Genomic DNA, 72089 nt, shown 5'->3' on the forward strand with positions numbered 1-72089 from the left:
GCAGGGCCCTCAGGAGCACAGATCCTGGGGCAGGGGCCTAAGAGAGTAATGCCCCCGAGCCTTCCCTTGGCCCCATCTCAGAACCGAGCGGGTCGGGAAAGACGTGTCCAACCTGACATCACCCTGCAGCGGAGTGAGCAGAGGAGAGAATGTGCAGGTCTCCGGACAAGGACTGGCGGCACATGGCCGCAGACCGTCTGCCATGTCTCATCGCTTGCTCTCTCTGACCTTCCTGTTTTGAACAGATCGCTCACTTCCTGCCGTGTTCTCCAGTCCAATGTGGCCATCAGTAAAGCCAGAAAACACATGTTGATTCCCATTTGCCTCCCTGTGTGTAATTATCAGTTGGTTAAAGCTAAAAGGGGACAGCTCTGAAGACGGATTAGCATGCCCTCAACCTCCACCACCAAGCAACGCTCAAGAAGTCAAGAATTTTTTTCCCTCTGAACTACGTACACATTTCAGAGCTCTGCAGAGACAGGCTAGCTCACTGACCCTTCCAGAAATTACTGCATCAGGTGGGGAATGGAAAAGAAACAAAATCAATATCTGGACTTTTAAAAGCTGTTACTTCAGTCATATGCATTCTAAACTCTAAAGCATTATGATGACAAAAAACTGAGAATTGGTAACATGGAGAAAAAGGCTTATAAAGAGAAGATAGAAACGTACTTCAGGGATGCGGACAGGACTGAGGATGGAGAAGAAGACCCTCCAGCCCATGCCGTGACCAGCAGCATGCCTCGTCACTGCTCGTAAAACTGGGAGGCAATGGGGGACCCATGACCCTGGTGTATTCTGTTGGCGAGTCCCAGGGAAGCCCAACAAAACCTCCCTAAGTGTGGAGCCTGGCTCACTGTCATCCGTTCTGCCCCCACTCCCATCACCACTAGGCTCTTCTTCCCAAAGCAAATCCCACTTGACTAGCTACCTTGTATGCCTAAGCATGGTACGTTACTGCACGCAGGCATCAGAGAACATGCGTGTTACCCAGCATGAGCAATTCTGGCGGAAGTCCAGCTGCATCACACTGATCAAAATGTCTGTCAGACTGCAGACGTGTTTAGGGTTCAACTACACAGTTAACTTACAGTAACAGTAAGGCCATATGAATGTGATGTCATTAACGGAAGAACAGGTTTCCAATGAGCAAAATGATGTCCCCGGTAGGTATGCACGTGTACAAAGACACGTGTCCCAGGAACATGCACCATTTCTATAAGAGAAGCGGGGCGATATGTGAGTTTTGGAACCCAAACAGTAGGCAATGGAGAAATGAAGTTTGCAAAGAGGTTGTCATTACTCCCCACTGTTTTCAATGACTTGTACTCTGAAAATAACTTCTGTCCAAACACAGGTGACCTGGCAGCGGACTTTGCTTAAGGATTATTTTGGTTTTCTGGGAAACCTGTTTAACTGATTCAGATTTTGAATGAGGGAGGAAACTGTAAACTTAAAGCCAATTAAATGCTGAGCTATTGAGAAGCCCTGTCTCCCTAAAGCAGAGAAAGTCAGACCGGGGGGTGGAGTGACATACAGTGAACTTCACTGCCCTTGCATTGAGGGGTGAGCGGAGACGCCACCGGAAGAGAAGACGCCTTGTGTGGACCCTGCCACTAACCCGAAGTATGACCTTGGGCAAGTCACCTTCCCTCTCTGAGCTGCCCTTTCTCCCTCCATCAAATCGTGGTAATAAATCTGCTTTCCCTACATCAACAAATGGTAGGGGGAAATGGTGAAATGGGTGAAACAGTTCCTTTTTAAATATCAAACATATAGTATTAGGATCCCTGCCTTGTTTACTTGACTTGCAATTTAACTTTCCATGTGCGTTTTATATTTTATGTTCTTCACCAGATTGTAAATTCCATCCATACAGGAAACAGGTGTATCATAGCCCTGGCCTTGCCCATACTGGTGGGGATATCTATTAATACTAGGTACGGGTGTTATGTGATTCATATGAATAAACACTAGTGAGTGACTAGAAAATCAGATATTTGCTTTGTCACCCTTGAAACTTAAGAACTGTTAGGGCACAAAGAATGCTATTGAACAGAGGGCAAAGCGACCTGTGTTATTGAAACAAACACTGAGGCGTTCTGGAACAATCACTGGTGACTTCCCATTTCCCTTGCTGGAGATTCCTGGTTCTCTGCTGTTGTGGTTGTTCTTGTAATCTTCCCTTCCTCTGTTTTCTTTTCGCTGTTCTCCCCTCATCTACACTCTTATATTTCCCATCTGCCCCTTTTCTTTTGGCCCCAGGGATAGCCTTCTGGATTGGATAGGTGCTGCTTGGTGCTCTTAAACCTTGTAGCTCAGACCAGTAGCCAAGGTGTCCCCTGCAAGCCATTGACAAGGCAGAATCCCCTTAACCACCATCTGCCCCACCAGGGAGGCTAAGTGCTGGTGGGCACATTAAAATTCAGGAAGCGCTGCTCCAAGATGCAGACACACACAGAACAGATCAAATCATTTGCTGGCTCACAGATCCAACTTAATTTAAGTACTGTGAGCTGATCATCAGCTCATTCAATGACACGATTTGGGTCTCTCTTCCTTAGTCTAGCTCGCTCTAGCGTTAGTTTGTTTTCTTCTCGAAGCACCTCCTCTCAAAAGCTAGGAGTCCAAATAGAGTCAAAACTATTCTCTTTAGCAAGCTGGGGAAAGAGTTTAGTGAGACAGGACTCATGAAGCACATTCTTAAGAGGTTTATGGGTTATTTGCGTGCATCCCAGGTGCCAGCTGCCGTCCCGCTGTCACGTGACAGTTAGGGCACGTTGGCTCAAGCTGACCCTGCGCCATCCTACGGGAAGTTGAATGCCCTCCTCGAGGTGGCTGCATGTTCCTGGGGTGTCCTTCTCAGGGCCACTTCGGCCCCCTGGCTTGTGTTCAATAAGCTCGTGGATGTACTCGTTTCTCTTCACCCAGCTCCTCTCCTTTGGACGCCTCACCAACTTGGTCGGAGAGAGGCTGCTCTTCCTTGATTTCTCCCCTCCCCAGCAATGTGCACAAAAGGCACAGGTGTTCAGAAGCCATAACTGAAGGGTAGGAGATGGACACAGTTTACACCCCAAGTGATGTAAGAATGGCCACTGGATGCTGTCATTCTTCAAGTCCTCTCTGCCGACTCACGGTCCCACCATGCTGTCCCCGCCCCTCTCTCTACCTCCCTCCCCTCGTCTCTGGTCTTCACTCTTCAAATTCCTGTTCTATCCCTTGTACATGATGCTTTGGCAATTTTGTTTGTGTTTCAGGTGCCTTCTAACCCATACCCTCAAGTTTTCAAATTGTTTCCCTGAACAAAGTTTCTTCCTTACAAAGCCCCCAAGTGAGGCAGCTATAGCCATGGTATATCCAAATACCACCAACATACCCCCCAGATAAATCAAGAACACTATCAGCCTGTTTACGTGAGAATCTTGTCGTCCCACTGTGTGAGGAATACACCGAGGCCATGAGGAGGTGGTGGCGAGGCTAGCTTTGCTCAGGAAGCCTGGGTGTTCCCGAGTTAATGAGATAAAGAATTTCTCAAAACTGGGGGAGTTAGAATGGGAGGGTGAAGAGACTCGTGGAGGGGAAACTACAAAGAGAACTTATTTCTTACTGACTTTCTAATCCCTGACTAGCACCACATTGAGACAATTCTCCTGTGCTCTCCAGGAACACATTGCCTTAATTCAATATAATTATATTCTCTGTCTTCACCCCAGGTACCACGTCTCACCCACCACATCCCAAAGCTCTTGAAAGCCACACACCAGTGTAGAGCCATGGGGATTTGTGTGAATTCCTTATCCATTCAATTTCAGGATCTACAACTAAAAAATGGGAATAACATTATTTAACAGGGTGTTCAATGCATCTTTTCCAGTTCGCTCTGTGTTTTGGCGAAGGCCCCAAAGCTAAGAACAATAGGTGCTAAGCAGCAAGACACTCTAAAGAAGGAAATCCAATCACCCATGCAGGGCTCACTAATGAGGGCAAGCATGGGATGCATCCTGCCGTTCACCCCCTCTTGCTTCTCTGTAACAGGAGGCCAGAAAAATTAAATCGATTTCAATAAGATTAGAGAGGATGGATTTTTTTCCCCTTCCCGCTCACCCACACAGAGAGGGAAAGGGGGTTTCCCTCCTCAAACCAAGTGGGGGACCCTGTGGCACGAGTGTAGAGCAAAGAGAGAGAGAGTTCTTGGGAGCCAATGGCCTGCGTTGCCTGAATGGCCTGAAACACCTAAGATAAGGATAGTTGAAGCTTCTTCTCTTGGTAAAGCAAGTGCAGAGGGCTGGGGGAGGGAGGGAGGGAGGGAGGGAGCAGCCGCACTTCCAGCTTTTGGTGAAATGAAGACACAGAGTTTTCCTGGCCAAGAGGACTGTCTTGTCTGGCTGTGCCTATCGATGCAGAAAGGGAGTGTCACATACAGTCATCTGAAAGATGACTCAGAGTGCCAAGGAATGGTACTGTGAAAGGTCCCTGCCGAGGGAGTAATGTCTCCAGACAACCCACTAAGGTGCCTAAAGAGGGAAAGAGCCCACATTTGGGGCCCTGCATGGAGGCAACCCCAGGTCACACCACCCGTGCATGCTAATCCTGGGCCTGCAGGAAGACTGTATTTCTCAATCCCTTGCAGCTAAGCTGGGTTCCAGTGCCTAGCTTCCAGGCGATGGAAAATAGGTGAGAGTGCTGTGTGACACTTCCAGGTCTAGTTGCAAAGTCCCCTGCACGATCCTCCACTATCTGTCTGCTCCTCCCACGGTGAAGGTGGCAGAGACACAAGATGGAAGGAGCCTGGGTCCCCAAGTCACTTTGGGGAAGAGAGCCGCCCCGGCCTCAACGGATGTAAGAAACACAATTTCATTATGCGAAGGTACCAGAATTTCAGGGATTTTTGTTTTGTCCTGTCATGTTTTTATTATTACAGCGTGGCTTAGTCTTCCCTAAAAATGGAGCAGACTTCTATGCCTGGAGCAGTTCTGAAGTGGCAGGGCTAGGGAGGGGAGACGCTTTAATAAGATATCAGAGGGTTTTTTTCATGTTATGCTGCAAAACAGTGCTTAATATGATTTTTAAATTTTTTAAATTGTGAAGTCATTATAGATTCACAGGAAGTGGTAAAGAGAGTACAGGGCGCTCTCAGGCTGTCTTCATCCGGCGCCCCCAGCAGCTCTGTCTCCCATGGCTGCAATACAAAACCCAGCGTGGAAACTGGCCTCGGAGCATCGTGCGTGCGTAGTGCTGTATCATTTAATAATGCATGCACGTTGATGGAAATGCCGGTTACCAGGGACATCAAGGTACAGAACTGGTCCACCATCCCAAAGATCTCCCTGGGGCTACCTCTTTCTTGTCCCACCCACACCCCTTGCCACCAGCCACTAGTTTGTTCTCCATTTCTATCATTTTGTCATTTCAAGACTGTTATAGAAACAGAAACATACATCTTGTGGCCTCTGAGACTGGCTCTTTAAAAAAGAAATCAATCTTGTGCCTTTGAGAGCCATCCAAGTTGCTGTGTGTATCAATAGCCCACTCTTTTTTTTTTTTTTTTGTAGAGTATTATTTCAGGAGAAGTCCCCATGAAACAAGGATACACTGCATATTGCTTAACCACTCATTTATCACAGGACATTCTGGACATTCTCACTTTTGGAGCAAAAATGAATAAATAAATAAAGTTGCCATGAATGATCATGTACACGTTTTATAAAGGCCCAAGAGTTTGATTGTTGGGTTCTGTTTGTTTGTTTGTTAAGAAACTGCCGAACTATTTCCCAGAATGACTATAAGCATTTCAAATTCCCACCAGCAACACATGAGGGATGCAGATTCTCCACGTCCTCACCCTCACTGTGTACTCCGACCACTTCTTAGTTTAATTGTTCTAATAGCTGTGTGTGTGCAGTGAGATCTCCCACAATGATCTTAATTCTCCCTTCCCTGACATCTGGCCATGGTGAACGTCTCCCATGTTCTCATGTGCCATTGGGTACCTTCTTTGATAGAACGTGTCTTCATGTTATTTGTCCATTTTATGATTGAATTGTTTGCTTTTTAAAACATTTATTTATTTTTAGAGAGGGAAGGGAGGCAGAAAGAGAGAGAGAAACCTCAATGTGTGGTTGCTGAGGGTCATGGCCTGCAACCCAGGCATGTGCCCTGACTGGGAATTGAACCTGCAACACTTTGGTTAGCAGCCCGCGCTCAGTCCACTGAGCTACACCAGCCAGGGCTGTTTGCTTTTTTTCCATGGTTGAGTTTTGAGAGTTTTTTAGATATTCTAAATATGAGTCCATTTTCAGATATGTACTTTGCAAATATTTTCTCCTAGTCTGTAGTTTGTCTTTCATCAGAAGTAGCAATTTTTTTTTCTTCCATAGATCATGCTTCAGGGTCATGTCTAAAACCTGTTCACAAAGCCCCAGGTTTCAAAGGTTTTCTATGTTTTCATCTAAAAGGTTTATACTTTTCATTTTACATTCAAATATATGCTCCAATATAGAATCATACACTTGAAACTTATATAATCCTATTAACCAAAGTCACCCCAATAAATTTAACAAAATAAAAAATTTTTTAATAAAAATAAACAAATATATGATCTACTGTAAGTCAGTTTTCATACAAAGTCTGAAGTTTGGCCAGTTTAATTTCTGCCTGTGGACATCCAGTTGCTCCACACCATTTGTTGAAAAGGTCTTCCTTCCAGTGAATGGCTTTTGCACATTTGTCTCAAACCAGCAGTTGTGCTTCTGTGGGGCTATTTCCGGGTGGACTGTATCGTTCCACTGCTCTAGGCACCTCTCCTTCTGCTGGTATTACACGTCTTGATGGGTATTATTTTTAATATGTAAAGGTGGCTACTTCACACCTTTAGGTTGCGGCCCTGCCTAACTTCACCTCTAATAGAAAGGAAAGTGATCCAAAGGGGTTTGGAGAGAGTGGCAGAAAAAAGTAAATTTTCTACCTGCTAAAATTGTACCAAGTTGTTTTTGTTAAATAGGCAATTACAATTATTCACTTCTTGAAGGGTTAGATTTTTTTTTTGGTGGATTTAATGCATTACATATGAGAAGCATTTAACAATGTATCTGGTACATTGTGAGTCCTAAATTTTACTGTTTGTCATTAAATTCAAAGTATCATCATCCTCATCACACGTGTTCCTCTCTGAACTGTTGCTCGTAATTACACAGAGAGGCCGGCATTTCTCTCTCTCAAGTACATCTCTCCCCTCTACTTAGAAGCTAAAAATTGCCTTAAGAAAAAAAAATCTCACTTACACCTGTTAGCCTTCCTCACTCACCTTGAAGGAAAGAGAAATTTACCCAGACAGGTAAGACACCCCAAGACAGCCAAGATGAGTAGGCATTCCCTCCTGACCTTCACAGCTGCCTGCCTGCCTAGTGCTTTCTTAGGTAAGAAGGGCAAGGTGGGTACCTGGATACCGTGCCCAGGGCCTGGCCTCATGGGCCGGTGCATGGTATGCTCAGGGGACCCGTGACAGCTAAGGCAAGGGGCTAGAGGGGAAAGAAAGAGTGGAGAAGAGAAGTCATGCCTGCCCTTCAAGCCCTCCTCAGTGCCCTCCAGCACAGACCCCCCAGGGTGTCTAAATCAAGACTCCCCGAAGCTTAGCCAGACCCACAATGGCCTGGCTTAGCTCTCCCAGCTGAGGACCCGCCGGGGAGACCACACCAATCAATGGGTTAATAAGGATTTCCGGGGCTGGGGTAGTGAGGATGGCAGCAGCTGGGATGAGGAAAGGGAGAATCATTATTTTTAATTTCAGCAAGTCAATCCGTTCATAAAGGGGCTGGCTGAAATGGGAGGATGGCGGTGGTTCGGGGGTGGAAGGGGGAGGGCGGTGAGAGAAAAGTCCATCACTTTCTAAACGTCTGCCCGCAAAGGGTAGCCTGATGTTTGAAACCAGAGTGGAGAATTCTTCAAGTCTGGTAACAGCAAACACTCTTCCCCGTGCCCTGCAGTGGCTGCCGACTGCAGAGGGCTTTTTCCCCTTCAACAATAGAAGAGATGGAAAAGAAAAGGCAAGCTTTCGGCCTCAGGGCTTTTTTTTTTTCTTTAACGGCTCTTTCCGCTCCAACCTACATCTAAGAGGGAGGGAAACTATCTTTTGTTATCACTCAATCTCCCTTAAATTTAAGAACAGCTGGGGATATTTTTCATGATTCATTAAATTCACATCATTCCAAAGAAATCTTCCTGCCGATTTATCTTTGCCTCAGCGGTTGGGGCTCCAGGAGAGTCCGGGCTCCTGAATACCATCAACCTGGGTTCACTGTTTTGGGCTGAGTCTGTGATCTTTCATGCTGGAATATCTTTTTTTTTTTTGAGGGTGAAAGAGAAGTGGGAAAGGAATCAGGGTATTGAAATGAATCTTTCCGGTCAATTTTTCCCTTTCTGGAGATAAAGAGAAAGTCATATGGCTGTCACAGCTAAAGACTAAAACCCCAGCTAATGTCCTCAGCAGGGAAGAATAATTGGTAAATTCTCTAATTAGAGTCCTGTTTACATTTCTCTTTTCGTAGAGGCTAATCCATGTGTTTAAAGAAGATATTCTGCCTTGATTAAAACCCTTGGCTTTAATTGGAGTCACAGAAGAATCCACGGGAAACGCAATGTGCTTGCATCCCCCCAATGTTCATTCATTTGGTCACTCCTTCGTTGAAGACAGCTACACACCGGCTCTGTATACAAATATGACACGATCTCTACCCCCGGGGGCTGGGGCAAGCATAACAGACAGGTTTCATTCTCTGTGCCAACCGTCATCCATCGGAGGTGATTTTCTAGAGCAATCCGAGGCCATTTGCTGGTTTAAGGGAAAGAGGAGCTTTCCTGGATTAATGACATCCATCAAGGAGGCAGGGAGGTGGGGCATACCTTTACTGCAGACTGTCAGTCACAGGCGTGGGCCACGCAGGGACTGGGCAGAGAATGCGAGTGCACCAGGATCCAGGGGTGCCCTGCAGGCTCCACCCAGCTCCCCCAGATGTGCAAGAGCCACGTCCACCATCAGCAGGCAGCTGAGGGCTGCTGGAGAACCTGCCTGCGGATCCCGGTACTTCCCACTATCCTTCTGACCCTGATACGGTGGAGAGTCAGGGAGCACTGGGGAGTCTCCCCCATTGACCAAGATGGCGCAGGCTGGGCTTCTGATACCCAGCATGCCACAGGCTACAAAGATGAATGGATAGGGCCTGGGCATGCCAAACGCTAGCAGGATGATTGGTTCCAGGAAGAAAGTCCTCCCCTCCTTGTCCCTCTAAGAACCATGGGCTTGAGCAGGAAGAGGAGATGGCCATTGAGACTGGAGTCCACCATTCTCCCAGGTCTCACTGCGCCTGAGTAAAACCTCCTTCTTTTTGCACCAGCACCTGTCTCATGAGGCTGGCTTTAGCCACCCCAGGCAGCAGAACCCACTTTCTTCAGTTTCATCACTAATGACAGAGAGCACTGCCTGCCCCCCTCCCCTGCTTCCCAGTTATTTATTGGCTGAATACCCAGGCAGTACTGAGCACTGCATAAAGGGCTTTCAAATCCTCTCGGGCTACCCACCCACGGACGAACACATGCAAGGGCTGGCATGGTCAGAGAAGTGGTTGTCGAGGCCCCGTGAGAGCCCGTGGCTTCCTGCGACCTGGCCTTTCCCTTTCATGGTCTTTATTCAACTGACACACGGGGCCAGCCTCAGTCAACATGTTCACAAGTGCATACCTATGATCAAAACGTCTTTATTAGCATCGGTCTCTGTGCTGCACGGGCAGCACAACACGGATGAAAAACTCATGAAACACTGGCTCTGCCGTTCTGTGACTGAGAAGAACTGAGTGAATGACCTAACCTTGCTGTGCCACCGTTTTCTCATCTGTAAACTGGGGAGAACAGCACCTACCTGTTGGATTATTAGGAAGGTGAAGAGGATTCCCATGGTGCCTGGCTCCTAGTAAGTGAGTGCCCCTGTATGCGATCGCCAGGGCTGTTGTGGCTGTAGAGGGTTTGCTGAGGGCCTGGCCTGTTGGACACTTTAGCAACAGTTCCCCTCTCCTACTCTGCCTCTTTCGGTTTATCCTTTCTAATAGAATTATGTGCAAGAAAAAAGAGAAGAAAGAAGAGGGGAGGGGAGGGGAGGGGAGGGGAGAACAGGAGAGAAGAGAAGAGGGAAAAGAGAAAAGAAAAGAAAGAAAAGGAAAGGAAAGGAAAGGAAAGGAAAGGGAAGGAAAGGAAAGGAAAGGGAAGGAAAGGAAAGGAAAGGACAATTGCATGTCTCTATTTTAGAGTTAACGAGAGCCCCACATCCGGAGGGATTTGCTGAGGACTCTTCTATAAAAGTCAAGTGTAACCACATCTGCCTCTTCTGGAACCAAGAACGGTAAGCTTGTATTTCAACACGCTTTCAAGGAACTTGATAACAGTGACACATTAACTGATAAATAAGAAGCCGTGGGCACAGTCACTATCCCTGAATAAGCATAAAATAAAAAGCTTAAGGAATTCTGGTGAATTATTATTTCACTAACATTAGTGGTGGAAAACTACTCTGTCCCCTCCATGCTGCATGCACCCTTTTTGCCTGATGGCCAACGAATGCTACGTTCGTGACTTTCCTTCCACGTGCAGACCCCTGGAGTGGACACCATAGGAATGTTCAAAAAATGTATCAGACTTGGCTTCTGCCCCCAAGGAATCCAGCTGGGGAGGCTGCTGCTATACCCATCCAAAGGAGTAAACCTTTGGCAAAGCAGATCGGGCATTAGAGCAGGGCCCCTGATCGCTGAACAGACAGGGAGTTAGGAGGAGCCAGGGCCCAGGAAATTCATGAGGACAGACAGTTGGATTTGAGGGAAATGGCAGTTGGACAAGTCACTTGAACTGAGGTCTCAGTGGGAAGGAAGGAAGAGAAACCAACAGGTAACTTACAAGAGACCATGTCCTCTCAACTCCTTTGTCACCTTTCCTCTCCAGCAAACCTCCGGGGTTGACAGCAACGGACCATTTTTATAATGAGGAAGTGAGGCTGAGAGTGTTCTGGTGGAAGACTCCTGAGATTTGAACCCCGATACGGCAGACCCCAGAAGCACTTCCCATGGGCCTCGGTGTTTCTCCGGGAGCACCGAAGTTGAGAACACCAGATATGTAAGGTGTCCGAGATGAAAAGACAAGGGCCTCCGGGAAAAAACGAAGGGGAGGACATGGGGCAGGAGGATGGAGACTCCCTCACGGAGGTCTGGAAAGGATGTGCCGGATAAGCAACTTCCTGTGCCAGAAGCAGAAGGCAAAGAGGGGCGAGGTGACTAGTTTTCCATCTTTCATAACATAAACATGCTGTCTTCCATGGCCCCGGCACGTGCCCTCGGATGGTGTCGCCATGGCACCTCACACACCCCATGCCATAGCGCTCTCCCCTGTGACTGTCGCCAACAATCCCGTCCTCAAGTTCCGCTCTGTGAAGGCTCCGTATGATGTCCCCAGCATTTAGCCTGGTGCCTGGCATACAGCCACACTCGGTAAATATTTGTAAATGAGCAACTGTCCCCAATGTCATGCAGAATAGAGACGGCACCAAACACGTCCTCCTAAGAGCCCACATACTGGTGAATGTTTCTCAAACCCCTCATCCTGGTGACTTACAGCCTGACAACTCCTCAACCCTTCTCTCTCTCTGAGCCGCTGGCAGGTGAGCAAAGGGCGGTTTATCTTTGGAGGCCACACCCAGGACCAGCAGAATCCCCGTTTAAAAATTATTGTGAAGAATTTCAAAATGATAAAAGTAGCCCTGGCCGATGTGGCTTTGTTGGTTGGAGTGTTGTTACGTGCACCAAAAGGTCATTGGTTCGATTCTTGGTCACAGCACATGCGTAGGTTGTGGGCTCGATCCTGAGTCAGGGCATGTATAGAGGGCAACCAATTGATGTCTCTCTCTCTCTCTCTCTCTCTCTCACAAACACACACACACACACACACACACGCACATACTCTCTCTCTCTCCCCTTCCCATTCTCTCTAAATAAATGAGAAGCTTTTAAAAATGCATAAAAGCAGAGCTTTAAGCCAATCGTAGGTTCCTTTTAAGTACAGTATCCTGTGCTGCCGCCCAGGTCATAGTCCCCTGAAGTCACATGGTGGTCACGTGTTTCTCCATGACCCTGTATACAGAAGATCTGACACATCCTTTCCTCTCAGGCACTAGGAACCAGTGCTATCCAGTGCTGTTTCCACAGGAATGAAGTGACTTTTAAAGTTAACCAACTGAAGTCACAAGAATAAAACTAAGAAATGAATCAGTAATGGTGGAATTCCTGGCCCTGTGGTAGAGATCATTTGGATGGGGCTTAAAGAGATCAGCAGGAACCTTAAATTCCATTATTTTGCTGCTACCTCATTACACATTAGGCTTTCATTTTAGTATACCAAGGTCTGTCTGGAAAAAGTCCAGCCATTGTTAATAGAGTGAGAACAGTTTGCATGACATTTATGTAACCTGGCAGCCAAGGAGAGTGGATTGGAATGCACATGTGTGAACAATGACTATTTCACTGCACTAATCAGTGGGGATGGTAGATGCTATTGAGTGAGCATGTGTACTGTGTGGTCATCACATTCAAAATGACTAAGTGAGAAGAACAACGTAACTACATCAAATTTTGCGTTAAGCTTGAACATTCCTTCACAGAGACTATTGGGATGATTCAGAAGGCCACAGCTACTGGCAACTGGTGAACTGGCAGGTTTATCATGACAACATGCCCACTCATGCATCATGTTCCACGCAGTTTTGGGGGAAACATCAAATCACCCAGGTGACACAGCCTGTCTACAGCCCAGATTTGGTGCCCTGTGACTTCTGGCTTTTCCCAAAATTAAATCACCTTTGAAAGGGAAGAGATTTCAGACTGTTGATGAGATTCAGGAAACTACAACGGGGCAGCTGATGGCATTTGGAACAACTGTGTGAGGTCCCAAGGCGCCTACTTTGGAGAGGACTGAGGCATCACTGTCCTATGGACAATGCTCCTTGTATCTCGTATCTTCTTCGGTAAATGCCTGTATTTTTCCTAGTACGTGGCTGGATACTTTTTGGACAGGCCTCATCATATGTGAGCTTATTTAAAGTATATACACGCACATCTTCTGAGTGTATATACTGAGGAGAATTTTTTCTAATCTCATTACATCCAACAGTAAAATGAACACTAAAATACGAATTCAGGGAATTCAAACAGATGCTCTGAGGCTTTTAGAGATCTATCAGAACACCCGTCTGGAGGCCACTGTGACCGTGGACCCCAGAGCTGCACACGTTAGACGGCGACAGCCGACGCTTTATAACCGCAGAATGCCGCGTGCTGCAGCCAGCACTTTAGAACCATAGAGATCATGTGGTTGCAGCCCTTCTCAAGGCTGTCTGCTCATTAGAATCACTCTGCAAGCTTCTCAAACACTCTTGGGGCCAGGGCTCCAGATCAACCAAGTAAAATTTCCAGAAGTGTGGCCAGGGCAGCGGAATGGAGAATCACCGTCCTCGGTGACCAGGTTCAGTGGCAGGCACAGGCATTCCTGAAATGCAAATTAAAGTGCTGGGGCTCAAACCTCAACCAGCCTATTACTCAAAGTCCAGACCCAAGGAGGACAGCCAGCTCACTTCAACGGTCATTATTATATATCTGAAAGCAGTGGAATCTCTTTACAAAAAGAAATAAAAGGAATCTAACTTAAGCCTAAAATCATCAATAAAATGTAGTATCAATTTCATCCCATGGTACAAATCCTGATTTCCATCCAATACTGCCTGACCCAAAAATATAACAGCAACTTACTCTGATTACGGGGGATACATTCTGAATAGGGCCCCCTTCTCGGAACAGCTAAGTCTGTAAGTTACACTTTTTACTGTAGCTGAAAAAATAATTCCTTTTCAGAAATATTCTCATTCCTCCTAAAAGAAAAAAAAAGGCCTTTTTGATGTCGAGTGACAGGATTATGAAGTGACCCTCTGGGTCAGAAAGAGACTTTTCTTTTTGTCATCAAGGAAATCAATTTCTAAGTCCAAGTCTCTTAAAATAATATATTCTTGTAGCATGCGCGTAGCTTTTTTGATCTGTTATGAAAAGAATAAGAGGCAAAGAGGATCAGGGGTGGTGATGGAATATTATAATCTCCACACTCACACACCAGCTTTTCACTGAGTAATTCCAGATAAATGGAGGATTTACATATTCAAGATTAAGTGGGAGGAAGACTGGCCGATGCATAAATACAGGGGTGCAAAGATATAACTCAAGCAAGTCAACTCCTTAAACTTAACATCACTCGGTGTTTATCTGATTGCTCCACTTGGAAGTTTAATGTGTGTTAGTGACTGATCAAGATAATCGCTTTCAGATCGACTGAACTGACAACTCGCCCTTAGGGAATTTCTCCCCCCAGTCCCCAGCGAAGTCCCAGTTACATCCACAAGCAACAGTTCCGCACACGCAGAGGCGCAGAACTGCAGCAGATGGAAAACAGGAGGAAGCAGCTGGAAGTGTGTTTCCCTCAGAACTGTTTTGAACAGCCTGTGCACAGATAATGCTTCTCGAATGCAAAGATAAAAATAAGGCATAAATATTGACAAGGTGACTGGTCACAGCAATAAGAAGGCACGAGACACTGTTATCATCCCCGGTCCCATTACCCTAGGATCGCTCTAGATGCTCTCCCACTTTGGGGCTTCTGAGAAGTCCTGAAAATCGGATTCGACCTCAGGATCCCGACTTTACTAGGAGAACAGTGGTTACTGGACCGTTCCCAAGAACCAGGGGCCTGCGTGATTTTTTTAGGCCCCTGTTTGAACCCCACAGAAGCAGCCACCATATCTAACTTCCTGACAGTTCAAAATGCAGGTAACCAAGCACTGTCCTTCCTTGCTCAGGACTTTGAGCCTGCAGTGCAGAGTCCTTGCCCCATAGACGCTCTTTAAATAACAATTGTGATTGCAGAATGTGCATCTTTCACACGTGAAGAGAATTCTGACCCACCGTTGGGTGAATGAAGCTTGGGCCCTTTTTCCAGTGATGAGAATGAATCCAGCTGGTGTTTTTTCTTAGGCTGCACCGACCTCATCCTCTCTTCACATAGCCTGCTAACATCTCCCGGCCACTTGCTGAGCCCGAGCCTCTATGGCAGGGATTAAAAAGGAGAGGAAAGTGAATCTGGTGGAGGGGGAAGGGAAGAGGCACAGCGGGGCAAAGGACGGGGCTTCTGAGGCGTTGGCAATGTTCTCCTTCTGGACCTGGGTGCTGGTTACTTGCTGTTCTTCTCGTGATGATTTGTGAAGCGGTGTATTTAGGTTGTATGTGCTTTTACAACAGTGCTCCTTTTCACAACGCCAAAAGGGAAAGAAAAAAGAAAAAAGAGACAAATATGGAAGGTCTAGTCAAGGAGTTTTCCTTTCAATCTAGTAGAAAAAATAGTGTAAGATACTAAAAACAATGGAAGTTATCTTTGCTTATAATGCAAGGGGAGATATGATAAATGCCATGACTTATACAGCGATGATCATTATAGCTGGATGTAGATATGTAATTACAGGTAAAGGTCATCATTGATCCATATTACATAATGATATAAATATACATTACTATAGGACTGTGTATAAATTACTATGGGAATTGGAAGATCCATCAGGATAGATCCAGGTTACCGGATAAAGCCTCATAGGTAAGGCAATACTTGAAACAGGCCTTGGAACGTGGGCGAGGGCTTCACAGCAGAGCAGAGCCCCTGGGCGGCGGGCATTGGGCAGGAAGGAGGATCTGGAAAAACAGAGTCCGGGGAGGGCCCCCTCCATCAAAGGACGGCAGTGGTTTAACTAAGGCAGGGAGAAGAATGCAGAGAGTAGAAAAGTATTTTACTTGGTAGGTAAAGGAGGACCACAGAAGGATTGTGAGCTGGAAAACATTATGTGTTTGAATTGCATTTAGAAGAATTAATGGGCAGTGATCTGCTGGGTGAATTAAAGGGAAGGGAGCGTGTGACAAGAAGGCCAATAGGTTTTATAGATAATCTTTGGCCTTCAGAACACCAATGTGGGGCGGGGAGGAAGAGGAGGCTGCGAAGGCCTTTAGGAACTCAGGGTTCTCGGTCCCTGTTGGCCTGGGTCCCTTCCTTCCTGTAACATCCCTCTGCCCGCTTCGAAATCAATTCCTCACTGATGCTGTCCTTCCCCTCCACTGGTATATATTTCCTATATTCATTCTTCACACCCTGAAAAGCTTCGAATGTGGGAAATATATACTCTTCCCTAAAAAAAGAAGTGAATCTACAGAGGGAAGTTACAAATATAATCAGCCAATCTGAATAATACAAGACCAAAATGTTATTGTTTTTCTTTCTGCTCCTGGGTTTAACTTACCCCTTCCCTCTCCTCTGTCCACACAGTTCCTGTGGCTGGGAGGTTGCGCGTGAGCTGGTATGCAAGTGGTCCCGTGCGCCCACGATGCCTCTTTCTGAGTTCTTGGTGCTTCTTTGTAAAAGTTTTGTTTGATCCTCCTAGAGTGCCCAGGAATTCAAAACTGTTGGCCTCCTTACTTCTGTGACCTGGAACTGGGGCCACTGTCAGCATGACAAGGAGCTACACTGCCACTTGCTTGGCTGCCTCAGCTCTCTCCTTCTTAGACCCCGTCAGGATGTGTCAGAATCAGGAGCAACACCTGAAGGTCTACTTGGTGTGTTTACCCTTTGTACTTCCGGACAAACTGGAACATTCAAAAGTGTATCAAAGGAGATGAAGGAATCACCTCCACTCTTTGTTCACCCGCATTAAATGGATTCAGAGGACCCAGAACTGGTGCGTTTTCTAAAGGACACATCTGTCCTTATTGCTTTTCTTGCAGTGGCATTGTTGTTCCCTGTCTCATCCTGAGGTCTGTTATTTTAGATGGCTGAGGCACAGGCATTTTTGACTTCTTCTTTTCAGCTTCTGATGCCCTGCACTTATCAAATAAGGACAGTTCGAGGAAGGTCAAGGTTCAAAAGGACTCGATGCCAATAGGAAATAAAGCATCTCCCTCCCTTTACACAGGTTTGCTCACACCCCACAGCTGCGTCGGGTTTATGGCCGAAAGGGAAGCTTATCGTTCCCGACTGGCTGCATAACCAGCCGCTGACTTGCACATATAGCTGTCACCATCCCTGACTGTGTTTCCCCTGTGACTCATTTATTTCAGGTGCTATAGCAACAGGTCTGGGATGTGCACATGATGAACTCAAGTTCCTCTCCAGACTGAGTTCAAAGCACCTTTTGCCCTTCAATGGATCAGAAGAAATTTTCTTTTAAAATATCTGCCAGCTGACGCAGAGCTGGCCAAAATGAGGGGGAATTTTCCACCAGGACTTAGTAGGACTTTGGGAGCTTCTTCCAGAAGAACTAAGTGGGTTCAGTGGCAAATGCTTTCTTGTGAGTCAGAAGCTTGGGTTGTAGGCCTAGATCTACCAGGACCTACCAACGGAGCTAAAACACTACCTCTCTGAAGTTGGACCAGCTCAGTGACTCGTGGTTCTGGTTCAGGTTATGATGAAGTTGGCACAAGAAGGTAAAAAGATGGGAAGAATGTAGCAAAGTTTTCATTACACTAAATTATTTCACCGAAAGTGCAAAACTTTATTTGACTTTTCTACTTTTCTGATGTTAAAAACCCATCATTCAAGGCCAAGTTCAACTATTACCTTCTCTCAGAAGCCTGTTTTGATATTCTCAGTCTATCTCAATGGCTCTTTTAATGTTCATAGCACTTGATAGTTATCTCACCCAAAGACATTTAAAAGCTCCCCCCACTTTTTTTTCTGGTAAGATGATAGTGATGGGTTCTTCAGCCCATACATGGATTCAGGAAAAGATAGGTGGGCTGGAGAAATTATTTTTTTAGCTTTTTATTTTTTCAGTCCACTTACCTCTTAACCTATCTATGAAATCTAGAAATCTGAAAAACATTGGGCCAGATGGATCTGAAGGACCATTCCAGGCTAACAGCTTCTAAAGTCTCAATGAGTATTCCTTCCTGGTATTTCACACTGTGCCCACAAAACATCAGTGATGTAGCTAGAACAAAAATAGTCTATGTACCTTCATTATTCATCTCACCAACATAAATGCCTGGTGTGTGCTACGTGCTAATTCTTGCCATCAGGGGCTTGTCATCTGCAGATCAGGAAGGGTGATGTTTATACAAACACAAAATAAAAATATGCATGTGTGCAAATATGCACATGTATATATGACACAAGGTCAGCAGAGAACCAAGCAAGGCCCTTCGCTGGTTGCATTTGTTTATTTAGGTGTTCTTCCCCTTTATTCCTCTTTCCCACCCCCACTCCCCTGCCCTCTCCACAGGCAACCTTCTTAATCTCTATCCTTTCATTTGAATGTGTGCTTGCAAAATGTGTGAATATGTTTTTAATTTTGCATGTGATATTGTTGCAAATCATACTCTATTTTCCACTTTTTTTCACCCTTCCTGGATCCATCTATGTTGCTGGTGTACATCTAACTTTGATGGAATCAATCTCACCTCTTTTTGGGCGGGGGGGCCTTAAGTTCTGTGTTTTAACATTTGTTGAAGGCCTTCCTTACCCTTTACTACAGAGATATTCTCCTAATTTTTCTCCTGTAAGTGTATATTTTAGTCTTTCTCATTCAGGAATTTAATCCAGCTAGTGACCTTACGTGCAGATCCAGTTTTATTCCCCCCATATAGTGATTCAGTTTTCCTAATATATCACCCACAATCCATATTTCCCCTCTTGATGTGCAGCACCTCCTTTATTACATAATAAGTGCCTATGGATAACTTCCCAAGGTCACTCGGTGTGAAGGCAGCTTAACTGAGATTAGATGCTCTCAAGCCCATTTGATCCTGTGGCTCTCCTAAGATTAATAAACCTCACTCCGAAGTCACAGGATGTCAAACCTCGAAAGGAATCTAGAGTTCTAGGCTAACTCTTTCATCGTCTGTCAGATAACTTAGGCTCAGAGAAGTGGATGACTTGCCTGAGTCAGAGCAAGAAAGTCAAGGCTCAAATGCCCTTCAAATCTACTGCTCCTTCCACTGCACATAGAGCTGTCCAGATACAACTTGAGGGCTTGGGAACAGAGCACACAGACAGACAAGCATCTCATATGCGTTTGGCATTCATATTTGAAACATATGTTTGACCTAACCTATTCAGTACTGTTTTCCAACTAGAGTATAGCAGAAAAGGAGGGTTAAGAAAAAAGGAAAGGAGGTTTTTCTACATAATTTAAGATTAATGTTACAAGTCCATTTTATTTACTGGCAGGAACCTCAGATCTTGCTCAATACCTCTTTGCTTTTATTTTATTGACAGGTTGACCAAATTTGGTTGTCTGATTAGTAGGAGACAGCAGATTACAAAAAGTAAATTAGAAGGAAGAAGAGGGGGTTGCTAAGGACACCAAGAGGAAAAAACTTTAGATGAGCAAAAGCCAGAACAAATTCAAATAGCACAAAGGCATGACACCACAGTGTGTGACTCAACAGTCTTTCAAAGCTCGATGGGCACTGAGGGTGATCACTCATCATGGCCAAACAACCATGAGGGCATCCTGAGAGCAGGTTGAATTACACTGATTGTATTCTATACTAAATGCAGGAAAACTTGTGCAATATTCTATCAGTATTTTCACCCCAGTACCAAAAAGAGTGATCAAAACTGAGGGTCTGTTTACACACAAGTGAGAGGGCCCAAATGCCGTGACACCCTAATAGCAATAAACACTCTTAGCACCTAGATCTTGGTCTCTAAAACCATCTGCTAATAAAAGGGGCCACGGATTCTTGGAGAACTGGCTGATTCTAGGCCTGGGGCAGGAAATATACGAAATGAGCCTGGAACAAGTTTTATGGCAGAAAGTAAGGAAGTGTTCTAAACCAAACAAACCAAAAAACACACCGTGATATGGAAGAATGTCAAAGGGACACAGAGGCCAACTAAAAATCTCACAATGGCCAAAGCTAGAACAATTTCAGCAACAAAATAAAGCAGTACTGGATCATGACCCAAGGTATAGAATAAATATCCATGAGTCACACTGATCTACGTGAAAGACTAAATACATAAATAAAGGGGAGAGAACAGACAAGTCTCCCATGCAGAAGAATTCCAAATGATTTATGCAGAGTCACCATTCTAAAGGTGAGAGCGTATCTTCCCATTCCTCAAGTGTAGGCATAAAATGATATGACGCTGTTCTTTCCAAAAAGAACAGTATGCAAAGATTGGTGGGAAATAACTTTACAGTCGAAAAACATGATAAACATGACCTTAATCAGGTCACCAAGGTCAACGCCAAGAGTGACAAATCATGTTGATATGAACCTTCAATATGATGGCATGAAAGTGCACTTTACCTCTCTGATCTCCTTCTCCCAAAACCTATAGCCTCAGCCTGATCATGAGGAAATCATCACACCAATCCAAACAGAAAACTGGCCTAGGACATATCTGACCAGTGCTCCTCAAAACTGCCAAGGTCATCAAAAGCAAGGAAAGCTCAAGAAAGTGTAACAATCAAGAGGAGCCTAAGGAAACACAACTACATCCCATGCGGCATCCCAGATGTGACTCCTGCACCAGAAAAATGCATTAAGTAAAAAGTAAGAAAATCTGAATAAACTATGAACTTTAGTTAGTAACAATGTACCAGTATTCATTCATTGATTATGACAAATATACCATGCTACTAGTAAGATGTTAATAGGGTATGGGATTTATGGGAACTTTTTATATTAACTTTGTAGTAAATCTTAAAACTGTTTTAAAGCATAAAGTTGATTTAAAACAAAATAAAGCCCTCATGCATCCAGAAAACTTGGATTTCCAGAAATAAGAGTCTCAGGGTTCTGGGTAATTAAGCTTTTGTCATGTACAAGTTACATGATGATATCTTCAAGTGCAGTAATAAATGAGATAATTTATACCTTTAAGTAACACACCACCATGATTATGTACTTTATGCCCAAACTCAACCTTGAACTCCTAGTGAGCTGTGATGGGCCTACTCATCAGGGTTTTCCAGTACCTAAGACAGTGAGTAGCCAGCAGATGTTGAGCCAACAATTTGAAGGCTACATAAAGGAATGAAGAAATGCAAGACAACAGAATCAAGTCTATTCAAAGCAGCAAAGACTGTGTTTTAAAGATGGAAAATAAGTCAGCGATGTGGAAGACAAACAAGAAAAACCGAATCACTCAAAGATTCAGAGCAAACGACTTCACACCCATTGGGACAACATGATCCAAACAAATGAAAATCAAGAAAGAACAGCTGTTGGTGAGGATGGGAAGACACCAGAACCCTTGTTCTCTGCTGGCAGGAGTGCAGAGTGGTTCAGTGGCTGTGGGAAGTGGTGGGACGGACCCAGCAAGCTTACTGCTAGAACTGAAACAGGGCCGCAAACCTAACTGCACACCCATGTTCACAGCAGCAGAAAAGTGGAAGCAACTCAAGTATCTATTGACAGATGAACGCATAAAATGTGGTCCATGCACATAGTGGGATATTATTCAGCCTCAAAAGAAGGAAATTCTGGCACGTGAACTCATGTGGGTAAATCTTGTGGACATTATGCTAAGTGAAATAGACTGATCAAGAGAAGAATAACTACTATGTGATTCCACTTAAATGAGCCGCGTAGAGCAGTTACATTAACACAAACAGGATGTAAAACGGTGGTTGCCAGGGGCTGGGGGAGTTTCTGTTTTGGAAGAGGAAAATATCTCTGGAGATGGATGGTGGTAATGGCTGCACAAACACGTGGGTGCACCTAATGAACTTAAAGTGGTAAACTGTGTTAGTTAGGCTGGAGCCCACTGCCTGAGTACAAACCCTGACCACCCCTCTTTGCAGATCTAAGACTTGAAACAAGTTGACTTAATTCTCTGTGCCTCAGCTTCCCCATCTGTAAAATGGGTTGTCTGGAGTTGAAATGATTCAGGTAATGTAATACATCCAGAGCTAGTGTCTGGCATGCAGTGGGTCCCAGATGAGTGTTAGCTGAGTTATGGTTGCTGAGGATTCACAGAGGCACACAACACAGACAGGATAACAGGTGAGGTGGGAATGAAGCCATGGATGGGGATCTCAGAGGAGTTCTGCCTGGGAACATCAGGGCACAAGAAGGGGACACGTGAGCCTTGAGTACAGAAAAGGAGATTGTGGAAAGTGAGAAACACAGGCCTGTGAACCCGGCCAAGTGAGGTCACATCAGTCCCCATTTTAGGGAGGAGGATCTGCTGTCAGCTCAGAGTTTAAACGTCTGGTCAAAGGACTTAAATGTGCAGTGGCTTCAACGGGGCCGACTAGCACACACCTGCATCTCCCTCCTTCTAGTCTAGACCTTGTCATTGTGCCACAGACAACCTCAGGCTTCAGCTACCCAGACCTGTTCGTTTGTTCATCGGGTCTTCATTGACCACCAGCCAGCGGCGCTGTTCTAAGCACTCTGTGTGCAAAGATCCACTGTGGTGCTTCCAGTCGGGGGGAGGGGAGGTTGTGGTTGGAATTTCAGCAGTGAATGAATTACATGAGTGAAGTACCTAGCATGCTAGAAGATGCAAAGTGCAATGGGAAGGAAAAGAACAGAGGTGTGAGGGGAGGAGCCGCTGGAAGCATGAATTAGGAGGCCAGAGTGAGAAGTGAGGTTACAGACAATCTTGATGGCTTCATTGAGTTCTGAAATTTGTGCTCTAACCTTCAGATTGGCTCCTTGCTCCCAAATGCCAGCACCCATGTGGGATGGATCCCCCCTCCACCTCCAAAGAATGGACCCAGTGGGCAGCGTCTTTTCCCCCTGGGAATCTGTAGGGTGCAGAGTGGTCCACAACCCCCTCCCAGTTGATCGTCCTTTGAAATCAGCATTTCATCCTCCCAAACCTGACTGTCTTCCTCCTCTCTTGCCTAAACCCCTACTGACCTTCCTCTGCCCTGGAATTTTTAGGAAGAATAAGATGAGTGACAGCTTTCTTTCATCAGCAATAGGACAAGGAGGAGGTCGTGTCAGTCCCTAAGTAAGTTTGGACCAGGGAATTGCCTCTGTCTTTCTTTGTCGTTACCCAAACGCAAAGCCTTCCTTTGTATCAGGACATGGGCTGACACATCCAGACTGAGCTAGGGGGAGATACGCAAGGGCATTCCCAAGAGTCAGAGGGGGTAGCTCTGTGGAGATAGGTGCTCACCCCAGTGTGGCCCTGGGAGGGGCAGGAGTAGAGGAAATGCCCAACCAGCCAACCAACCATGAACTTGTCCGCTTCTGTCTTCCCCAGTGGGGATGTTGGGAAGTCCACATCCAGGTACCACCAACTGGACAGAGAAAGGCTCAGCCCTGGACCCTGTCAGCAGCCCCAAATACAAGCAGAGCCACAGAAATACAGAAAGCCAAGGCAAATCCCCAAATCCCCAGCTGCTGGTGCAACCTCCCAGACTTTCAATCTCAGTAGAACCTGCTTCCCCACAGATCGCAAAGGAAGGCCAGCATTTTGGGTGAAATGGGCTTTTCTTTGGTATATCTGCTTTCATTTCCGGCACTCTGCGATTTGAGCGGAATAAGCAATGCCATGCTGCCTGGGGTGGGCATTTTAAAAGACTCTGATATGGTGCAAGGTACCAGATGTGCCCACGTCGAGTGACATAACCAGAAGCTACATCTGAAATCCCTACTCTGCAGTCCAGTTTCTCAGAACTAGTCCAGGGAAGTGGGAACTAAAGAGAACTTCCATCTCCCCTGACCCTGCTGGCCTTCACAGCTGGAATGTGCCGGAATCGCTTATGGCACTGAAAAGGTTAATTGTCTCCTGCTGCGAGGTAGAAGCTGAGAAAGGGGTCCTGGGCAGGGGGAGGAATTATGGTAAATGGGGTTTTCTTTAGAGTACTGCTCATTCTCAACACGCTAAAAGGGCATTAGTTCACAGTCACTTTCTCTGGAATTACCAAATCTGCTCAGAAGGCTTCATTAGGATATTAAACAAGACTTAATAAGTGAAAGTGATTTGCATCGCTGATAATCGTGGGCATTAATCAAGACGGCTGCTGTCTCTCTCCCTGCAATATGTTTCATGCTCCATGGCAAAGCCTCTTTCATTCTGGAGGGCTTCTTAAAAGGCAAATATTACATTTAGGAAGCCATTTTTTAAAATGATTTACTTAGCAACGATCACTATAAATAATGGTCTACTCCCTTCTCAGCTTTAGCTATCAGCGTAATTAACACCGTGAGGCTCGCGTCCGCGATACGGCCAGATGTGTTCCCATTTGTCGGACACGGGCTGCACTCACTCTCATCAATGCCCCAGCCTTTCAAGAGAACTCGAAGGAGGACTCGAAACCCAACAAGCACGGTGTGCACTTCAACCTGAAGGCACAGGTTATGATTATCTTCTGTGTCACCCCAGGGACAGATGTCTTCCAAAGGCCTCAGATGGTAAGCAATAAAAAAAGAAGATCTGCTCAGGGTGGTCCGTAAAGTCAGAAACAGATAAAAGCGAAGCCGTTCAGGAGTGCCCGCTTTCTCTGCAAAGCAGCTGTCTCTCGTTAAAACCAGTGGCTTCAGAGCAAGGGGACTTGCATGGGGCGGGGGGAGGCCGAGTTTATGACTGTGAGAAAGAAGAGAGGCAAGAGTTAATCCTTGGCCAGAGGAACACCCAGGATTTTTTTTCCTTTTTCTTTTTAATTTTTTTCTCTTTTTCATTCCCGGTTTTCAACTTCACAAATGGATTATTTTTCAAGGCTTTCTGAACAAAGGATCAAGGCTGTCTTGTAACTTTTCATGGTTCAGAACAGTGTGGGGGACCCGAGTTTTCTGTGTCGGAGGCACCCTAAGTCAAGGAGCAAGAGAAAGGGCAGAAGGATGGAAGTCTGGGTCCCAGACTTGTGCCCACAGTTCAGGTCCGCACAGTCTCGTCACTCCCCCCACCCTGACTCACGCCTCAGTCTCTCCCAGGACAGTCCTGCTAAAGCTGCCCATGGCGAAGACCTGTGTGTCTCCATCTGTTTAACGACCACCCCCGCCCACACACGAAGTTTGTATACCGTAGATGCGCACACTCCCCAAAAGCTGTTGTACCATTGAGAGGTTTCCAATCTCTTGGCATGTTTGATGGCTGCTTCTGCCCTACTTAATGTCATCACCATCGCGTGTTCCGGCTCCTCCCTCCCGTCCTTCAGGCGGCCTCATTTGTTATGTCTCTGCTAAAATTAACTGCATGTTAATTTCTGGAGGCTCTGGAGCTGAATGATGGAAAAAGGGTTATTTGCTGGCAGTGACTAGGGACACGATTGTTCGCCTGCACCAGGGCTCAGCACAGCGTTTAGATGGGGCTCACGAGAGGAGCGCCTGTGAGGCAGGGGAGCCTACCCATCCTAATGCACTGCAACGTGAATTATCCGCCCTACTTCACCTCCCTGCTTCACTGATCTGGATCGTTCACACGGGGCCATTTACCCAGAAGGGAGGAGGCGTCTTTTCAATGGAGGCGTCTTTTCCCTCTCTCCCTCTCTCTTACTTTTTTCTTTTCTTTTCTTTTCTTTTCTTTTCTTTTCTTTTCTTTTCTTTTCTTTTCTTTTCTTTTCTTTTCTTTTCTTTTTTCTTTTCTCTTCTCTTTTCTCTTTCCTCTCCTCTCTCTTCTCTTCTCTTCTCTTCTCTTCTCTTCTCTTCTCTTCTCTTCTCTTCTCTTCTCCTCTCTTCTCTTCTCTTCCCTTTTGTTTTTCTCCTTATCCCTGTCCCCTAGCTGGTCTGTCTGTTTCTCTCGCCCACCAGGAGGAAATCTACTCACATCTGGTGAGACACCTCCAAGTTTTAGTCCACAGCAATATGCACCTGTCCCTGGACACTCACAAAGTGTTGGGCATGGTGCTGGGAGATTTCCAGCATTGTCTCTAAACTTTCGAAGAATATGTTATCAGCCTGAAATTACAGATGGGGCACTAAGCTTGGAGTCGCTAGGTTACTGGTACAAATTCACGCAGCTATACAATGAGGAAGCCAGGACTTGAATCAAGGCCTTCTAGGTCTGCTGGAGGCCAGATTTCACACACTTTTCAATCCCACCCCATCCCCTGCTGCCTCTCTTGGCTAGAAAACAATGATGAGGGCAATGACGTTTCTTTGGGACGCTTCGGTGAGAGAGTGAATACTGGAGTGTGGGTGCCACTTCATCCGAAGTTGCCTATCTCTTCTTCTGAGTAAGGAGAAAAGCCACGCATCCCCTGCCAGGTTTTCTGTCAGGCCCAGGGACCACACAGCAACTTTTCTGTTCACATATTTTCAGAACCAATAACCAAAGTCAGGCACTTTGAAGAGCAGAGTTGCCAGTTTTCTTCCCCTACATATTTTATAGTGCCAGCAACAAAAGAAAAAAAAATAAATCTGCACAGGCTATACACATTTCAATATTCAGGTTATCTTTTCATCCTCTAAAATGTTAGGTACAATCACCTTTCCGTATTTCCAGAGATAATAACCTGGTGTGAGGATTCATTATTTCCCATTCATTTTCTCCCTCCTCTCCTCTCCTATTTACACAGCAGCTGTTAAAGTTCAAAGCCTTTCTACTAAAGGAAAAAAGATACCATCGTAGGAATGACAGTGTAAATTAGACAACTGTACTACTTAATAATTGTTGAAGAATTATGGAGAGGAAAAGTAAAGAAAGGGTTAAAGCTATTTGTTTAAAATAATTAGTGAGGCCTAAATTATAGCAGTTATACATAGCGACTGAATGCATGTATTAAATCTATGCTTCTTTCAGAATTTCCAGGAATGTTAAAAAACCCAAACAAACAAGGTGTGCTTTTTTTTAAAAAATACACCCACAAAGACAATTACAATAGGGGGAAAAGACAAAGTAATATTTTGGAATCTGTAAAGCAGATGTCCAAGTAATAACTGACATCAGATTCAAGAAAACTGCATTGTTGCCCCCAAAGTAATGAAAGCCACAGACGTATCCTGATTTAAATCAAGACTTGGGGAACCAGGTACCTCTGGAAGCAGAGTTGAAGGTACGGGCAGAAGAGGGGGATTGTTTGCAAGTCTACATAAGAAGCACATGTCTCCTCCATACTCTGCTAAGCCAGGCAACTGCCTTTTCTCCACCCCAACCAGCAGAAGATGAAGGCTTTTTCTCGCGAGAAGACCCCTGGACTGGGGACAACAAGCACATTGGAAGTTGGGGGTACTATAGGGACAACAGACAGAGTAAGAGAAGGTTCATATTATCAATGTTGAGACCCCCTTGCTCTGCCTCCTCACCCCTCCTTCCCTCTTCCCCACTTGGCTCGCAGATTTCTGGCAGCAGGAGACTGGGAGACTCTTGTCTAGGGCAGGGAAAGGACGGACAGATACTGACATTTGGGTGCCCCCAAAGAAAAGGCCCCACCAGCTCACCCTACAGGGAAGACCTCCATGGACAGTTTCCAAGTAGGGCTGGACAGGCCCATTCTAGAATGTGAACAGACAGCCCAGAGTCACCAGACACTTGAGAAAATCATCGAAAATAAAGTCAGAGAACAAAACAACCAGGAGAAAAGCAATTTGAAGGACCTAATTTCCTAATATGTGAAATGACAGTTTGAGTAAAGGATACTTATATCCCTTTCAAGTCTAAGATTCCATTATGATTCAAGTCAACATTCCTTATCATTGGTAGAATCTGAACAGCCAGAAGGACTGGAGGTTCTGTGGGTCACAGGCTGGGGAAGAGAGAGATGCAGAGAAAGCTGGGTGGGTGTGGCTCAGCTTTACTTGGCTGCTACTTGGATAAAGATGCTCTTACTCTGATTTGGAAGATGAAATAAAAGGTTACGACCTCAGGGTAGGTGGAAACTCATGTTGGAGTATAAAGACCTAAACAACAGCACAGTGATAGCTTGGTTCCACTTGTTCTCCAAAGTTAGAGAAGCAGAGAGATATAAGAAAGGAGCCACACAGGTTTACTAACAATTTACGGAAAGGTTGCAAAATATAGCCAGTAAGGAAACATGAAAAGAAAAGGGAATGTTTAGCCTAGAAGAAGGCTGAGGGCCATTGCATAATTGTTTCTTAGGGGAAGCAGTGCAATTCTAAATAAAGGGATGATCAACATATTCGTGATCCAGACCAATGATTTTCAAATATTTTGAATTGAGAAGCAGGATAGTTTCTCCCAATCTTGTTTAGCAACCTGAATATGTTACACAAAACAACAAAAGAGGTTTTTGATGGTTGGCGTAGTGATGGGGATCCCCAACCTTCCCACCATCTCAAGCACTTTTTCTGGAACCCTGGAGTCTGAGGAACACAATTCTTAAACAAGTCATTTAAATGAGTGTTTGTCAAATATTTTTTGCCATGAAACATGGAATCATACCTCCTCCTCCCTGTATACCACATGTGAGCGCACACACCCGAAACAAAGTTCTCGAGACAATTTCACATTTCGTAGTCTGTTTCATTCTATTCTATTTCTTTTACTTCAATGCCAACCATGATTCAATTAATGGATTTTACCACCCATTAAGGGCAACTTGCATTAGAAAAACACCAATCTAGATTGAAAAAACAATGTATATAAATTGGCCAAAAATTATGTTAAATTTTTTCATTATAAATGTGATTAGTTAGAACAGGTAGTCATAGGTGATTATTAATTTGTCACTTTTAAGATTTTAAGAACAGAAGCTACTCCTTGTCAGAGAGGGGTTGAGTGTTTGGCTGTGCCTTCTGCCTCTGGAATTCTCTCTGCAGAAAGGGGGGGATGGGTGTTAGTGGGTGTGGCTGGACACTGGAGATATGGCTGGACAGTGATTTCTACTTTTAAAACAGTGTTGATGAGAGAAACATTACACAGAAAAAGGCTCATTTGGTTTGCTACGTAATTATACAACGCAAGAAGACAAAACTTAGAAGGACACTGAGACTATAAATAAATCAGTTGAACCTAATCTAAAAAGAAATGTTCCTTTCAACAACCCTTCTTTATTCATCAAAAAGCCATTTGGAAAAAATTTAAACGTCAATAAAATATCAGACATTTGGGATCTGGGAAAGAAAGGCAGAATAAATCTTGCAAGCCATTCACAAATATCTTATAATTCATAAGAAAGAAATAAAGAATCAAGTGACTATTGGAAAGGAGCCATGGACTCATAAAATTTTAGTGGATATGCAAATTAAAATATTGAAAGCATTGCAATTCTTTTTAAAGTTGAATTTAAAATTGAACCTCATTCCTCCAATTTAAGGGAGAAACACTGTGTGCAAAAAACTGTAATAATAATAACAGCTCATTTTTGTGCTTGTGGTCAAGGCCACACTCTACTGAGTCCCAAGTATTATTTGCAATTTTATGTACTCATATGAGGGTTTTATGTGTTTAAGTTACATTTTGTAACTTTAACATGGTCCATTTCATTGTATTACTTCTCTTCAAATAGCTCTTTAATGTCTTTATGAAGATATAAACTAATATAACCCCTAGAATACTTAGTGCTCAGTATGCAGTAATTCCGTTTCCTCCTCCTTTCCAAAATGATATTTCAGGAAAAGAAGGGAGGTGGGAACCCGGGATTGTGGTTTTACCTGGCAGCCTATTCTACTACTGAGATTGAAAAGGCGAACATTTGGTGGACCTGTGGCCCCTGAGAAAATCAAGCAGTGACAGAGGATGGGAAATTGACACGATACTGACTCATCAGCATCCCCGTTTGCAGCCTCCACTGGCTTACTCTCCACTCCTTAGCCGCAGCCTTGGATGGAATCTGAAACAGCCTCCACTAGAGGTTTCTGGGTTTTACTTATTTATTTTTCATTAAGGTGACACCAAGATCCATTACAATTCACCATTTCTGCCATACCTGTCCTTGGAGAGGAATTAAGAGAGGGAGCAGGTTCAGAGAACTGAACTTCAGGACAAACATTAATACTCAAAAATGGTAAAACTTCCTTCATCCAAACTCATTAGGTATGAAGATCCATCTGAATTAGAACAAGTTTTATGTAGGAAAAAATCCTTTTTCAAGTGGAATGAGATGTCAATATTTTTTAAATATTAATGTTTGCAGGAAACTAAATATGAAATCATTTCCAAGTAGAGGCTCTGCTTTAGTGAATAGCTCAGGCTACATGATTTGTATGCAGGTAATTACTAAGTACCAAGTCCTCAGCTCAGTTCTTCATAAACAATCTAAAGCAACCACAACCATATTTTTGTCGTGGCTTTTACCAGAATGGTTCATTGGAAGGACCCAGGGTATTTTCACGATACAGAAGCCCCATCTCACTCCAAACATCCTCCACTACAACATTTGTGGAAGGACAGGAAAAAGATGAGTTTGTAGGCTTAAAAAAGAGGGGGAAAAAAGCTCCCGAGCCGGTTCTTAGAAAGCATGCATCTCTTGAACATTCGCTGTCTCATAAACACTCTTGCTTACAGATGGGGATAATCTTACAGGCAGGACATGGAATATCTGGTTCCAAACTCAGTGCTCTCTCCTTAGCACCACGTGCCCTCTGCGATAACATCAAGGAAGCCCAAAGGTACCTGCTAGTTGATAAGGTTTAACTGGAAGTTAAGAAGAGGGCGCTGATCCCAAATAAAAACGTGCTAATCCGCGGACGCTGGGAACACGGCGCGCACACAGTGCTTCGGGGATGTGCGGAGCGGGGAGCATATTGTTCCCATAGGGAGAAAAGGCAGCAGGGACGTTAACCAGCTCGTGCATCTCTCTTCCTAACATGTGGTAGGAATTGTCACCTCCCCAGAGCTGTATTTTATACCTGAACAAGCCTTTGTCCAAACACGTAGTGTTTCCTTGCTGGGACACATCTGGCCTGCTCCTTGAACTGGAGCTCCGAGATTACTTGGCCAGGGTCCAGCTGAGAAGGTGTTTTATCTTTCTCATGGTGACAAGCAGCGTCCGGAAGCCCCGGCAATGAGACACAGGAAGGATGCCGAGGTTATTGCAGGTGGCGTTGCTGCTGTTATCTGAGAGACTCATCTTCCTCGAGGGCCACCCCGTCCATCACACTGGCGAGACCCCTCCAGCCATCTCCGTCACCTGTCACAACGCACCTCAACCTCTCAGCTGTTCTCAAGAGCCCTCCACCACTTTGCCACGCCATTGTTGCCGCCCCTTCTGTCACCTCTTTCACCTGGGACGTCCCGTCCAGAAGCAGGGGTTGAGTTCTTCACCCGCCCCCTGTTCACAGCGGGCATCACGCGGGGAAAGTGCCCTCCTGGCGCCCACAGCCACGCTTCGTCACACTGCCACCCGGGAGCTGTTTGCGGGCACAGGCCAAAGCACAGACTGGGGAGGCGGGTTGCCACGTTTGCATCCTGCCTCAAGGCAAGGCAAGTAACTTCTCAGATGCTCCATTTCCTTGCTGGCAAATAGGCCCCCTGACCCCTGTCCTGCCTGTCTACCTCACTTCGGGGGCCAGCTGTGAGGATTAGAAGATCCTGGTGGTGCCCGGACTCCGAGGTGTCAGCGGTGGGTGCCGAAGGCAGAGCTGGCTCAGATGAGATTATCGGCTGAGATTGTAATTCGTAGACTGGAGGTCCCATCTTTTTTTTCCACTAAGTACAAGGTGGATGATGACCCAGGACACGCTGTCAAGTCAGCCGACGGTCCACTCTCTGCATTTAGACTCCACCCAATGATAGCTGTGGCCAGAGGAAGAGCCCCTGTCCCCCCCCAGGAAAACCTCCCTAAGAAAGTATCTCCTCGTAGTTACCCTAACCCTCCCCCAGCACTCTGCTTTAAGCCCCTTCCCCACCTTCTCAGAAAACGGAACCCTCGGACAGTCACTCCCACTGCAGAGGACAACTTCTTGGACTTGAAGACACAAGTGTCTACATTCACGCCACCTCTCACTATGTGGTGGTGTGGAAGGGCTCCACGTTAGGGAAGCATTTTGAGGCCTTGAAGCAACCCAGGAGGCATGGCAAAGAGCAGACCCCTGTACCAGGAGTCAGGACCCCTGACGCCCACCCAGACTGCACCACTAACTGAAGTCTCCTCACACAGGCATTCCTCACTCGTGGCTTCTACAACATGACGAGGTGGAGGTGATCGTCAAGCCAGGAGATTCTGCGTCTAGATAAATGGGTGTGCGTAGCTGCAGTGTTGCCATAGTCTTTATGAAACTGTTCATGTCTGCCACAGCTGGTACATATTTATATCCACGTATTTATGGTAATAAAACAAAGGCACGATTCTCCCACCAGTAGAAGGAAGGCTTGAGGAATGTAACCACACAAAAAGCCATATTTGGGCCTATAGAGAAGAATGGAGAAGAATGGAGTCTTAGGGGTTTAGGTGTTTTGGAGATTAAAGAATCCTTCTCTATGACTCTTTCACACCACCATCAATAAATAGAATAATATTGAGCCTAGACCTAATTTTTATTTTTTTTAAGAAAAAGAATGTTCAACATTCTTCAAAGTGATTTTTCTTTAAAAAATGTATTTTCAACTGGTCACTCTCACCACCTCCTTGTGCACCCCTTAATTTTCCGTGGGGCAGATTTATCCACTCCAGATGCGGAGCCGGAGCCGCTGTGATTCCACCTGCCACATCTGGCTCTCGGGCGCGCCGGCCAGAAGCTTCAAAGTTGCCTCTCTGCACTGTACGTGGTTCGACTGCGGGCTGCTGCTTTATCTCCTTGGATGTAATTTTCCTTTGATTCACCTATAATTCTGAAGAATTGATGCATTTGTATCCATTTTGAATAAGGTTCTATACAAATGTGCCATTTGATCTCTGAGCAGACCCTTTCATTTCCTCTTATGTGGCCTCGCCTTTAATTCAGGCAGAAGCCTGGGAGCCACTCCGGAACGCCGTGTCTGATTCTTTGCAAAAGTAGTTTTGTTTGTTCCAAGGGCCCTGTTCCTTGTTCTTAAAGGCTGGGGGCCGGGGTGGGGGAGAAAGTGGCTGGAGGAAGGGAGCCGTTCGTGCTCCTACGTTTGAGAAGGGAACAGGGACAGGCGGTGGGACTCCGTGCTTTCTGCTTCACCCCTTCCGTGTTCAGGGGCCGCCTTCATACTTACACTCCGAGTTTTCTCAAACAACTGGGTTCATTTAGGCGGCCCTGATTCTGAGGGACGAAGTATTACGGCAAAGCACCCCTCCTCAAAGTGTGCCCCGCAAAGCCTTCATCAGCTGGATGCTCTGGGTAACCCTTTGCTGAGATCACAGTGCACATTAACATACTAAATGTCCTGGGAAGTCCCACGGCATAGAAGGATTTACACATTAGGGTTTCTTAAGCGGGCCAGTTTTGTTTGAATATGAGCCCTTTTCTCATGCAATGCCCTGTGAGCCTCCCATCAGAGCCCAGCCTGTGGGTGCTGCTGTAAAAAAATGTTCTTTTTTTAAAAAAGATTTTATTTATTTCTTTTTAGAAAGGGAAGGGAAGGAGAAAGAGAGAGAGAGAAACATCAATGTGCGGTTGCTGGGGGTCATGGCCTGCAACCCAGGCATGTGCCCTGACTGGGAATTGAACCTGCGATGCTTTGGTTTGTAGCCTGTGCTCAATCCACTGAGCTACGCCAGCCAGGGCTTGAAGGAATGTTCTTGATTGCCCTCAAGGAGCACACCAGCACTGGCACAGTGCCCCTGCCGCCAAGCCAGAAGCCGAGCACTCAACGACGGTGCCATTAGTCCAGACAGTTGTGGGCAAGAGAGGGAATGGGGCTGAACTAGTAGCCGATTTTCCTCGAGTTTCTCGAGCACCAGCACAAAAACATAAAAACACAACAACACCAAATCATGAAAATCCTGACTCCAATACCAGGAGAATTCCACAGTCATTTTCCCCAAAGAAACATTATTTAAATAAAGTTAAGTAAGAAATAAAGATATGCAATGCTATGAAAACTACTTAGGGGGGATTTTACTTGAGTGCCTAAGTTCTGATTAATTTACCTAAAAGCCTGGACCAAAATTTTCTGGTACATCCAATGGTCAAGTAACTTTGTAAATTAATTTTAAAAGTAGTGAGTGCAATTGTGCGTAAGAAAAATTGCTTAAAGCAATACTTAGATACACAATTGCACCATGAAGTTTATGCCTTCTTATAATGAAGTCATATGTGCAAATTATCTTCATTGCAGAAAATATTATGAGAAGTTTACAATTTGCTTTTTACTTGAGAATGTTTTATTATTTTGCCTAACATTCGTATCTTGTCTAAATTAAATCTAGTTATTTTAACAGCATTTAGCTAACATTCCCTTTGTGAGTCTAAGAGCAGATCTAAGGTCAAATTTTATATTTGCTACCAAGCTGTTCCATCTTCAGACAGATCTAGAAAATACAATGCATGATCTTTGCGGTGTTCCAAAGTGTGCCGTTACTATCAGCTGATGCATGTCTCCTAGTGACAAATTCACATTACACGTGCCACATGACACACAGAAAGAGTGTGGGTTTTCAGAAATACAGGCTTGTATTTCTTGTACACCTTTCTCTAACCAACCGTGTTCATTCCATGATTGTTGGCTTCTCCTTGGCAATCTTTTCAATCAGTGCCTAACAGTGAAAGCTATTTCCTCCAGGTCTCCAATTAAACCTGTGTCTCAGATGCCAAATCAGTGAAATTCTCCTTTTGATTTTTTAATTTTCCTTCTTGGTAGTTCAACAATTACAGGTAATGAAGGTTAGATTTCAACATGATTTTGGTCGCTTACACAATTTAGTTGATTCACATAGCATTTCCTTTTCCTGTTTCATGAGTGACTTCTCTCATTCTAAAATCCTTTGTAGTAGTCAGCATTTGCTGCAGCAACAAATAACCCCAAGTCTCAGTGCCTTCCAAGAGCAAACACTCACTTTTGCTGGAGGAGGTCTGGACAGGGCTGTGGCCCTGCGAGGCCTCTCCGAAGGGTCCTGGCCTCCTCTGCGCTCAGTTTGGTCCCAGGGGTCTTCCTACTCTCGTACCGGGATAAGGCACATCCATTTTCCAGGCATAAAGCTTTCACAGGGAGAACATCAAGGGTAGGTGGAGACAGAGCCAGTCCATCCCAGCGCATTTAAAGCTTCTGCATGGTGTGGCACACGCCACATCCGCTCACGTCCCCTTAACAAGGAGAATCACAAGCAAAGCCAGAAATCAAAAGGGCGGGAAAGTGCACCACACCAAGGGGAAGGATGGCCAGGGCCGGGGCAGAGTGAAAACTTGTAAACAAATAGCATTATCCATCAAGCCCGCTTCCTTGATCACAAATGTTTACTTCCTTCCTGAGACCTAAAGTGTCATTCAGTCAAGTCTTTAGGCTTAAAGCCTAAGGCCTCATAATTTTCTCAAGTGCAGTGTAGCTCCTCTTGATCCAGGGACCTATGATCTCAAAAGACTAATCGTCTACCCACCCGCTCCACACACACAGTCAACACACCATGGGGAAATACTTCAGTGCAGATAGGGGAGGCAGGGGAGACACCAATTCATCCCGAAATCCCATGGAGCTAATACTGCAGGTCCCCCATCCCAAGAATGGGCAGTGTCCCTTGAGCAGGACTCTCTTCCATTCCCTGGGGGTCTACACCAGTCTATTAGTTTCACACCTCTTGCTTCCACTTTCCAGGACTTCTGTCCTCTTTCATGACCGTCCTCGGCCATATTTGAATGGAGCATCAGGACGTATGTTCCCCTGGTGGCCAAGCGGTTCCTGGGCCTGCCTCCTACCCCTGTAAAGTCAGGTGATTTTCCGTCTCAGTCACGGTCTCTGCTAATTCATGCCAAAGCACTCTGGGTAGCACAGGGATATATTTTTTTAACTCTTGTGTGGCCCTTTTGTTGTCTTTTGTTTGTATCTGTTTGCTTCCAGGCAACTTCATACGCTAACAGCCACACTCCCAATTCTTTTCAACACTTTCTCTCTCTCTTAATTACAAACACTTTAAGCTTATCAGGCTTTAAGAAACCATATCCCTATTTATTTATTTATTTATTTATGGTCGGAGCTATTTTGTACAATTGAAATAATTTACTGGGGGATACATGACTCATCTAATCAGACATCTCAAAGAAAGATGTGTGAGCCACCAGCTTGGTTTGGTCTTGTCCCCAAGCTGTGTCTTAATGGCAGCCCTCCTCAACTAGCCCTTGCCCTCAGGTTGTATGTTAAAATGAAAACTTTTCATCAGAAGGAAGTGGGAAACCAAAGCCTATGTCAAATCAGCAAACTCCAGAATTTATGGATTCTCACTCTTCCCTTCATTGTAAAGAGGCCAATTGTTTCCCCAGCTCTTCTCTTGCATATAGTCTCTTATCAAATGCAGCAAATAACAACCAAGCCAGGCTAAACATTCTGTCTCAAAGCCTCTCATTCAACACTACACTTGCCCATAGAGTTAAACCGAGCATTTCACCAATGTACAACACATGGGTTGCCATTCCCCAGATTCCTGTTGCAGCCTCCTCAGTGCCTGAAGCAACAGCTCACGTTTTAAGGTTTTATGATGGCAGAACCCCAGCCATGGTACCAATTTCTGTACTTATCAGCTTTTATTGATGCAACAGGTACAAAAATATCTGTTGCTTGCAACCCCGAACACTGTTTTCTTGCTCATGTTGTTTAAGGGCTGTGGGTTAGATGCAGTTCTGTGAGCTCTGCTGGGCTCCATGGGGTCTGATCAGCTCTAATGTCTTCTCCATCTGGGACCCAGGATGAAGCCTCACTCACCATCTGGGGCGTGCTTTTCTCTGGTGCAGGCAGAGGATCAAAGGGCAGGCAGAACCAAACCACACAAGCGCATTCAAAGCTTCAGCTTAGACTCTGTACAGGTCATGTCCAAGGGGAGTCACATGGCTGAACTCCAAGTCATTGGGGTAGGGAATATACATACCCTGCCTGTAAGAAAGCTGGCAAGGGTTGGGGAGAAAGAGAAACAAATAATGTAATCTATCACACCTATCAAATTAATAAATTTGTCATGTTGAAATCTCCAGTTAACTAATAGCCATTTGTTCCATTTTTGTGTGTACATATATAATTTACTAATCTATTACTTCCTTAGTGTTTGGAGCAGGCAGGAAAGGCTGGATCCTGATGGGGAGAGAGGACGAACTGCAGAGTCTGGAGAAGGCCAGTGTAGACCCACTTGCTTTCGGTTTCTGTGCTTCCCTCCTCGTGCACCAGCTATGGACATTTTACAGACTCATACCAGCCCGTAGACTGCATGGTCTGCAACAGAACATGGCAGAAGGGGGGTGAGGGTACATTTATGGGTTAACAGCAGCTATCTGGATTTGGGCGCCAAGATTAATTCCAGACCCTTTCTGCCGGTGAGGATATAGCTTCCCATTAAAGGTGTTCACCTAGGACTGGCATGTGCAGGGGTGTCTGGGCTGAAGGAAAGGGAAACAGGCATGGAGAGAGAGAGTGGGTGAGAGTGCCAGATACCCAGGGACAAGAGGAGAATCTGAGTGCCTACAGAATTTTAGGAGCTTTAGGAAGGTGTGGATCACAGTGAGACATTTCCTTCTGGGTGAAAGGGTAATGGAAACTAGTAGGCCTACTCAGCAGAGGCTGTGACCACAACGTGAATGATTTTCCTAAGAGATCAAGCACATCAGAGCCACTTCCATCCTAATGTTCAGTGGCTCCTCATTTCCCAGATTTAGAATGAGGGCCATGGTAAGCTAATGTTGCCATGTATTGGGAGAACAGGAGGCACGATCAAAGGCCTGGAGAAAGGACCCTGCCTGATGTTCTCTGCTCCGAGGGCCCTGATGGATGAGGCACGACACGAGAACGCTGTGAACCTGGATGTAGCCAAAGGGCCCGGAAGACACCGAACACGGATGTGGAGAGCTGGGATGTTAATGCATGTTTGGCTAACCTTAGAGTTTTGCATTCACCCAGCCCCGGAGATGTCTTTAAAAGTTTTACCCTTTTAGTGTGTTGCAGGTGATTTGAGCAAGGCATCGCTAAAACAGAGGCAATCCCCAACTATGTGAGATCTGAGTTCTGCCGTTTCCATTCTTCTTTGCTGGGAAATGTTCAATATAAGTAACCTAAAATACCTCAGAGAGACAGAGAAGTGATGATCATTATATTCTCTGATGGGCACTCACAGGTTCAAAGTCCTCTTCACAAACGCCATTGATTGAGCAGTTGACCCAGAAACACAAAGACTGCCTTGCTAAACCATTCCTGCCCTGATTTGAGGGAAAACCTTGCTAGATATTAAACCAAGAGTAGAACCTGGTCTCAAAATTCACTCCATGGTCGAACAGCCTTATTAGTTAGAAGCTGTATTGTAAAATTTTAGGTCTAAAAAGTATCTTATGGAGAGTGTGGCCACAAAATGGATCATCTAAACCAAGACAATTTTGAGAGTACAGAGGAGTGCTATTAATTACTGCAGCACCATGGGTATAGACCAGGGTAATCCTAAGCAAACCAGAAAGACTCACAAGGTGTTTATATGTTAGATGGTCTCCAAAGACCCGCTCCAATGTCTCCCTCCATAGTCTATGCTCATGCTGCTTCTCTCATGAAGAGGTGGAGTCTATTTCCCCCCTCCCCTTGAATCCGAGGCCAGCCTCATGGCTTCCTTAACCAATGGAATTCAAGTGGAAGTGACGCCATTTCCAGGTCTAGCTTCAGTGTGGCACCTGCTGACTTTCACTGTTTTGGAACTCAGTAGCCACACTCACAGAAGCCCAAGCCCTGAAGGCTGCAGACACATGAGTGATTTCCAGACAAGACCTTGTGGAACAGAAGAACCACCATGCTCAAGTGCGGAATCATTAGGAGTAATAAATTATTCTCCTAAGACACTACCTTTTGGAATGGTTTGTTTCATAGCCATAGAAAACTGGCCACCCACTTTATAGGTAATGTAGTTCACCATCCACACACAGTCCCACTTAAAATAGTATTAGTCCATAAAAAACTCCATATGCAATTTCAGCACAATTTCAAGGTCCTTACTGAAGTAAAACTCGGATTATGTAAAAACATAGGAACAGTTGCCAGATGTGCAAATCACATGACCTTGAACACAAGCAGCTGCAATTAGAAGGTGATCCTCAATGATTTCTTTGGAGTTGAAAAGAGAGATCATTGTGCTTGTGTTTTCATTGACTTCTCTTTCTACTCTTTTTTTCCCAATATCTTGACCAAATGTTTCTTAAAACTGGAACACCTTTGGATCCTCAGGTATCTGTTTGCAAACTTGGCATCTGAGTTGTTGAGTAGTTTGAAAAGTCATACAAATCTCTCATTTCTAGAGCTCTTTGAAATTCTCAGCAGCAAAGTCCTGCAAAACTTGCCCATTCAGCAACACAGCAGGTGAGTCTTGCTGGAGGGTCATGACTTTCAATAAGGTGACTGTGGCAGGTGAGCAACCGCAACAGAGAATCACCACTGCTGAGCTGGGAGACCCTGGGACTCCTGCCTGTCCCCATGCTCCCAGACAAAGCAAAGAACGCCTAACTCTGAAAGTCCATGGTACGCTTTCAGAATCCAGCTCTCCCCGTCAGAATGGACTTTTAACTGGGAGGTGACAGCATTCAGAGAAAAGCTGTTACAATGCAAATTCAAATCACTTCTGCAGACCCACCCAGAGCATAGCACCAGGGTGTGGTCTGATAAGGGAGGAAGGCTAGGATGATCTAGTGAACAGTCTTCATGTCAGGATATTTTTAACAAATGATACTTTGCTTATTTTTTTGCTGAATGAGATTGCCAAGTGTCAGTAGTTTGAGTAATGTCCTTAATAAATAGATAAGCATCATTTAAAAATAGCTGAGGGAATGGGTATTTCTACCTGCTCAACAAATACTTTTTAACAGAACAGAAGTAAACATTTTTGCTATCGTCAGAATTTTCCCATTTGGTGTGCTTGACTTATTCCACTTATGACTATTTTAGTCAGCCAGTCTAAAGCAGAGAACAAAAAAAACCTGTAGAGAAATAATAGTATTTTGCTCCTAGTGCAATCTGCATATTGCCAGTAACCATCAAAAAGGCATCATTGTCTTAAACTCTTTGGGAAGAAGCAGAATATGATGCAAATATTTGATCTACCTAGAAAATATCTACAGCATCATTTTTATCACCCTGCCACCTGAATATACCCTGTTGTCTATTAGTTGAGGTGTTGAAAGGTAATGTGTCAACCCCACCTATCATGTATATTCCCACTCCTTCCCGCTATTATCTTTTCTCTGAGGCCTTGTCTATAAGCTCAGTTCTTCCATCTGCCGTGGCTAGAGAGCCCTTAATAATTTGCACTCTCACTGTATTCAGATTACAAGGCATTCCATTCACATGGCCTCTGAGTCTTAAAGTCTGGAAGACCAGCATGCCTTGCCCTGTGATGTGGTTAGAAAAAAGAGCATGGGCTCTAGACACACAGACCTTGGCCTGAATGGACGCTCTGCTACACCCCAAGTGTGTGATCTTGAGTGTTTGGGAAAAAAATCCCAGATAGCTTCCTACAGTAATGTTCCGGACTACAGAACAAGAGGCAAGCTCCAAAGGAAAACAGTGGTCACAGTGAATGGAGGAGGCAGAAATAAAAGGTCAGGGAAGCAGAAGCAGCTGGAATGTAAAGAGCACGGTACCAGAGAGGAGGGAACAATTAGAAAAGGAGTGCAGGTGTCTGCATAGGGAATCCCTTGAATCTGCTCCTGAAGGATATACTGCTTACACATCGGTGACAATGCACACGGCCAGACACGGAAAACCTGGGAGCTGTCTGCTGAATGATTTCTAGCTTTCACACAGTGTTGGAAGAAGTTCAATGTCTGACGAGCTAAAATGGAAGGACCTTATTGAAGACTTAGTTCATGTAGTATAGATTCCAGAAATGTCTCACCTAAGTATAGAGCTAAAATAACCTTAGGGTAAAAAGTGCTTCCTTTTACTCTAGAGTACTCTAGACCAGCCCTTTAAAAGTTTAAACATCAGCTCAAAAAAAAAACCCCAATATGATCTTTATTTAGCATAACTAATTGCCAGACCAGAATGCTATACTATATATTTAAAGAAAAACAAACAAAAATGCTCAACAATGTAAAATTCTAAATGTTTAGCACTCAATCAAAATATACAAGACATACCAAGAACCAAAAAAGAATGATAACAGAAAAAAATGTCAATACAAATAAATGCAGGAGTGGCAGAAGTAATAAATTAGCCAAAAAAGACATTAAAACAGCTATTATAAAATGCCAAGAATTTAAAAGAAGATATATAACAAACAGATAAATGAAATTTTTAAATAAAACTTCTCTCACTGAAATAGCCATTCGAAATGGAAAATTCAGTAGATAGAGTGATCAGCAGATTAAATATTGCAGAATAAAGTCAGTGAGCTTGAGAGCAGAGCATTATAAACTATCCAATGTGGAACATCAAAAAAGAAAGACAAAGAAAGGTAAACAGAATTTTAGTAACTGTGACACTATAACAAGCAGCGTAACATGTGCACTGAAGTGCCGAGGAAGGGCAGAGAAACATATGAAGAAATAATATTAGAAATTTTCAAACTTGATGAAAGTACTAAATCCAATGATCTAAGAAATTCAACAAACTTCAAGCATTCTGAACAAAAAAAAATCATGTCACAACATCACACACAGAGCTAAAAACCAGTGAAAAAGAATCTTAAAAAGGAGCCGGTGGAAAAATACATGTCCTAAACAGAGAAGCAAAGATAAAAGTGACTTCATGCTTCATAACAAAACCAACGAAAGCTAGAAGACAATGTAATGGCATCTTCAGAGTGCAGAAAGGAAAATACTACCAACCTATAATTTTATATCCAGTGGGAAAACCATCAGAAAGTAAAGTGAAATAAGGACTTTACAAAAAGAATCATTTCAGAGTGGAAGATGAAAGAGCATTGAAAATGATAAGTATGTGGGTGCATCTAAAATACTTAATTTTCTAGAACATAATTGGCTGCTTATAACAAAAATATAAATGTGTTGTGGGGTTTATCACATATAAAATATATGTTATGTAGAAATAAAATATATGTCCAAATATTACAATAAAGAAAGAAAGGATGACATGGAGGTACACTGTTGGAAGGGTTTATGTTGTGCATGAAGTGGAAAGATATTTGAAGACAGGCTGGTTAACACTGTCTGGATGGGTTAACACTGGGGAAACCTTAAGGCATAAAATAAAGACATTTCCAGACAAAGTAAACAAATATAAATGTCCAAGAAAAGTCTGCAAATAAAAAATAATTAAGAGTGACTACCATTGCCAAATATAAAATAGCAATTAGAAGTCTGGGTAATGGCACAAGATTAAGCATACACACAAACAGAGCAGAAAATAGTGCCAGAAACACATGGAGGAATGCAATCCCACATGAAGTTGGCCATGACATCCACTGGCTAAGAGACAGATTACTTGGTAAACTGTCAGGACAGCAGGATAGAAATTCTGAAAACGAACTAAGTTGTGGGAGTGACATCACCAAGGGGGTGAGGAGGAGGCTCCTGACTTTCCTTCCTCCCACAGATGCACATGCATCACGGGGTCATTTTTATTTCTGGTACAAGCAGTCAATTATGTTCTAGAAAATTGAAATATGAATATACACCTACAAATGGATCATTTCTTCTGAGAGAAATCCAGATATTAGTTGAAGGATTCCTACATATCCAGTGTCTGGGAAAATACACGCACCAGAATGGACAGGAAAGACTGAGACACACTCTTGCCACTCACCCCATCTCTGGCACAGAGACTTAAAATTGGGAGGGAACATGCGACTCCCAGCTTCTCCTTGAGTAGCAAAGGGCTTAGACCACGTAACTAGAGCCCTAACTTTTAAGGATGCCACACAAGGTAGGGCCCCCAGTCGTGTTGCTCTGAGAGCCTGTGGAGATTTCTTTCACAAGTCCCACAGGACTATAGCAAACAAAGAAGCAGTTTATTAATGAGCAATCGAGGACTCTCCACAGCCACCCCCTGGGCTCTGCATAGAGGGAACAGACACAAGCGCCTGTCTCCCAGCCCGCCCCTGGGAGGGGTTTCACTGAGTGCTTTCCCAGCTGCTGATCAGCCTGCATCTCGTTGCAGACTGGGATCCTCCTGGGAGCCTTGAGCCAGGGGCCATGTCTCTGCCTTCTTCCTCCCTCTCGCTTCAACAATAAAATCAAGTCACCATCTTCTCCCTGGAAGGAGGTTGTCCACACATCTAGTGCCCTGACTCCTAGAGCTGCCACCCAAGGGACAGGCCCTCAGTCCCCTACCCCTGATAGCCAAAGGGGCTGGGCATTCACAAGTCCCATGAAACCTTAAAAAAACAAAGAAGCAGTTGTTAACTAAATACTTTCTGCAGCTATTCCCCATCTCCCAGGCGCAGTACAGAGGAAATCAGCAAAAACACCCATCACCCAGTTTTCCCCTGGAAGAGGCTTGACTGAATGCTTTCCCAGCTGCTGCCAGAGGATCCAGCCTCTAATCAGCTTGCATCCGAGAGCTACTGACATCTCCTGGGAGCATAAAAGAATTGGTGGGCATGTTGCCCACCTCTTCCTCTTGGATCACTCTGATGGTAAAATTGTCTCTTGCTTCTCCCAGAAAGGAGCTTGTCCACACATCCACCACCCCAACTCATGGCTGCCATCTGTGGGACTGGCTCCCAAATCACCTAGCTCTGGTAGCTGACAGGGTTCAACATTCACGAATCCCCCAGGACCACACAAAACCAACAAGCAGTTCTATTTGGGTGCACAAGCACTCCCAGTGACGTTGGCTCAGCACAGAATGAGTAGGCAGAAACACCCAGCTCCTGGTTTCTCCGGGCCAGTGGCTCCACCGCATATCCAATGTCCTGAATTTCCCAGTAGCTGCATGAAGGTCTGGCTCTCGATTAGCCTGCAGCCGGGAGTCAAAGGGACAGAAATTAGGGGTCATTTGGGAACCTAAATAGGTGTGGGTGTTTCCTACATCTTTGGGACCCCGACATAACTTGGCACACCCTAAGCTAAAGGGAGCCACTAAGAACAAAGATGATGGCTTGGAAAATCACAAAGGTTTAAGAGGCAACCAGACACTTAGGCCAGATGACTGACAAGGTTCATCTTTTCTAGGAAGCCACTCGGTGAGACTGGGAGAGGTAGCTATACATCTAATGTGCAGAAACCAACATAGAGAGTCAAAAACATTGAAGAAACAAAGGAATATGCTCCAAACAGAAAAACAAGATAAATCACCAGCCACTGACCTTAACAAAACATGGACAAGTAATTTACTCAACAGAAAGTTCAAAATAGTACTAAAAAATGTTCACCAAATTTAGGAAGAGTGATGCATGAACAAGTGAAATTTTCAATAAAGAGATAGAAAATATTTAAAAGTACCAAATGGAAATCAAAGAGTGGAAGAACACAATAATTGAACTAAACATTCGGATAGAGGGGTGCAACAGTGGACTAGATCAGGTGGAAGAGAGTATCAGTGAATGTAAAGACAGGACAGTGGAAATCACCCAGTCAGAGGAGTCGAAAGAAAAAGACTGAAAAATGAATGAAGTTAGCTTAAGGCACCTGTGGGATACCACTCCGAGGACCAGCACGCACATCACAGGCATCCCAGAAGGAGGAAAGAAAGAGAAAGAGGCAGAAAACTTATTCAAAGAGAGACGGCTGCAAAGTTTCCAACCCTGAGGAGAGAAACAAACATCCAGATCCAGGAAGCCCAGACAGTGCCAAAGAGACTCGTATGGAGACAGCTGTCAAAACTGCCAAAAATTAAAGGCAAAGAGAGGATTTTGAAAGCAATAAGAGAGGTGTGACTTAATGGGAGAAAATATTTGCAAACCACATATTCTATAAGAGGTTAATATTCAAAATATACAAGGAGCTCACACAACACGATAGCAAAAATAATAATAACAACCCATTTTTTTAATGGACAAAGGGCACAAATAGCCATATTTCCTGAGAAGACATACAATGGCCAACCAGCACATCCAAGGTTCTCAGCATCACTAATCATCAGGGAAATGCAAGTCAAAACCACAACGAGGTCACTGCACACCTGTTAGGATGCCTATTATCACAAAGACAAGAGATAACAAATGCTGGCGAGGATGTAGAGAAAAGGGAACTCTTGTACACTGTTGGTGGGAATGTCAACTCGAGGCATTTTGGAAAACAGTATGGAGATGCCTCCAAAAAAATGTAACTACCCTATGATCCAACAATCCTGCTTCTGAGTATATATCCAAAGGAAACGAAATCACCGTCTCACACAGAGATCTCTGCTCTCACGTTCTCTGCAGCATTATTCACGACAGCCAAGACATGGACACAACCTAAATGTCCATCAGCAGATGAACGGCTCAAGAAAATGTGGCGTATATTTACACTGAAATATCATTCGGCCTTTAAAAAGAACAAAATCCTGCTGTTTGCAACAACATGGATGAACCTCGAGGGAATTATGCTGAAAGAAATAAGCCAGACAGAGAAAGACAAATACTACATGATGTTACTTCATGTTATTACATGAAGTGAAATCTAAAAAAAAAAGTTGAACTTGTAGAAACAGAGTAGAATTGTGATTAGCAGAGGCTGGGGAGTAGGAGAAATGGGGAGAGGTTGGAAGCAAAAGGGTACAAATTTCACTTATAAGATGAACAAGCTAAGAAGATCCAATGTGCAGTATGCAGACTACAGCTGATAACATTGTATTGTATAATTGCAGTTTGCTATGAGTAGACCCCAAGCATTCTCACCCAAACAATAGTAATAAAGGTACCTGTGAGGTGATGGATGTGTTAATGAATTTGATGGTGGGAATCCCTTTAAGAATGTATACACACATCAAACCATCATGTTGTACACTTCAAATAGCTTACGATTCTATTTGTCAATGTCACCCTCATAATGATGAGAAAAACGGGAGTTAAGGTGAATCTCTACCATTTTACAGCAAATATAAAGCCCAGATATATCAAAGACCTAAATGCAAAAGCAAAGCAATATTAAAAGTACTAGAAAAAAACAGGATGTTTAGGGCACTGAAAATACTCTTCATGGTATTATGAAGATGGATACAAGTCATTAAAAGTGTGTCCAAACTCACAGAATGTAGAACACCACGTGTGAACCCTAAAGTGAACTCTGGACTTCGGGTGATACTGTTGTCTCAGGGCAGGTCCATTGTTTGCAACAGGTGCGCCGCCCTGGTGGGGGCTGCTGATAGTGCGGGGCGGGACTATACACATGTGTGTGGGGGGAGTACATGGGCAATCTGTACACCTCAGTTTTGCCATGAACCCACCATTGCTCTGTTAAATTATAGTCTTATAAAAAGAAACAATAAATATTATTTTTAATTTCCAAATGAGAAACGTTTAATTATGAACCAAACCTAAAAACCAAGAAAAGAAAAGAATAACAATAAATGTGAGCATACAAAACTAAAAAGTCCTACGTGGAAAAGAAACACCAAGAACCTCACAAAGAAATGGACTTTGATGGACAGAAACACATACATCACATACTCACTGATGTTGGGGTTTTCGAGGGGCTCCATACACGGCGGTCCTCCACCACGCTTAGTTCTCAACAGGTTGAGAAATAAAGCAAAGGAATGGCCTGTGGAGGCCAAAATATCTTTACTTCTGACAAAGACTTAGTCGTAATACACTGATCGGTGTGAAAGCCAAACGGGCCGGCTCACAGGCCCAGGTTAAGACGTGAGCCCCGGGTAAGACGGGCTGCCGAAAGGTGGAAGACGCACGGCACGCAGCAGCAACACGGCCTTCTTTCTCGTCTTTGAACCTCCCGAGCTGCTTCCCGCCTCAGAGACTCTGTGCTCGTTTTTCCTCGTTTGCCTACGGAATGACCTTGAGCTACACATTCTCAGGCTGGCTTCTTTCTTCTCGTTCTTCATACCTCAGCTCACATGTGCTCTCCTCACAGAGACCCTGGCCTCAGCGCCTGATTTTACAAGTCGGCCACGCTCCCCCCACCACGATGGGCCCAATCGCTAATTTATGTATTTACTTATTTATTGGTGTGTTATGTTGTGTTTATTTTCCTCCGCTAAAATACAAGCTCGATTGCAACATAGACCTGTCTGTTCATTATATGCTCAGAAGAGTACCTGGCACATAGTAAGTGCTCAATACGTACTCACTGAGTGAAGGAGGGGGTCCCTGAAAGGAACAGAATGTGCATTGAGAGACCCTAGAAGGGTCTACAGTTCGGGGAATGTGAAGAAGTCTTCCAAAGGGATGGGAAAGGGTGAATTTTAAGTGGGAACTTGACAAATGAGGAGGTATTAACTAGCAGGGGGCTTTTACTGAAACTGAAAAAAAAGGGGGGGTAAGAAATCCTCCAAAGATTTGGACTAAAAAGTCATGTTTAGAAAAAGAAATCTGAGAAGGAAAACAGCCCTTTGGTTGGAGTTCAGGGGAAGGGCCTGTAAATAGGCCGCCAGAGCTGAGAATCAGATTGACAGGGAAAAGGGGCCTGGGAATAGAAGCAGAGGAGAAAACAGAGAAGCTTTCAGTGCCAAATTAAGGAATGGAGGTTTTTGGTTGTCTTTTTTTTTTCTTAAGGATGCTAGGAAACTATTGAAAGAATTAAGCTTGGAAATAAATGATCAGATTGACGTTTTGAGAGTTCTTGTGGTCCTAACTCCTAACAGAGTCTGTGACCAGGGCAGCTCCTTGAACACGGGGCGTGGACTCTGTGTGGAGACCGGGTCTGGGAGGAGCATCCCTAGAGGCAGGAGCACCAGCGGGGAGCTGCTGCTGCTGCAGCCCCCCAGGCGAGAACCCACGGTGGCCTCAGGAAGGGCCATGCAGTTGAGGGCAGTGCCTGGGTACGTGGCTGCTCGCCCCAGTGGTCCTCACAGTGCGCTCCCCACCCTGCAGGCATTTCACCGCCTTTGCAGAAGAGCAGAGGCCAGCATCCCAATCCCCCCTCCCCAAATTCCCAAGGATTATCTCCTCCCATTTGGGGAAATCACAAAACCAAGGCAGCCTCCTATTTTAGAGAAGAGCCTTGGGGGAGGGGGATTGGGACTGGGGTGCAGGAAAGTGGGGTGGGGGGAAGCCCTCACCAGGTGGGATTGTTGCAGCCTGGCATCTTCTTATCCAACGGCCCCAGTGCCTTAAGCACAAAGGCGGGGAAGGTGAACAGGTTTCTTTTGGGCGTCCCTTCCTCCTCCCGTGTTTCAGAATCATCCGAGTCTCTTTCAGATTTTCCCTGTCTTACCATTAGCCCCAGTCAGCCTAGAAGCACATCCCTGTCTTCCAAACAAAGGCCTGAAAAGCGATGGCAAGAACCACCCAACGGAACCCTTCGGCGAGTGGGTACAGCCTCATTCTCCCCATGCAGAAGGGCTCATTAAATTAAGACCCCACATTCAGCCAAGGCCCATGTTTACTAAAAACCGAAGAGGAAAACCTCGCCAAAGCCAGCTGCAGAAAGAGGTGAGTCCATCCTGTGTCAAACCACAGCCCTGGAAATTGAATGTTTAATTCATAAAGTAAATTAGAAGAGATTACTTGTACAAGTAGCTGCAATGTCCTTAAAATTATTCTTTAACTGAGGAAAAGTTTTTTGACCTTTGGAGGAAATGCTTGCTTCTAGCTATGACTAAAAAGAGATTTCCTTCTTTCTCTGTTGTGTTAAGAATCTTTTCTTCTTATAAAGAAGGCACCACAGTGATTTATAACTGTCATAAAAGCCTGGAATCCTTTTGAGGTTAAGCTACTCAGCTATTCAACTTTTACTACAGAAACTTTGAAATTCAAAAAGAAAAAATAATGTAAGTTTTTGAAGGACATGTGTTGCTGTAGGTGATCCTGTTAATTAAAAGTGATTGCCTGCTAGGAAATCATCCTTTAAAAAGTTTCATGAATTTATTAGAACCCTGAAGGTATCTTTGTATGCACAGAGCTGTACATGCCATTTATGCCATTTTGTTTCAGATCTGCTCCAAGTCTTGCTGACACTCCCAGAACAGGGGAGCGGCGCACGCATATGTGTTTTTGGCTAATTGAATTATGTGAAAATACATACTAATGAAGCATTAGCGGAGGTGTTTGCAGTGTAGACTCTGCCTCTAATTTCTCCTAAATTAGGAGCATCTTTTTGGAGCAGATTAACGTGATAGGAAAGGCTGCCTTCTTATTAAAAAATAGCCCACTCTCGAATATTGCGATTCATTTCTTTTGCATGCTAAAAAGCTCTCTGCACTCCTGATGTGCCCATCGAGGGGAGAAATCTAAAAGTCGTTTTTAATTTAAAAAAAAAAAATGCACTACTCTGGAAAAACCAATGATGTGTAATTATCCAATAAAATTAACGAGCTAATTATTCATCTCTTAAAACATTTTGGGTTTTTTCCCCCCTTTAATACCCTTTAAGAATGACTGTTTGCTTTGGTTTGGTTTTAATGAGGACGATTATTTAATGGTGTTTGGATTACTTCTCTGCATCTCTATTTGGAAAGAGTACCTCGTTACAGTTGCTGTAACTCGGTGCTCCCCTGATGCTGGTAGTTGGGAAATCCGCTCTGGAAACGCCGTGGCTGTTTTGCACCGGAGCCCAGGGAGCTGTCAAAGTCGGGGGACGTGCCTGTGTTTGCAGTAGAGGTGGGCAGGCGCAGAAGCCCCCACGTGCGGTGCAGGGCTGCCGGCGACAGCAATCAGCTAATTGCCTAACGGGAACGTGCAGCCGGTGCCACGCTCTGCTCAGGGGACGCCTTTGGGTCACAGACACCAGAAAGCGGCTCGTTTGCTCTCTGTCGGGTGGGGAGGGGCGGGGCACTCGGCCCACTCCAGAGAACACTGCCTTGGATACCACCTGTTACGCCTCGGGGACACAAAGAAGGAGGCCTCTGGAGGAAAGAAACCGTGAGAAAACTTGGGCTCGCCTTGCCGTGCGTGCACCGGTGTGCATGTTTACAGCGCACAGATCAACCTGAGGAATCAATGTAACCCGAGACCATGCTGGAAACCCTCCATACCGCCCAAACCAGGGTGGCTTGGAAAACAGTTTGAGAAACAACAGCCACAGAAAGTAGCCGGTGGCAGGGGGGCAGGGGAGCAGGGGGCGGGAGCGGGGTGGAAATCACACATACATGGTTTAAAGTTACATATGTATATAAAATATAAAATTATATATGCCAGTCAATATATATGTGTAATTTGTGTGACCACAGAGAAAATTATCCTTCGCTGTCAAAAAATTAGTATCTCGACAGCGATGGTGTGATTCCTATGGAGCCATGGAACCCGGCACAGAAAAGGGGCTTTTCAGGTTGGGGCTAGAGGTACCAGTCCCAGGAAGGGTCCCCAGGTCTCTCACTTCTCACTCTTCAGGACAGAGAGGGGGAGCATCCTCCACCCACCCACCCACCCCACGGTCCCCGAGAGTCCCCCCCCCCCCCCGACAGCGCTGTTGTCGCAGTCCTTTGTGGTCACACATGACTCTTCTGCCTCCCTGCTTGCAGTGTCTCCATAAATCCCCATTTCTTTAGGATATTCCCATGTCCATGTATTTTATAAGGATAGCAAACGTGAGATCTAAAGAGTTGAGTTCAAAGTCCCTGTTCTGCTACTTACTAGTCCTGTCCATGTCGCTAACCCTCGGTCAGCCGTTGGTTTCCAAATCGGTAAAATGGGCAAAAAGAAACATGCTCGCCCTGCCTGTGTCAGCAGGTGGTGGAGATGAAAGGCTCTGAAAATGTGAAGTCAGCTGACAGGATTATCAGAGAGCACACTGCTCACCTATCAGGACCTCGCCTGCTCTTCCCACCTCTTCTTTAGATCCTGACAGTAGGATCTAGTGTTCAGGTCCTTTAGTTCACACCTTGTTGTCACCGCCAGACTCCGGAAAGACAAACTGACTTGTCAGCCGGGAAGCAGGTCAGGTCCGGAAGGCAGACTCTGCGATGGAGGTTCGCTGGCAGGTGTGTATTAGCAGTGCCCTCGGGCTCAACACCTGGGGAAGGAGCGGGAGGGAGGCAGCGACAGGCAGAGGGACGAGGTGATGCCGATGCCGTCTCAGGGCCATCCTCACCCAGTCCCACTGGGGCTCTGCAGCTGGGCTGACCCTTCGGAGTTGCCCCCAGTTGGCGTGAGGGGCCACGGCTTATTCTCCTTACTCGAGCAGTCATTGCATTCCGGCTGCTGGGAAGGGGTTGTCTTCAGCAGGGAAGCAGCTGGCAGCCTGGGGTCTTCCAGCCGGGCAACTGTGTCCTCTGTTCCTGAGGGGGCTTGGGTGGTGCCCATCACAACGTCCACCACACTGACCTTTTGCTCTCAGTTGTTTACTTCTGGAATATGCCCAGCTCGTTGTCCTGCGGGCAGCATGTGTTGATTTCTGCGCTGGCCTTCAGAAGTCACCTGGGAGTTGGAACACCCAAGTTCTAGGTACGATTCTGCACCGCCTGAACTAGCTGAGCACCTCCAAGGGACTGGGTGGCAGGGCCCCCACCCTCTTCAATCTCCCTGTGGTGTTGTAGGGGGAACGCCTCCGAAATCCGCCTCTTAGACCCCCCTCTCCTAACCCTCCCTGTCTCTTACACTTCACCCTTTGGACCACCCCTGCCTGGACTCAGACGTCACACCCACAGTCTATTGTCACTTCTGCCCACTCACCCACCCACTCCAGGCTGCTGGACTCCGGCTCCCATCAGAGCCTGGGCCCCATGCAGCCAATGGGGCGAGTCGGACACCCCTCATCTGCTGTGTGGCCTCAAGCCACCGCTCACACCTTTCTTCAATCGCAAAAGAAGAAACTCTCTTCTTTCCAAATTCATTTATGGGTTTTGACAATCAAACCAGGCAGTGAGAATATATGTGGGGGTGTGGTTCAGTGCATGTGTGTGCGTACTCATTTCACAGACATGGACTCACGGGGTGGCTGCATAGGTGGGTGGGTGGGTGGCCCATAGCTTCAGTAAACCCTACAGAAGAAGTTTATGGTCTTCCCCCTTCCTCCACCGTCTGTGTCTTTGGGAGCACAGTCACTGTCCTGCAATCACTCACAGAATATTTTACCAAGGATTTTCGATAAATATTGTAGCGTACGGAGCAGAAGCCCTGGCAGTCCAGCTGGCACACAGTAACTTCTCTGATGGTTGTCCGTAACCTGCCGCGTTACCTCCCGAACACCTAGACACCGTATCTGCCGTCGCTCTTCACTCACTCATTCATTCAATCAGCACCGAATGCCTGCCATGTGCCAGACCCCGACGCAGGCACCGGGGACAGGGCCGTGGCTAATGTACCGTCCTTGCCCCAAGCAGCAGCCAGATGCCTTAATGCAAATTTAAACATGGCTATAAAAAGACGAAACCATGCTGTATACAGAATAACTATCGACTTTTGAATAATGTGCGCCCTCAGGAGTGTATTGCTTCAAAGATGCTCAATTTTTTTTATAAGAAGTTCAGGCAAACAAAGAAAGTTTTTCTTCCATACTTCCAAACATAGTAGTCGCCTACTTCGGTCCATAGAGAAAACCAGTTTGGAATCAGTGAATCTTAATTCACTTACCAATGAATTTTATTTATTTATTTATTTTTGGACAGAGGGGAAGGGAAGGAGAAAGAAAGGGAAAGAAACATCAGTGTGTGGTTGCCTGTTGCGTGCTTCCCACTGGGCACCTGGCCCGCAACCCAGGCATGTGCCCTGACTGGGATTTGAATCGGCGACCCTTTGGTTCGCAGCCGGCGCTCAGTCCACTGAGCCACACCAGCCAGGGCACTTTCTGATGAATTTTAAGGGATTGTTGTAACAAAGGTCCCCAGGCAATAACATCTCTACACTGCATTTTTAATTTTGAAGTGTTTTCCATGTCTATTAGCCAAGTAAAGCCTTATGAGACCCGCAGTGGGTGACTGGAAATTACGAAGCCTGAGGCACTGAAAAGGAACCCAAGCCACAGAGGAAGCTGAGTGATTGTCTGAGGCCACTCAGCCAATCAGGTAGAACAAAATACAGAAACAAAAACAAAACTGAGTCTAGTGCCCAGATCTCTTTCCACTGAGAAATTTGCACATTTAGAGTTTTTCATAGTAAATGCATTTTTATGACCTCTGTCACACGCACGATTTCTACCCCAGTGACCAAATAGCGAATCTCTCGGCTTGTCTGCAGCCTGTGTGATTGTTAAATAAAATGATTAGTGATGTGTATCAACTGATATGAATCACTGATTAAAGAGGCCTACTATGAACCCAGGGTCTCACTTTGTCAAGCCCGAGGACACAGTTCAAATTCTCTAGGATCTGGCCTGCTTGCTACTTGTTACTAATTGCTCGACATGTTTGAATTTTATTTTTTATCTTTTATGGAATACTTTTAAATTCCTGTGTGTATCTTGAAACATAATATTAGAGACAGCAGGTAAGTATTTGCCAGCCGGCACGCTCTCCTCTTGCATCCAGGCCTTGCCATCTGGAGAGAGGGCCTGTTGGTCAGCAAAGAAGCAGCAGGAAGCCTGATTCCTGACAGTGGGGCTGGCCCACTCCACTGCACCCCCAGAACGTTCCCTTGTCTTTCGCCCATGGGAGACACTGACCTTGGCCTGCCACCTGCAATGCCTCAGAGGCCAGAGTCCCCTGGGAGGCAGCCAACAGGCTGGCAGTGGGTGAGGTGGGTGTGAGGCTGAAGCTTTTTACCCACCCCTGATCTTCACTCTCACCTCCTCCAGAGAGTCCTCCCTGGTCTTCACTCTCACCTCCTCCAGAGAGTCCTCCCTGGTCTTCACTCTCACCTCCTCCAGGGAGTCCTCCCTGGTCTTCACTCTCACCTCCTCCAGGGAGTCCTCCCTGATCTTCACTCTCACCTCCTTCAGAGAGTTCTCCCTGATCTTCACTCTCACCTCCTCCAGGAAGTGGTCCCTGACAAGTGAAATTCCTTTCTTACCTTAAATCACTCTGGCTTTTTCAGGGGGACTAACCACAAAATGTCCATGCTACAATGTGAAAATAAAAATATATAAAAATCAAGGAACAAAATTGTCTATTCAGATATTTTTCATGAGATAGTTCATAAAATAATCCTAAAGAACAAGACATTCATACCTTTGATATAATTTCTGCCTTTCCAAGTTAAAATATTAATGATATATTCACATATAACTACACATATACATATACATTACTTACATCAAAAAATGCTGGGAAGATAAACAGTAAAACTGAACAATTATTACTTCTTAGTATTAGAATAATGGGTACTTTTTAAGTTTTCTGTATTGATCATGCATGATTCATGATACTAGGACAAAACATTACATGAAAGAAAATAATCTGTTTCTTTCTAATCTATTTAATAAAGGAACCTATTGTACCTATGTATCCATGTATCCATGTCTTTGTAAGAATATCAGAATAGGCTGCACAACAGTGTAATGCACCCAACAATCTTTTAAATGAGTAAATAGAGTGTGGATGAAGTGCTCTTCTACAATAAAGTCTATAAGCTTTTTAAAAAAATAATTACATTAAAATGTGAAGCAATTGCTTTTTTTTTTTGGATTGCAGTTAACAGTGATTTTATCTGTGTTATTTTATGCATTTCCTAAATGTTTGTAGGAAAATTAGTATTTCTCTTAAAATAAAAATACATAATTGTAGGATCTCAAAAATACTACATAAAAAGTGATTGTGCTTATGAACTTCTCTTTTTTGATGAGGTTTGTATTTACTTTCATGTCATTTCACGTGCGTATTTTGTTTCTTCATGGGGACAGCAGATTCCTAGTGGGCCTTCTAGTCATCTTGCTGCTTTGGAGGGTTTGATGCGCACTAAAATTGTCATGTTCACCCAGGACGCTCTCTTCTACCCCAGCAAGGGGGAGAGAAGCCTGCTCTGACCAAAACTTGATGACTGCCACTGCATTTCTTCTGCAAATATATATATCTGACCATAAGGCCGTGTAATATAAATATCGGACCACGAGACTAGGTGAAACACTGTGGGTGGGTCAAAAACAAGACAGACGCCTGCGTCATTCTTATCGTCCGTGTGTCCGTACAAAAACGCTCAAGGGAGTTCGTCTGTATTCATTTTGACCAGAGCTCCTCTCCGCTGTCTCCAGCACAGGCTACACGCTGAGCTGGCATCCTTGCAGTGGGAAGGACAAAGCAATTTCTCGTTATTGGCAAGCTGGCCGATTTCATCATTAATCGATCATTTGCTTTTTCCACTGTGGCCCTGCGGCGTCCCTCCAGGGAGCGGAGCAGGAGAGCGGGATTTGCTCGGTCAGGCACGGCAGCCACAGGCTGTGAAAGAAATGTCCAAGGTATTTCATCAATAGAGGACGGTCACTTGCCTTTGCAACAATGTGCATTTCGAACCAAAAGAAAATCAAGCCTGGGATTTCCATCCTTGTGGGTTTTCCAGGGAAAGTTTTTGTTATTGATGCCCCTACTAGGCTGTGAGTGCTTCTCCCAGCATCATAATTTTCACAGCAGAGGAGAGGGGGCCAGAGGAGCCCTGAGTGTCCTGTCCCCGCGGCTGTCCTGTCCTTGCTGCAGACTCCGTTCTGAGCTGTCCCTTCATCTGGAGGCACCGGGTTACAGAAAGGGGCAGCCTGGCACCCCCAGGTCTAGAATGCCAAGGACCTTGCCGAGATGCAGACGATAACTCCTTGTTCGCTGTTATTGCTGCAAGCCCCGAATCTGGAGTATTGCTCAGGAGTCAGAATAGACAAGAAGTCAAGGCCTGCACATTAACAGGACTTCGAACCTCAGTCACTGTTAAATTTACAGATAACTCGGGTGAACCTTTCAGTTGAAGATGGAGAGAAGTAGTGAGATGTTGATCCATTTTGGACACATAATGTGTCTCAGGAGAAAAGGCTCTTCTGAAGAGTCCTGTTTCCCCGTCAGGGGCTGTCAGTCGTCAAGCTGGCAAAGGCCACGTGGGGAGGCGGGGACACCGCGTGGCCCGAGGTCCTGATCCTCACGCACTGCACCAGAGAAGCAGGTGGCTGGCCTCCTTGCTTATGCGGCCAGATCACACTGCCTGACTTTGCATCCCGTATTCCAATAAGCCACAATAGCACAGTAAGTGTAATGTGTCTTCTAGCCACTCCTTTATAGGGCTTGAGACAGAGCGGGGGGGAAATGTATTCATGCTCCTTTCAACTCCTTCCCCCCAAAAGCACAAAACCAGAACAACACAAATCACAGCCCGTGTTTTGTCATGTTCCATGTTTAATTCCTTATATCATCTTGGATTGATTGTCAGATTCTTAAGGGTAGGAACCACATCTTCTACGTGTTTACTTCCCCCCGAGAACCCAAGCCAGGCTCCGTGTCCCCAGCCTTATGAAATTCATGGAAACTAGCTCGTGCATAGCAGATCCTGATCTTCAGAGCACTGTCCCCCGAGGGCACGTCTCACGGTGTCCTGCTGAGCCTGTAGCAGGAGACGGAAGCCCCAGGGGGAGGGGTGACTGGGCCGGCACCACAGAGGGTGAGCGCCGGAGACGGAGCTGGAACTCGGGTTCTGCTTTTGCTCAGGTGTGTATTGTGCCTGAGACTGTGAGCTTCCCACTCTGAAGACACACAGGTGGCGAGAAGGAGGGGCTGAGGGGGCGATTGAGATAAGAAGTTACTTGGAGACTTAGTTGGCTCTGAAAGTGTCCAAATCATCGTGTCAAAATCCAAATAGAGAAAGGAAGACACGTGCGTGTGTTTGAAACGACCTATCCGGTCCATCGATTGCTCAGTGCCAAAGGGAGAGGCGAACTGCTCGGACGTCTCGATCGACTTTCTGAGGATGACAAAAGGAACACGTCAAAACAGGATGATCTGGTTCACACATGACCCCTGACTCAGGGTCATTCTTGCACGAATGTCCCATGTTAACTAATGTCATAGAAGATTAGCAGATTGCCTCTTCACTAATCCTGCGAGGAATACCTGGAGTATAGAACAAGCACTCTTACTGCAAAGCCACGTTAAAGAATTTAATTAAAGTGTTATTCTCTGATCTCCTGACAGAACAAACTTCCACAAGGGACGTGATAAAGATTCTGACCAAATTCCAGCCAGGCTCTTCAGAACCCTCTTCCAATGAGGCCTCGACCTTGCCCTAGGAAGATGGGAAGGAACACTGCTATTGCTTCTAACAGCTCAGGGGCGCATCCCTAGGATGAACCTGGACCCCCTCAGCGTGTCTGCCTGAAAAACTCAAGTCCACCCAAAGAATGTACCATTTGTTCCAGCCAGCCCCCGGAGACAGGGCCTTGTCCCCCAGCCTCTGTGGGAGGGCAGGAGCGTAATTTCGATGAACACCACGTAGCACGCCCAGAAGGGTTTCACTTGGGCCAACCTGTGTCATCTTTTACTTCGGTGACTTACTGCATCCCCGCTCACTCTCCTCTCTCCCCCTCATTCTCCTTTTCAAACACCCGGCACCTCTTTAAGGTCTAAGCCAATTTCAGTTCAGAATGGACTCTTTCCCTTATGGCAATAATTATTGCCAATTAAAATCTGTCCTTCCCCTTTTAACTGGTGTCCAGCTTTGTTTATTTTTGACAGAAGGGACGCTTCTGCCTTGCCTCCTCTGTGTTTCCAGTGTTTGTGCAATGCTTGTTCATAGCCCCTGCTCCATGGGTATTTGTTAAAGGAATGAATGAACACTTAGTGTCGTTTTCACTGCGGAGCCTTCCTTGAGAGCTCAGTCTACAACACGTGCTTGCCTCATCCACAAGCCCCGAAGAGCCACACCAGTCCCATGTTGGCACATGGGTACACAACTTCAGAATTCCACTCCTGGCCACTGCATGGACCCACTCCTGCCCCTGACCAGACCCTTGGACATATCTGCACTGGCCCTAACAGTTCTTTCCTTCCACAGAACACATGATTCCCTAGGATGCCCACCCTATGCCCAGTGTGTCCTCTGAGTGAGGTTGCAGGAGAATGGATTTTACCGGACATTCTAACTCCCTCAAGGTTGTGGGTTCCAAATTTGAAGCTGTACTTGAGCTACTCTCGGTTCAAGTTGCAATGAGCACTGGCAAAAATGTGACCTCCTGGTTCAAGAATAAAGGCTCCTGGGGTTTCTTAGCTATCAGGTTGCCCTTACAAAAGATTCTGTTGAGTCAAGTGTAAAAGAATCGGAGTCTAAAGGATTTAATTTCTCTTGAAATATCTGATGGCTTCTTGGTGAAGGGACATTTATTTAGCAATAGGTATGTGGAGCCTCACTCGTCTCAAAATGTTTGAAAAAGAAATGAAGATATTTCCCCAATGCCACAATCCAGCTGGGTCCTCTCCTCCTCTTCCTTCCTGCATAGAGTCTGAAAACTCGCACTAAACATTTCTAGAAACCAACACTATCCTAGATAAGATTTATTTAAGACACAGCAAGGAATCAAAACTTAAGTTCAAATCTTATTACTTAAAAAAGTCACACAAGGAAAAATTAAAATTACACAAAATCATTAGCTGTGCTGGAATTTAGCCCCCTAAAACATGGGCCTCATTAGTAGTTAGAATAAGTATAATTCCTTTTTAATGCTATTTGTTGAAAAAGGTTTTGCCTCTAGCTGTACAAGGTCTGTCAGGGAAAAAGTCCAGCCAATGTTAATATAAAAAGAGTGGTTTGCGCGACATCAACATAACCTGGCAGCCAAGGAGAGTGGACCGAATGCACATGTGTGAACAGTAATGACTTCACTGTGCTAGTCAGGGGGGCAGTAGACGACATCGTGTGGGCATGTGTAGTGTGTGACTGTTGCATTCAATGTGACTGAGCTAGTAGAGCAACAAATCTGCATAAAATTTTGTGTTAAGCTTGAGCATTCCTCTGTGGAAACTATTCAGATGATTCAGAAGGCTTTCCGGGACAATGCAATGAGTGCAGCGCAAATAAAAATGTGGCACAAACACTTCAAAGATGGTCAGGTATCTGTTGAAAGTGATCCACATCTTGGAAGACCTGCAACAAGCGGAACACCTGAGAACGTTGAATGCGTACAGGTTGCGATCAACAAAGATCAGTGACCCAGGTGACTCGACCCCCCTACCACCCAGATTTGGTGCCCTGCAATTTCTGGCTTTTCCCAAAACTAAAATCTCCTTTGAAAGGGAAGAGATTTCAGACTGTCGAAGAGATTCCGGAAAATACAGCGGGGTAGATGATGGCAATTGCAGCAAAGGATGTTGCAGAACTCTCGAACTCCCAGAGGCTGGTGGCCTTTCGGACCAAATATGGGATCCTTCTGGGTTCAGAGCTAGAGTTTACCTTACACTTTTTCCACCCAGAGCGCTGTCAGGGAATGTGAGGCAGCAGGTGCTCTCCAAGCTCTGCAGTGTCTCCTACTCCCAACAACTAAGAAATACAAACTTATTAGATGTTTTTTCTATACTTAAGATGGAGCTAGGAAATAGAGAAGAGAGAGAGTCTCTACTCACAAGAAGTTTACAATCTGGAATTGGAGACAAGACTTACACAGAGGAGAGAATTTGTAAGCCAGACAATAATAATAATACTATCAGTAGATAATATTTATCACATATTCACTAGTAAAAGAAACTGGTCTAAGACTTTATGTGTATGATATCACCTTGTTCTGAAAACTTACAAGATAGATGCTAGTTTCATCCCCAGCCACACCACAGAAGACTTGAATAAGGTAGTTTTAAGACCTTGGCCAACACCAGACAGCTGGAGAAGAATAAACCTCAATCTATCCAGAGCCTGAATGCCAAACCTCAACCCTTCCATTGCCTTCAGTAATGCACTCCCGTGTAGATGTTAAAGCACGTGCATGTGCACACAGAATATCCCCGTGATCAGTGCACACTGAGAGCAGTTTACCAGTTCAGTCCGAATAGAGCCCTCACTTCAGTATCTTCCCTGCATTTTCATCTGTATTTGATTCAAATGTGTGCGTTAGGCGCTTGGTGTAGGCACGTGAAGGAGAGGTAGGGCGTGGTCTCTGTCCACGGCAGGACAAGAAAGACTGAAGGCACCTGTTCTTGCAGTGAAAGGCAGGAGATTGTCACACCTGCCTGGGGACAAGGGAGGGTTTTCCTACAGGACAGGTTAATGGACCCGGGCTGGAATTTCACGGAGATGGGAATTCAGGAGAGTGAAGTGGCACTATTTGTGGATGTTTATCTATCGTAGGAGAGAAGCCGCCTCCATATCCCAATTTTGTTACTTTCCCCCTCCGTCGTATTTTTCTGTCTGCCATCTCAGCTGGCTATTCCACCTGACCCAGACCTCATTCCCCGACAAGGAAACGGTGGTGGGTCGGGACAAAAGGGAAGAAAGGCCTTCATCCCAAATCGATGCTGGAACAGTGGAGAGAACAGCAGGGGTGTCAGCTATGGGCAAATTCAGGGCCGCAGCTTCCACAAAATCAGCATCAGGTTCATAATTATTTCACAGCGCTGCCCAGCTTCTCCGTTCAGTGCCTCTGTTCCTGCCCCCAGCTCCTCTCCCTCTGCACGCTCTGCGAGTTAGAATGTTCCCTTTATTCGAGCAGTTCCTGAAATCTCTTTCCTTCCAAATAGTCCTTTCCCAACGTGGGAACGTCGGCACATTTCCCTTTGCCTCTCCCCCTCTAACCATGAAGCTTTCAAAACAACCTCCTGTCTGGTCATCCAATGTTTAAAGCCATCCCCCCACCATCCAAATTCATTCTAACATAATATCAGAACAATGGGGAGAGCTTCTAAAGAGATAAAAGCAAAGACTAGCAATCATAATAGATTTTACTAAAAGCCAAACCTAAACAAGCCGGGCGAACCCATCCGAGGCTTGAAAAGCCAGTGTTTGTATTGTTCTCAAGCCCAGCTCCTTCACAGGAGCCACCGTATTCACGGCTGAGCTCTACAGCCCTGCCCCTTTCTCCTCCACCCTCAAACACACACTCCTCCTGAGACACCGACCCTGCACACTCACCGTTCACCTTCACGACTGTTCCAGCTAGTCACGCTTCCGCCGCCTTTCTAACTGCACGACCCTCTATTTTAAATTTTGCTTCCAACACTATGTGTCTCTACTCTGCTCTCACGGCCTCCTGTACGTTAAAGGCCCCTTTCCTTCTTTGATGGGGCCCAGGTCGGCTTGTGTAATAAAGGAGGAAGGCTAATAGAAACATCATAGAAGCAGAAGAGGTTATTAAAAATGTTCTTTCACTAAGTAGATACACACCCAACACACACACAGGGAAGATAAATAAGTGCGTGGCTCTGGAAGAGGAAATGAAACAAATGTGGAGATTGCAAGACATCAAAGAAAAGCTCGCTATCCTGTGGAGGATGGGAGGGCGGTGCATGAAGGACTCCAACGGCAGAAGAAGGCGGGGGAACTCATTAGGAATTTTTCTCCAATCAGAATCCTGGACCTCTGGGCACCTGACGCATGACGAGGACATGTGCATTGCAACAGTGGGGAGTAAACGTACCTGGCTTACTTGAACACACGAAGACCAGATTGGAGTCGCCTTTACTGAGCTGCGCCGGGGGCTCTGCTAGGCCTGGCTGACTGGGGAAAGTAAACACGCAATAACCAGCGGAGGCACGATCATGTTTTGAATATTTTCGGATTCTCTGGTTTCTCCAATCAGAAATCACTTAGTAAATAGTGGAGGGTGATCTCTGAGCAAGTCCATTACCCAGCAGCAAGTTTTGAAGAAGGGATGGTGTCCACCTTCCTCTTAAGAAAGAAAAATGGAGAATGTGAGCATGGGTGTTCGTATGGCCTACACAATGACAGGCAGAAAGCAAGAAAATGAATGGTCACAGTTCAGGAATTAATTGACAACTTTTATCTGAGTAACACTGGTAACTGCCATCAAAAGAGATGGATAATGATCTTCCTGGGAAGTCTAGGAGGAGAGCAAAAGTTATATGAACCCCACTCAGGGTACTAGTGGGGCAGTAGCAAGTAAAGAAAATAAGCTGGCTGGCGTAGCTCAGTGGATTGAGCGCGGGCTGGGAACCAAAGTGTCCCAGGTTCGATTCCCAGCCAGGGCACATGCCTGGGTTGCAGGCCATAACCCCCAGCAACCGCACATTGATGTCTCTCTGTTTCTCTCTCTCTCTCTCTCTCTCTCTCTCTCTCTCTCTCTCTCCCCCCTTCCCTCTCTAAAAATAAATAAATAAAATCTTAAAAAAAAAAAAGAAAATAAGTACTTTATTTGCATGGAGGAGCTTAGTTTTCTGTCTTTACTGGTGCAAAAAATATGCTGAAATTAATTATTATTTAATTATTTGCAAACTGATTATTATAAATAAGTAGGGAGAAATAGGGAGGGGTGGGTTAAAAACCTGATCGCTTAGTAAAGAATTATATTTGTGTAGGAGAAATACAGATGACTATGTTAAGTTGTGTTCAGGCCTGGTTCCCAAATGGCACTGAAAGAAAGCTGAAAAGCTAGGAAAAGGAGCAGGGATTAAAAAAGCAGAATTGGTAGGTACAAAACAGACAGGGGGAGGTCAGGAACAGTATAGCAAATGGAGAAGCCAAAGAACTGATATGCACAACCCATGGACATGAACTGAGGGGAGGGAGGAGAGGGAGGTACAAGGCAGAGGGGGGAAGGGGAGAAAAGTGGGACAACTGTAATAGCATAATCAATAAAATATATGAAAAGAAAAAGGGCTAGGCAGTAATAACCATGGAATAGATGACAACGGCCACCGGAAAGCAAAGGGGACCCCAGCCAACGAGCTATGCCACATCCTTAGGGCTAAGCTTTTGCTCCTCTGCTGTTTTGTTAACTGAACTCTTCACTGATTCATCCACTTAATACACTGTCCTACCATGTCCCTGGGGAGCAAGAATATTTCTTGAAATAACCTGGGTTTTTAAGCCAAGTGGATTCTAATGAGAGATCTGCCATTTTCTTACCTAATGACCTTGAGAAATGTACACAACCCCACCATCCCCCATATGCAAAACAGAGGGAACTAAGACCTTGAAAGTGTGTTTGTAGGTCCCAGCAGGGCACCTGGAGCAGCGAGGGAAGAAGGGGACACCCACGCAGCCACCCTAACAACCTGAATCAACCCTGGAGAACAATGGGATGGCAGATGTCATGTCGTGTACAAACTTGCAGCTCGTAGGCAAGTAAATGCTCGAGTTCCAATGCACAGCACGGCGATTATAGTCAGCAGTGCTGTACTATGAACTTCTGAGTTGCTAAGAGACTGCACCTTAATTGTTCTCATCACAAAAAGAATCACAATCCTGTGTCATGACAGAGGCGTTAGCTAATGCTAAGATGGCAGTCAGATTGCAATATATAAATGTGTATATCAAATCAACATGTGCATTTGAAACCTGTAAAATGGTACATGTCAATTACATCTCAATCAAATTTAAAATGATTAGTTCATTTTTTTTCTTTCAATTATCTTTGCACGCGACATGCTATATTCTAAACGTGTACCTGATTTCAGCTTGAGAAGAAATTCGGTACCTGCCTTATTCGCACCCAGTAGCAAACCAATCTGCCCATTAAATAGCCATGCAGGGGCCACAGACCCTCAGAATTCAGTTCAGTTACTGAAACACTTATAGTATCTTTTCCTTTCATTTGATTTGAAAAAATTAGCCAGAGTGACCAATATGACCTCCATGTCAACAAAAGCAAACTACACACTAGACGAAGTAAATAAAATGAAAACAGAACATTAAACCAGCTTCAGAGGGAAAAAGCCTGTTTATCTGAGAAATCAAGAGTGGCCAGCTGGTATATGCATAAAAGCAGAGGATTTACTCTTGTTAGTGGGCTACTTAGAAAATGACTTGATTGGATCACCTAACTTTTAAACTGAGGTATCTTTGAGATATTCCACCTGACTGTTTGTTGTAATGAAGACACCACCATAAACTCCAAGTCCCAAAAGCCAGTAGTGACTCCTTTCATCCGCAGCTGGCCCCAAACTGTACCCCGTCCTTCAGGATGAAGACCTCACTTCTCTGGTTCACCCTGGTCATCCCTCTGGCCTGGGAAGTGTCAGTTCTAATGAGCAGGAGGAGAAGGACTGAGACTCTTCAATGAGCCTGGAAGAATGCAGGGACGCCTGCTAAATGCCGCTCACAGCTCCAAATAGCTGCTCAGATTAGTGGCCGGGGCTCCTAAACGCCGGGCCCCACACTGATGTGTGTGCAGACCCCTTTCAAGGTCAGTGATCCATGCAGCTCAAGTGGTAATGGGATCTGACCCTTACTGTCGAAACCTGCACCTGTTAGGCCCCAGACAATGGGTCCCTCTGAAGTCAGCCACTGCAACTTGCTCTTTTCCAGACCAGTGAAAAGAATATCCCATTTCTCTTGGAACTTGGTGACTAGCACGCAAAATACTTTGACGCTATATGCAAAAGATCACACAAGCCATGAAAATGATGCTATTACAGATGTAACACCACAGACGTGCCAGCCTCACATTTTGCGAATACAGTCTTTCTTCCAACTCAGCAGACTGTAGATTAAACTCACATCAGTGCCTGGGAAGAAGAGCATAAATGTCTCAGTGTACACACGAGACGGGGAGGGGAGAAGTGCTAATTAAATACATGTGGAGGGCACACTGACTCATGATTAGAAGTGCTGGGTCCTGCTCTCACCGTGCCTGTGTGACTTTGGTAAGTCAAGTCACGCTTCCCCGTGGGCTGGAGAGAGTTTCGACCTCAGAGCATCGTCAGAGCTCAGGAAATGGACTTTCCTCTCCTTTGCTTTCAACTTCATCACCTATGAGGGCTTTGAGTTACATAATTCCTAAGGTTTCTTCTAGCTCTAAAATTCTATTATTCTATTTAATTCTTTGCTTTAAATTATTCTGTGATTCAATGTAGTCTTAATAGGTCCAGCTGCACCCTTCCTACTATTCATCAGAATTGTACCAATATAGCATACCATTGATTAAAATGTATATCAAGTAGTCACTTGAATCAGTATTTCCTAATTTTTCCAAAGTGGGTATTAGTTATTTGTGTCATTTTTAATTGGCTGAAGAAGCCACCAGCTTCAACCACCTTGCCCCAAGAAATAGAAACGGAATAATCTTGCAATAGTAATTTTTAGGAATGAAGATTACACACCCTCTCTTCATGGTTGGTATTAGTTTATAGCCACATTCCCACACTGGCTGATTCTTCGCAATCCCTTCTCCCTTTTCCTACGTTTCCCAGCCTACCTTGCAATTGGGCACAGCCATGTGACTTAGTTTTGGCCAATAGGATGTGGGTGAGAGTAACGTGTGCCACTTTGAGTTCTGGCCTATGCAATTCTCCCACATGTAATTTTCCACCCTGCCCATCTGCCTGTTTAATGGAGAAGATTCCAGAGTCTTCAAGGAGGTGCGGTCATAAGATCGAACGTTCCTGTGTCCCCGGGGTCAGCTTTGAGAAGAGCTACCCAGGAAAGCTGCCTGACAAGAAGCATCCATATTGGATTATTGTTGCCAATTATTACCGGAGTAAATAACCCTGATTAATGTTATCATGTGGCAGATTACTTCGATGCAGTGGTAGCCTCCAAGTATATTTCCAGGCATAGCACCTCAGAGGTCAGAGAGCAGAAGGCCCACGGAGCAAGCTGAGATGTGCCAACCATGTAGTCTGTTGAAATGACTTAAAATGCACAGGGAGAAGAAGCAAGGAGAAAAGAGAGGGGGCAAATGAAGGTCTGGGACCATACTGACGAACCCCGGGCTCCACGAAGTTCACTTGCCCTGCCGCTTTCTCCACTTCAGCAGCCTCCCTGCTCTGCGTGGTCAGGAGGACCAGAGCTGGGGTTCAGATGACACAGAGCCTCCGGGATGTCGTGAACCCTCTCCCGACCCCACAGTGGGCCCTGAGGTAGCCCTTCGCTTCCTGCTCCTCTGGAAGCCAACCAGAGGAAACACCGAAGCCCCAGCTTTGCCCCCCGACAACTGGGAGATGAAAGGGGCAAACGCAACTCGAGGGCCCCTCATCATTTCCACCGTGAGGAAGTCCTGAAGAAAGGACCCAGAGGACGCACCCAGCGTGCAGTCCTTTTGCCAATAGCGAACGTCACCCCAGGCAAGGAGGCAGCCCCTTCCTGTAGTGAACCAGGAGCTACGGTTTTCTGCCGAGTCATTGGCATTGTGAAACCCTCCAGGATAGAACCCTCTTCTATCCTCCGTAGCCACGATCCTCGAGATGGATCAAACTATAAAAATTCGTGTTGGGTACATTGAGAGGACAATGGCGATTGCCAAAAAATCCCTCTTCTAAATGGTTCTAAGTTAGCCTAATTACAGTCCTTTATTAAGCTGGGAGATTTATAATACATGATCACCTCACTCGAAGAGTTTGCTCAGGAACTTAAACCACGGGGGTGGACTTCTTGAAGAAAAACTGTATTTTTAAAAGATCTCACTTTTGCAAATTTAACAAAACTACGCGACCACGTGAACACACGGCAGGCCCCTTGTCGGGGCCTTGAAAGCAGCCTATGAAAGTGAGGAGCCCGAAGCTTAAGCATGATCCGCTCCTGGTGAATCCACCCCTGACCGTGGGCACGCTTGAGTTGCAGGTCTGCTGCAGAAGCATTTGCAGTCTGCCTGTTTCTGCAAAGACAGCTGAAGAGAACATGCCAGGAAAAGACAGTGTCTGGAAATTTAGAAACTGAATTTCCACACTTCCAAGCAATTAAATCACAGCCGAAAAGGAATGTTTCAATAACATTCTGTTCACAGCTATTCTTTATGCCTCAGAAATATCCAAATAACCAGGGTTTTGTTTCTTTTTTGCCTTAAGCAAACAATTTGTTGGGGTGGTGGTGGAGGGTTGACAGCTGATCCCCAACTACTAGCAAGCAGCCTTAGTGTTCTGTTATTTATGACACTGAGGTATCACACACACACACACACACACACACATTTACCATGCTCACGAATTAGCCTGAAAAGAAAATGTCAGGCCTGCAAAGATACCCACATTTCTCAGCAAAACTTCTTTCCTAGCCTGCCTTCCCTCACTCCAGGTCGCTCACAGACAGCAGGGATGTGGGAAGGGGGCCAGGCACACAGGGACCAGGTCCTTGTCCTGGTGATTTTGTCCCTGGCTTTTACTGCCGGGCATCCGACAGAGTTGGTACAGTCGGGGTAAGCTGAGCTCGCGTGGGCACAAAGAGCCAACCTGTGCACTCCACTCCATGCAAGGCTTCCCGTCTCTTTCTGCACCCCGGACAGGGGTGGTGGGGGAAGCCGGGAGATGAGCATTCGACAGCAAACTTGGGTGCCTTTGTCTTTTGGCCTCTATCAGTTCTTCCCACCCAAATGCACAAGGGGTAGAAGAACAGACGGCTTTCTCCAGAGCAATCAGACGGTAAATGCGACATTCAGTCAAGAGATCGCTTTGCCCTCCCATTGGCAAACGTCTGTGTGTGTGGAAACACCTGGAGAGCTGGCTGGGTCTGTTCTGAATCAGATGTCGGACATGACGTGGACACGGCCTCCACCACCATCCTGCATTTCTGCCTCCAACCGTTCACCTGATCCTTTCGAGAGGCTCTGTCCGAGAGAGTCCTTGGTCACCGGAGGAGTGTGAGGAGGTGAGACGCACCGTGGTGGCTCCTCCCGACCTGAGCCTGGCACTCGGCTGCCCTGCACGACGGTCTCTTTTCTTCCGAAGGGCCGTCTAAAAGCAAGAGTGCTTCGCTTCCTGGCTGAGCGTCAGCCCGCTGCGAGGAGATCTGCTGTCAGGACGGCTCGGCCCCATCAAAGGCCCGAGGTTCCTTCCACTGAGCGCAGCTTTGTCCCTGCGAACTCTGGGTCACACCGGGGTGGCAGGCACATTCAGCTCCTCGCCGGCTGCCCGCCCCAGACGCAGGGACACCGGGCCCTGCTTCAGAGCCAGAACACAATTACCTCCTTATCCATTTTTAAACAGCCTCTTCCCTTGCAAATCTCTGCTAATAAGCACAGCTTATCTTTATTTACCAGGTAGCTCCTTTCTCTTGCGAGAGACCAGGAGGCCTCACAAAGGGAAGCGGAGAGAGAAGCATTTTCTACCCAATGACAAGGAGACAGCACTTTTCTGTCTAAAAATACACAGATGTCCTTCTCCTTCACGGAGGCTGACTTGTTATATAGATAGCGAATGGCTTTGAAAAATGCTGGAGAGAACTCTGTGTGGCCTGCAATGGTGGGAGTTCCCAGTGAACTGTTCTGGGTTCTGTTCCACCTTCCACCCAATGAGCACAACAGCATAAAGCAAAAGGAACTTTGAGGCCAGCTGGCCTACCCCTGCCTCTGAGCTGAGTTACACTTCACCATTCAAGATTCTTAGATTGGACGTGATTAATAAGCTGTCCTGTTTTGTTTGTTTTTGTTTGTCTTTTCTTTCTCATAAACCAGCAGTAAACCCTTACTCAGACACTAGGAACTCTTTCCTCTGGAGCCCGCTTCATGAATCTGGGCCACTCGGATGCTAGAAGTGCTCCTTCCCTAATGAGGCGGTTCCTATGCAGCCTACTGGCAGCCCAGTCACTCTTCCTGCTACGGAACTTTAGAACATCCTGGAATACACCAACCACAGCCGTGCATAAATATATGTCCAAGGATTCGGCAAGTGGGGACCCCTAATCGCTAAAGCTGGCCATCGCATCATTATAAAGCCTGAGCGAGGTAAGTTTCGGTCCTGTAAAAACCAGCAGACCTAGTAAAGACTGTAACCTCTACGCCCGCATCATGGGGCACTCTCAGGAAGCACCCTCCCAAAGTGGGCGGAGCTACGTGAGGGTAGCCGGCCTTCTCTAGGTCAACTCATTGCAAATTTCCCAGACAAAAGTTTTTTGGTTTTAGAAAAATAGGTTATAGTCTGCCTAGATACCTATGAAAGGCTTCAAAAATCAGAAATGGTCTCAGGATCTAATGAACTGAGAGGTAAAAGGCCCCAAAAAAGAGAATCTTTTAAAAAAAGTCCCTAATCCTAGGCATAGGGACTAGTGGGTGGTGGTAGTGATGATAATGATGATGAAGGTGATGTGATGACAGCAGTCCTCACTTACTCAGCGCTTGCAACGTGCCAGGGAGGTTGCTAAATCTTTTATGTGCATCAATTCATCTATTCCTCACAGCAACTTATGGGGCAGGTAGTACTAAAAACCTTATTCGATGAGTGAGAAGACTCGGTAACAGACTCAAGGTGTCTGTTAGGTAACCCCTCCAAGTCACGCCCCCAGTCAGTGGCAGAGACAGGGAGGGCTGAGACCCAGGTCCTTCTGCTTCCAGGTCCCGTGAGTGGAACATCCTACTCTGATAATAGAGCCTACTGCGTGGTTAATAAGTTCGTATTGAACAATCTGAGATGCAATAGAATTTCAAGGGGTGCTCCTTTCCCCACTTCAGACACCTGTGTGACTTGCAAAGGCGTTATTTGTTGCAAAACATAACTGTGACTATTATTATGATAGTCTTAGCACTCCCAAGTGAACCACAAGTACCTTGAGGGCAAGAGAACAGATTCTTCATAATATTAATAGGTACCGTACTGTGCTTGACATACACGCTTAACCCTTACAATCACTCTGAAAGGGACTCGTTATTCTCCCTGTTCTCTGGAGGAGGAAGCAAGTGCAGAGGTGAGCGTCGGCCACGGAGCCAGCAGCAGGATCCTCAAACCCCCTCCGTCTGCCTCCAAAGTCAGTGCAGTCTCCACGCTGACCCATGGCCACCTCTGTCCCCTGTGTGTCCTTACGGTGACCTAGAACTCAATACTTGTAGCAAACATGAATCATGTATTCACCTTCAGATGTATGCAAAATAAGAATCACTTCTAGCTTTTAACTCCGCCCTGCTGAGAGCAGGCTACCGACGTTCTCCAGGTCTTGACATTCACCTTGACTCAGGACGTTTGGGTGTTATATCATTACCTTGGGTCCCCTTCTTTCATAGCTCCAGCTCCTTGCCTGCCTCCCCCAAATCAGGGAACTCTTGGAGAAGTGGCAAAGAGAGTAGCAGGGACGTCATACCGCTTGTCTCTTCTGGTTCTCTGTCTCACCTCAGGTGCTTGGACAGGTTACAGAAAGTCAGCAGGGGGGTCAGATCGGGGGTCAGAGTCTGTTATGTGAGAGGACTCGACAGAGGAGGCAATGCTCCACTTTCCCTGCCCCACCTACGCCATACCTCAGGGCTGGCGCCGCATCACTGCTAACATTCACAGCGTCTGCTGGCCCAGCCAGCAGCGTCCCATGTAGCATCCGTGGCTGCGATGTCCTTGGGGGCGCCAGGCCCCTTTCTCTAGCAACCCCAGCTTCCAGAAGCATGCAGGGGGGCCCAACCTGCAGCCCGTGGGCCCCATGCAGCCTAGGATGGCTATGAATTCGGCCCAACACAAAATCGTAAATCTACTTAAAACATTATGAGATTTTTTTGTGCTTACATGTTGCAATGTATTTAATGTGTGGTCCAGGACAACTCTTCTTCTTCCAGTGTGGCCCAGGGATGCCAGAAGGCTGGACACGGCTGCTAGAGCCTCCCTGTGTCCTGATACTGCCTGTGCTGCCTGCGCTTCTGGGGTTAGGGTGTTCCAGCAAAACCCACCGCCTCTCCAGGCTGCCGCGTTCCGCTTCTTTACAAGCCTGCGGTAGGGCGTCTGGCTAAAGGGAAGAACGTTTCTTTGAACTCAGACTGTAAAGAGGTACCATTTTTACTCTCAGCAGGGGTCTTCTTCTTGGGGTCACGAACAGCCCGCGGCTGGGGGTGTGGGAAAGGGTTCCCTTTCCCTGGTACTTGGGCACACTGTTTGGAAGAATACAAGAAAGAACTGAAAGAGAGATAGATTCCTTGGTCAAAAATCACCTAAGAGCTTATGTCTGAAAATCACCTAAAGGTCTACCTGGAAAATGTTTTAGCTGCGTTCTCCAGGGGCCTTCCTGGAGTACACTGAAATCACCAACCGAGTTTAAACCAACCCCGCACGGCCTGACTGTCACATATGCATGTGTGGTTGGCTTTCCGCTCATTTATAAGCCAGAGGACGGGGGCCACATCTTCCCCGTGTTCCCAGCAGTCTGTATGGCCCAGAGTAGGTGCTCAATAAGCCTTTGTTGAATGACTATTGAAAGTCACCAGAGAGGCCCGTTTGGCCCGCGGGAGTCCGGTTATAAAACAGTGATGGAGGAAAGCAGCCCAGGGATGCCACGGGGTCCCCGGCTTTCCGTGGAGCTAGGGCCTCTGCACCACATAAATACACAGTAACGTGGTTGTTCTGGTAGGGCCCTCTGGCTCTTTGACAATGACACGTGAATTTTGGAAATAACTATTTTAACATCTAGACCCAACGCACTCATCTCCTGAGCACAGGTGAGACTGACAACCCGTGGAGGGACAGCAGAAACAAGGAACCGTAAGGGTGCAGCTCGGTGGACACGATGAGGCATGGAAGCCAGGAGACCAACTTCAGACAAGAACCTTTCTCGTCACACGTGGGCTGAGGGTGAGCCTCTCTCCCCTTTATCCACCTTCACGTACATTCTTGGCGTGGCCAAGTCCCCGGGTCTCCCATCCCACCTCACGTGAGCAGGTCTCTCACTTCTTCATCTGTGGGGTGGGTGCTACTCACGTCCGCTCTGCCTGACTCGGGATTCCTGGGGGGGAACCAAATGGATTATTCATTCTTCCTTTCAACAAATATTTGTTGGGTAGTTGCTAAATAACGTCACATTGCGAGAAAGACTGTGAGAGACGTGATGATGAGTGAGACCGGCTCTTTCCCTCAGGTCCGTGGGCAATGTGCACAGCAAGGCAGGGCTAGGCCCCAAGGTGAAGATCAGTAGTCCAAAGGAGGCCTATGTGGAGCTCGGAGGGAAGATGGATTGTTCCAGAAAGACATATGAAGGAAGACTCTAGAACAGAAGCTGCTGCTTTTGAGCTGGGTCTTGAGAGTGAAAATGAAAGCAGTTTAGAAACAAAATTACTATACAAATGTTGCATGTAGGTTATAAACAATAACTAATTTATGAAATGAAGTGTGTTCTTAACTAATGCTTGCCTAAACTCTTAGGCAGACTTCAAGCAAGTGAGAGATAACCTTTTATCCAGTGCTTGGGAGGGGCCAGAGACCGTACCTTT

This window comes from Phyllostomus discolor, chromosome 14 (genome assembly GCF_004126475.2).
Source record: "Phyllostomus discolor isolate MPI-MPIP mPhyDis1 chromosome 14, mPhyDis1.pri.v3, whole genome shotgun sequence".
In the NCBI taxonomy this organism is placed as follows: Eukaryota; Metazoa; Chordata; class Mammalia; order Chiroptera; family Phyllostomidae; genus Phyllostomus; species Phyllostomus discolor.